At 33.3% G+C, this 60,948-nt stretch overlaps 1 protein-coding gene and 1 pseudogene across 1 annotated transcript in view; one reads left to right on the top strand and one right to left on the bottom strand.

Moving 5' to 3' along the window:
* Nucleotides 1–23,730: 23,730 nt before the first annotated feature.
* On the bottom strand, nucleotides 23,731–30,768 carry LOC149576846 (allene oxide synthase, chloroplastic-like; annotated as a pseudogene).
* A 28,520-nt stretch (nucleotides 30,769–59,288) lies between these two features.
* Nucleotides 59,289–60,948, top strand: part of LOC149576845 (putative linoleate 9S-lipoxygenase 4) — a 5,158-nt gene continuing 3,498 nt past the window's right edge. The window contains exons 1-3 of the mRNA XM_089795140.1: nucleotides 59,289–59,412; nucleotides 60,177–60,397; nucleotides 60,490–60,667. Coding sequence (XP_089651266.1) covers nucleotides 59,289–59,412; nucleotides 60,177–60,397; nucleotides 60,490–60,667 — 523 coding nt within the window. The remainder of the gene's footprint in view (nucleotides 59,413–60,176; nucleotides 60,398–60,489; nucleotides 60,668–60,948) is intronic.

Raw genomic sequence — 60,948 nt, 5'->3', positions numbered from 1 at the left:
AACAAATACATAAATCGCATAAGCAAATGCATAAGTATAAACAATACAATGAAAGTACATCCAATCAATAACATCCACTGCACATGTCGCAGGGTATGTGAGAATAGATATAATACATGATAACATATATACATCATCAGAAAAGAAGTCTCCAAGATAAGAAATAAGAATGATATAGGTACATCTTCTGCAACAAACATCCAACAGCTAGCAATGTGAAGGGGGGCCCAAATGGTAAGAAGGCAATACCTCCTGACCGCGTGGTTACCTAGTCAGGCTTCCACTCCCACCGTGCAGGGAAGATAATGAACGATCCACATATGGTAAAACAAACATAAAACATTCCTAGGCAACGTACCCCTAATAGCCAAAACTACCTCAAAGGTAACACATGCTACTCAAGAAGATAAAATAATCCAAAAGTAAGAACACTCAATCCAATACTGACACCACATAACCAAACATCATACACGAACCAAGTATAAACCAAATACCAAGATCATAAAATAAAGACAACGAAAGATAATCATCTCAAGTCAAAAGTCACATGTCAAAAGTACAACATCCATGAATCACCAATCATCATTAATGAAAGTAAATAACCATAATAAACACATCCAACAATAGATACACCACCATACAATAAGTACACCACCAGAGATACACAAAGTCCACAAGATCTACAGAGGAGACTTAGGCTACATACTAGACTGGTCGACATCTAAACAACACCAAAATCCAAAAAGAAATATAGACAGTACATAGAAAACATCATAGTCTCACAGTTGGATTTCATTGATAATATATTGTTGAATTAATGAAAGGTTTCAATTTTCGTTTTCAATATAAGTTTCAATTTGCGTTTCAATGTATGTTCAAGTGTATACGATTCTCAGTATTACACATACAATACACCCGTGTATTTGTTTGAATTAAAGATTTAAATTTCCATTTTAATACATGTTTTCAAGTAAGTAAGTTTTCCAGTTAACCTTCATAATTAACCCTTGCAGTTAAACTCATTCTTGTTCATATAATAACATATCAAGACTTAGAAGTAATATTAATCATTTATTAAATTATTCGATTACTAAATAGAAATATTTCCCAATTCCATTAATAATTCAAATGGTTAAATAGTAAATATTATTAACCATACCACTGCTGTCGTAGCCTGCGTCAGCAGCGTACGGCGCCGGCAAGGGTTATAAAAAATTTCTTTTCTTTTTTTTTTTTTTTTAAATTAATTAATTTTTTTTATTTATTTTATTTTATTATTATTATTATTATTATTATTTTAAAATTTTTTTTAACTAAGTCAAATTTCAATAATTTTGTTTATTAGAAGAACAACCCTTCTAATAAATTTAGATAAATTATTATATATGAAAATTTTAAGAATTGTATTATAATTCTATATTCTTTATTTTATAATATTTTTCTCAACGAACTTCATAACAATATTATTTTAATATATACATATTTTAATAACATTTACGATATTAATCTGATAGGAAAAATAAATTGAACCCTTCGAATTTTCAATCCTAAGATTTTCATTTCCAAAAACAAACCCCTTCCAAATTTAAATTTCTTAATTCCATTTTAATTCAAAACCCAAATTTCAATTTAATACTAAATTTCTTTCAGAAGTAAAACAAGGTTTTCTAAATAGTTTTTCAATCCTGATTCCTAGAAGAAATCAAATCGCAAAAGACTCAGAAGAAAGGTAGCAAGATTCATTCAATAAAATTTGAGAAAGCAATTTCTAATAAGCACGAAGAAGACAAAGATCCGAAAGTGTTTCTAGAATGGTTCACAAACCCTACCTTGATCTGATGCAAATAATCTGGTGAAACCCTTGCTAATCCGAACCCTTCCAAGCTTCCAAAGATTTCTTTGCTCCCCTTTCCAAAAGTGTGTTCCCTGAAAACCTCTCCCCCTAATAATGACCCCAAAACCCTCTAATATAGAATCTAATTACCTTTTAGGGCTTCTGTCCCCACAACTCTAAAATAATAATTACTTTATTTAATTAATTCATTCATGCACAATTAATTTCCCTTTTAATTAAAATATTCTTTTATTAATCCTTCATGCACTTTAAGTGAATTGTTAAATTACTTTATTTAACTTTCCAATTTGACTTTGCTTTTAAAGTTAATTTATAATTTTAATCTCATGTGTACTTTATTAAAATACCTTTATTCAAGTTCACATGTTTTTATCTTTTAAATTAATCTCTTATATTTAAAACTCATTCATGCGAACTTAAATGTTTTCCATAAATTAATATCTTTTTTCCTTTTTAATATATTTTTGAACGTTTTAATTTGATAAATATTTATTAACTTAAATAACAATAATATTTAGCATTTATTTAAAAATGAACTCTAAATATAGTATTATTAAATTAATAAATATTATTACGTTCTAAATTTAATCTTAAAACTTTTATCTTCAATTTAATTCTTTATATTTAATCAATTTCGCAATTAATTAAATATAATTAAATATTCATAATATCATAATAATTTTCCATTAAATTAAATTATTAATTTAATCTATTAATTAGACTTAATTAATAGAAAATACATCAAACACTCACAAAACAACATACACACATAAATACTCACGAGTTTTAAAAAGGGTAGACAGTCTGTTACGAGTCCTCCTTGCAGGACAAGTATTATAGGCTTATGGCTAGGATTGGACCTGATCATTATCTTCCCATTCTCAGCATTTGAGTATTTGTAATAGGGGACGCTCATCCTGGCAATTCAGGGAAGTCGATGCCCGCTACCGGCATCCTGCATAAAAGACGAGCATGTACATGTATATAATATATCTAAACTAAATAGACAATGGCGGGGAGTGGTTCATCGTGTAGATCCCGACTAGCAGGTGACTATGACTCCCTCCCTTAACCACATCAAACACGTCAGACAGAAAGATAAAATAAACACGTGCACCATACACATGCAAGTATGGGGTAAGTATCATCAAATGCGTACATATAATAATGCATCTCTATCAATACAACATAATCATCATTAAAGACATCATGTTAACATTTTTATAAAAGAAACCACATTTACTAACTAGGATCATCAAAATATCATTAACAACACATGAATGAAATCAACTAAGCAATAATAACCGATGCATTTGTAATCAAAGTCATGAAATAATATCATAATAATGTAAATCTAGTATCTCTAAAACTAATCAATGCATAAAATCAGCCTAAGGAATTTGACAATGATAATAGAATGTGAACTAGGGGCAGGCACTACAAATGCTTGCAAACTGAGTTAAAATAGAATTCATGGGATGTGAATGTCTTTGTAGCCTACTTTCCGTGGCAATATTAAGCCCACGTGAATAGCGAGTTGGAGAAGATAAAACAAGAGGAAAGAAAACTGTCACGAATGATAAAATCATTAAAACATCTTTTCCTTGGTATTCAATATTCGGGCCGACGAAATAGGGCTATAGGTCGAAGATAAACATCTAATTTCCCGAGCAACCAACGATAAGCATTGAAATGCAATAAGACAAATTGGGAACGTTAGAATATCTCGAGTTTGTCGAACCCAAAATTAGAGTTATCACGACTCATCAAAGAAGTAATTAAAACAAAATTTACCTTTATAGTTGTATTTTCTTTAACAAATAGAGAATGCATTTAAGCTTTTGCTTAGCACTAGTTTTAAGGAAGATGTATGCATGTGTTGCAGTGTTAAAAACATATATCGTTACTAACGTTAGTTAAGGAAAAAAAGACGAGAATTTTATTTATGTTTACTGCGAGGATATACTTATATTTATGACGTATTCATAATTCTACTTACAGTTTTTTCGATCGTAGTATAGAAATGAACATCTTAGTAGCAGTTAAAAGAATCACAAATTAGAGTATGCATACAAGTTCGGTTTATGTACAATTTTTAATAGGTAGCTTAAATCAGAATACTTTGGCCGGGCTGAGGAAGTTCCTATAAATGACAAGGCAATGGATTGGGTTTGTATCATCTCTTAAATTATTCACCAAATTAATATATAATGGTATGGTGGTGTAGTAGTTAACCTCAAATTGATATTTTTTCGTTTTGGGGAATAGCATCATATGTACTCACTATTATTCTTTGAGAAAGTATATGTGTAGGATACATGTTTTGGCTGAAAGACTTATGATACTTAAGGTTGATAGATGTATTGGAGTAGTACTAGGATGGGTGACCTCTTAGGAAATCTCTATGCTTCACATCTGTGAGAATCATCTAGATCCAATGAATAATAAATATTCTATTTATTCTCATGAGAGATAGATCCATGTTGAATCACTACTAATGAAATGTGGATCAGTGAATTTGACCTAAACACTACATAGTTAAATCCTGATAGTAATATCAAAATTTGACTTCCTTAGAAAATTATCTCCTAATTATCAATTGATGAGCTTAAGGGGCTTTCTAGTGAATGCTTCATAAGGAACAACACTTGTTGAAGGTTTTGCGAAGGGGGTTGCAAGCAGAGTGTAGTTAACCACGTGGAATCTCTATAGTTAAGAGCACTCAAGGTGGAGTAGTACTAGGATGGGTGACCTCTGGTGAAGTCATGGTGCTTCACCTCTATGAGAATAACCTAGATCCATTGAGTGCTAACTATTCCATTTATTCTCATGAGAGATGGATTTGTATTTTTGTATTCAATCACTACTTGTCAAATGTCGGTTAATGTGTTTGACTCAAAAACTACACTGTAAAATCATAATAGAAATATTATAATTTGACTTGTTGTGGAAATTATCTCCTACTTATCAATTGATGAGCTTAAGGGGATTTTCAGTTAATGGTTCATAAGGCACAACACTTGGTAGAGGCTTTACATGGGATTACAGACATAGTGGATTTAACCATGGGGAAACTTTGTAGTCAAGTGCACTCAAGTTGGAGAAGTTCTAGGATAGGTGACTTCACGGGAAGTCCTAGTGCTTCACCTACATGAATATAACCTATATCCAATGAGTTTTGTTGTTTCCATGTATTCTCATAAGAGATGGATTTGTGTTGAATCACTACTTGTGAAATGTGGGTTTATGAGTTTGACTCGAAAACTACATAGTTATATCCTTACAACAATATCATAATTTGACTTGCTATAGAAATTATCTCCTACTGATCAATTGATGAGATTAAGGGTCTTTCTAATGAATGGTTCTTAAGATGCAACACTTGGTTAAGGTTTTGCAAATGTGGTTGCAAGAAGAGGGGGTTTAATCATGGAGAAACTCCATAGTTAAGTGCACTCAAGTTGGAGTAGTAATGGGATGGGTAACCTCCTGAGAACTCATGGTGCTTCACCTCTATGAGCATTACCTAGATCTAATGAGTAATACATGTTCCATTTATTCTCGTGAGAGATGTATTAGTGTTGAATTGTTACTTGTGAAGGTCAAGGAGTTTGACTCAAAAACTATACAACTAAATCCTATAAGTAATATTACAATTTGACTTTCTATGGAAATGATCTCCTACTTATCAATTTATGAACTTAAGGGTTTTGTTAATGAAAGTTTCATAAGGCACAACACTTGGTGAATTTTTTTCAAAGGGGTTGCAAGCTAAGTGGACCTAAACATAGGGAAACTCTATAGTTAAGTCTACTCATGTTGGAGTAGTACTGGAATGGGTGATCTCTTGGGAAGTCTCGATGTTTCACCTCTATAGGTATTACCTAGATACAATGAGTGTTAAGTGTTCCATTTATTCTCATGAAATATGGATTTATGTTGAATTTCTACTTTTGAAATGTGGTTAGTCATTGAGTTTGAATCAAAAACTACATAGTTAAATTTTGAAAGCAATATCACACTTTTTCATTTGTTTTCTAAAAATGTAAAGCAATTGAAATCATTAGATAAATAATATTATAAATTAGAATAAGTAATACAAAGTAAGAAACTAAAAAACTTTAGATACATATTGTGAGAAAATTAATTAATCATCTTATAGAATATAATAATAAGGATTAGTAAAAATCTATTGAATTCAAGTACTTAAGCAATATCATATAACCAAGTAAGAGGCCACAATACAATTTTAAATTGTGAGCCTCTCATCTAGGGGGTATTGGGTTCAAATCTACTCAAGATTAACACATAATAATAATTAATCCTAACAATAATACATAATTCAGGTTTGAGTCAATTACCTATCATAAAAAATAATATGATATAACCAACTTTATAAACTTTTTAGTACTATATAGATAGAAGAGAAAACTCTATTTACCCTAGAAAACTATGACTCTATAATAGATATTATAATAGAGGAAACTTTATATATCATTAATTTCCTCAAAATTTGGATTGTCCTTAGAAGATTGAACAATGTCATAGTCCAAGAACCAAGTGGTAGAAGTCATCTACCCAATGCTTTGAAGGATTAGAGTAGTTAATAAAGAAGGTATTTTTGTTGGCTTTTGCAAGATAGATAGATTATAGAGCTTTTGAAATTATTTCATATATTTGAGTATGGCTAAGAAATCCTTGAGCTCCATTAACTCTCAAATCTTGGTACAATATTTTCATGACGATCATATGTAATTCATATCCTATTGCACATATTTCCTTAAAAAGACAACCATTATGAATAATATCAATTTAAGATTCAAACATCACCCAAAAGGACAATTAGCACATATATAAAAATTAAAAGGAGAATGCATTTTCTACAACAAAGGAAGGGACCCTTTTGTTCCGCAAGGATTTATTTTCTCAAACTTGTAATCATTGTTGATTACTATAATTTAAAATATTTGTGTAGGTCCATTTAATGTAAAATTTATCTAGAATAAAAAAAAAAGCTTCATATATTGTAAGGCTAAGGAAATAGAAAGCACTCATTATGATTTTTTTCTTTTAATGGAGATCAATATTTTCCCAAAAATTCTAGGATAATTATCTTTGTATTCCATGAGATAGAAAGGTTTGTACAATAGTTTCAAAGCTCTAAAAATAAATACAGTAGAATGCAATGTCAATGAAAATGTAGTGAATGAATAAAGAAATATAAGTTTCAAAATGGTCAGAAACATCAATGTTTAAGAAAATAAATATAAATTGCCCCATTAGTAAATTATATTAAACGTAAAGCATAAAGAAATAAATTGATTTAGTATTATATCAGCCACAAAAATCTATACTATACATCTCAAGGAGATAGTAACGACATCCAATTTACCTAGAGAGCTTAGAGGTCAATATGAACTTAGAGTAGAACATCATCATAGTTTGGTTTGATATATAATTCTACCTTAATGAAATATTTTTGGATCTTTGTTTAACAAAAAAAAATATGTGAATGGAAATTAAGAAGCTCTTTATGTAATGCCCCGCCAAGGGATACAAAGAATTAACCTAGAATTTCACCAAGTTTGGTAGCATTTTTTATTTATGAAAGTAAATACCACATATAACATATGCACAATAATGGAAGCAATAACAATGTCCATCTAAAAGTAAACATAACATACATAATAGATTACATTCTTTAAGATCCCTTAACGTTGAATTACATACATGAATCCATCTGGTACAACATCCACATGAAATAATAATGATAAGTCCAATGTTTATACATTACATTTTAAATTCTCTTTCATCCACTATACATGTCATAGGGTATGACAAGCTCAAAAGAATATACATATGTAGAATAAGGTACATCATCCTATTCTAATCCATGATACAACAAAGTAAAGATAATCACATGATCCACATGATACATCATCATAGAAGATATATACATCCATCATAAAGATCAAACATGATAAACTAAGTGTGTGGTTCCTCCCAACTGTTAATAGCATCATTAGACCATCATGGGTCCTAGCCATCCCTCCATGCGTAAAATTCCAAATCATTGAAGAGATCATCGACACTAACATAGTAGGAATGTCACTCCTAACATATACAACATCATATGTCAAAAGTAATCTAACATAAGATAACATCATCTAACATATGCTAATCATCAATGAAAGGATACATATCTACCATCATGAAGGATGCATCAGCCACGATGTATCAATGAATCTCAAATGATAAGAGTGGAAAATATACTACCATCTGATCGCGTGGTACCTAAGTGGTCCACTCCCACTGTGCTGAGGAGATAATCTCAAGTCCCAAATAGGCTATGCAAAACACATAGCACAAATCTCTATAAGTCCAAAAATCCTAAAAGTATACTAACTCAAAGGTTCCAAACACAAAATCTGACATCGAATCCCCAGAGGCACACAATGACATGTAGGAACCTACTATGCAAGCTAGAAAGTGTCATCGCATTTATCACGTACAAGTTACCCTGGCAGTTAGCTAAACTCCACGGGCCCATACTGATCTCATGCGGCCACTAGTATCCTTTCATACTGATGAGGCATACTACAGAATGCAAGGTCGCAAGCATGCATTCTCACTACTCCCATCCTAGCTTGTACAAGCACTCAAGGCATGGATGAGAAAAAAACACTTATCTTTTTAGGTTCATTCAGTTAGTATTAGGTGTGAATGTTATCATTTATTAATCCAACTTACAATGAGTTACCCTGGCAGCCTCTTAGGGCCCCAGCCCCTATTGCAAGCCACTTCCCGTCACTACATGCAGATATCCTACCCTAATGCTCATGGAATAATAAATCTCAAAATCAAAAAAGATAATCCATAATAAAATCATCAAATATGCATAAAAGCATCAAATCACCATGAGCAAACATCCATAGAAAATCATGAACACAACAACTCTCTATTGGCAACTGAAGTATCACTGATAATCAAAGTATCCAATGGTTCTCAATAATCAAAATATATCTCAATCATACTGATCGAAGACTCCAAAAATGGTTGAGTCAAACATGTCACAACATGACATCATGAAGAATAAATCCAAATTACAGTCCCATCATGGCGACTAGAAAATAACCAAGGATAACTGATCGATGACCAAAAATAATGGTTAAGTCAAGTGTCTCGTACATAAGAATCTCAACTATAACAATCAGTAATCACAACCAATACATAGAGCATTCCATCACATAACCATGGTTGGATTTATTAAGATCTAGATTAAAACATCATCATGACATCACAATCACATAACTCCCAAGCCTCTGGTAGACGTCCTATAACTAGTCAACACTAGTCAACCCAAAACCCAAAACAATAGCATTAGAATACACAATGTAAACACATGTTTTGGTTTTGCCAAGTTTAAAAACTTAAATTTAAATGCAAAAGTCTCGGTTTACGTTTCCCAATTTAATTGTCAAGTGGAGAAACTTCACGTTTAACCTAGCCCAAGTTTTTTGTAAAAGTTCTAAATGTCACTTATATTTCCATTTAGACCCCCATCATTTTAAAAATACTATTTGAAATTCCTTCCATGTTCATCTTTCTAAATCAAAGATTATATTGAATCTATATTGCTCACCATTATAAAATATCTTGTTATTAAAGAATTTCTCTTTAAATTCCAAACATCAATTAATATATTAATTATTTATTATTGATAATGTATATACATATGTATATATATACATATGTATATATATACATATATATATATACATATGTATATATATACATATATATATATACATATGTATATATATACATATATATATATACATATATATATAACATTTAATAATTAAATAACAATGCAACATTGAAAAGCCAAAATTCATAACATACAAAATATTGTTTAACAATGTCCATTTTAAAAACCAAACTGCAAACCACACGAAATTATTAATACTGCTAGCGCATGTATGACCTGCAGATTGCAGGTACACTGCGGGTCGCAGGTACTCTGTCAATCGCAGGTACATTGCGATCTCGCAGTACCCTATGATACCACAGTGGTAATAACGTTGGCAGAGGTGGGGGGAAATAAATCCGTCTGCCCATAAATATATTTTAAAAAAAAAATGATAACAATAACGTTTTTTCAAACGTCAATCCCATACAAATCACAATGCAATTTTATATATATTTTTTCACTGCGATTATAAAGTATGATTATCCAATGTATATATATATGTATATATATATATATATATGTATATATATATGTATATATATGTATATATGTATGTATATATGTATGTATATATATATAAATATATGTATATATATATGTATATGTATATATATATATATATATATGTATATATATATATATATATGTGTGTGTGTGTGTGTGTGTATTTATATGTACTTGCACAATCAAATATCGCAGCATATATATATATATATATATATATATATATATATATGCAGATGCGAAAATTATAAACATGTATATTTTGCAATGAACATGTACACAATTTATTTTAAAATCTCAATTTCTAGAATTTTCCTATAAACTATTTGGTCTCAAAATTTATCCATTAAATCATCTAATGGTTTTGGCTACAAATTTAAACCCTAGCCCCCTGTGTTCTTTTTAGATTTATGCATATTAAATTCTCAAATAAATTAAACTACCCATATAGAGAATGCATACAAATAAAAATATGAAATTCCTCAGAAGACATATGGAAGACACGAAGAAGACAGGGAATGCATGATGCAAAAATAGCATTAAAAAAATCACAAGAATCTACTCGAATTCTGATGCTAATTCACTCTTCCTCAGAAAACCCACAAAGCAAGCTCCCTTCTTCAGAATTCTCGAATCCTCCAATGCTCCAAATTGCACTCCAAACACTATCCCTAGGCTTCTAAGAATGCCTGAATATAAAGAGCTCTCAGGAAACATCTAGAATGCCTCTAGAAATAGCTAGAAGGTGTCACCAACTAAGCATGGGTCTTTTCCAACCTTTTTGTTGAGCCATAGGGTTGTAGACACCATGTGCTTAATTGATACAAACCTTCGTGTTGTTGACACATGAGAAATAGAAAAGTGCGTTAATTCTCATGCAAGCTTATAACTCCAATTCACTCTTTATATAATTTCTATTTAAATATTTATAACTTTTATTTTAATTTTTATAACCTTTATTATTATTATTATTTATTTATTACTTTATTATTATTAATTTTAATTTCTAATTTTCTTTTATTTAATTATTTTTCCTCAATTAATTCTCGTTTAATTAATTATAATCAAAATATCAAATAACATGATATTTTATTAATTTTTTCAAATAATTAATTTATTAATTAAATCTATTTATTAAGACTTAATTAATAGAAAATTCACCATAGACCTCCAAGATAAAATATGAAAACCCATCATAGAGAAAATCACACAAACTCAGTCTAAAGGGTTAAAAATTACGAATTATGTCATCTGACACATTTGGTGGGTAAAATATCCAGATACTTGTCCTACCTCACTAGGACAATTGGCTTAAAGGTTTGGGATTTGGACTTGAGAATTTATCTCCCTTCTCTTATCATTGAGATAGTATAATAGGGTACGCTCATCCTGGCAATTTAGGAAAGTCGATACTCGGTACTTGCAACTTGCAAAAGAACCATGCATATACATACAATATATATAATGCTAAGCTAAACAGACAATGGCAGGAAGTGGTGCATCGTGCAGATCTCGACTAAGCAGATGACTACGACTCCCTTCCTTAACCACATCAGAAACGCCATACAATAAGAAAACACGCACACCATACACATGCAAGTATGGGGTAAGTATCCATAATAAACACATGAGATAATAAACCATCTAACTAATCATCAACAATAATTGAAAACAATATAATGATCATCATGTACGCATGAAATGTAAAGTCTAAATGATCTCATCACATAACCACTAAATCCATAACATAATGTCTGATAGTCTCAAAACAATACCACTAATCCATCAACATAAAACTAGTCCATCATAGTCTAATAATAATAGCAACAATATGTCCAGAAAAGATGTGAATGAGGGAAGGCACTACATCCACCCCCCCTTGGGTTAGGCTTACTCCCAGAAGCCTACAAATAAGTAGGGATATAACTCCCACAATCTAGTTGCATCCTCCCATGTAGCTGAAGAATCATTAGTAGGGTCTCATTAGACCCTTACCTACTCGATGGTTCGACCCCTGAGGATCAACTTTCGCTGCTCCAGAATATGAACCGGCTCCAAAGCCAGTTGCCCATCCTCTACCTGCAATGCATTCCAATCAAGAACATGTACAATATCAGGAATATACTACCGAAGCACTAAAATATGGAAAACATCATGAGTGCGAGCTAGGCTGAGCGGTAGAGCAAGGTGGTAAGCAACCGGGTCAATCCTCTCCAAAATCTTGAATGGTCCCACAAAGCGAGGTGCTAGCTTAGAACCCTTTTCATATTGGATCAGACTCTTTCGCGATCGCACTCTCAAGAAAACCTTATCACCCATAGCAAACCACTTATCAGTCCTATGAGCATCAGCATACTTCTTCTGCCTATCTTGTGCTGTAGTCAAGTGCTCAGGGATACGCACTACTTATTGCTCCATATCATGAAGCATCTTAGGACCCAATAGGATGCGATCCTCAAGACTATCCCAACTCAATGGTGTATGATAAGGACGTTCGTATAATGCCTGAAATGGTGCCATGCCAATAGAACTATGATATCCGTTGTTGTAAGAAAACTCTACTAGGTAGAGATAGTCCTCCCAATGTCTCTGCCTATCCATCACATACATCCGTAACATATCCTCCAAAACTTGATTCACCCTCTCTGTCTAACCATCAGTCTCTAGATGATATGCCAAACTGAAGTTTAAATACGCTCCAAGCTCATGCTGCAGCGATGTCTAGAATGAAGATGTGAATACAAGATCCCTATTAGAAATGATCTTTCTAAGAATACCATGTAATCTCACAATGTTACGCATGAAGACATTGGCTACAGAAGTTGCTGTGTAGGAAGACCTAATCGATGAGAAATGCGCCACCTTAGTCAACCGATCAACGGTGACCATGATAGCATCATGATGTTGAATAGTCATAGGCAATCCTACTATGAGGTCCATGGAGATGATATCCCACTTCCAAGAAGGAATGAGATTTGGCTGCAAAAGTCTAGTCGAGTGCTGGTGTTCTGCCTTAACTCTCTGACACTCAAGGCACCTAGCCGCAAAATCAGCAATATCTCACTTCATCCCAGAGCAAAAGAACAAATGTCTCAAATCAACATGCATCTTCTTGACACCTGGATGTGCTAAGTAAGGTGTACGATTGGCTTCTGCCAGTATCAAGGTGCGAAGCTCATCCAAAAATGGCACATAAATCCTCCCCAGATGTCTTCAAAGACCATCTAATTCTCAAACGTAACCTGCAAACTTACCTTCCAAAGATCTCCCTGAATCTATCTCTCTGCACACTTCCTGATACCCTGAATCCATAGGAAGTGCGTGAAGAATTTGACTCCTCAAATCCACACTAAGGGTCATCAATGATACCACATGTCTCCTACAACTCAAAACATCTGCCACCACATTCTCCTTACTTTGAATGTACTTAACTCAAAATCATACTCGCATAAAAACTCCATCCATCGCCTCTGACGAGCATTCAAATTAGGCTGAGTAAAAATGTATTGAAGACTACGATGATCATTGTGTAGCTCAAATTTGTGCCCCAACAAGAAATGTCCCCACCTTGTCAAAGCATGAACTATTGTTGCTAACTCAAGATCATGCGTAGGATTATTTAACTTGTGATCCTTGAGCTTGCATGATTCATACGCAATCACCCGTCCATTATGCATCAACACTGCCCCAATCCCTTCAAGAAAAGCATTTGTACACACCATGAAATCACCTTCTGAATCTGGTATGACTAAAATCGGTGCACTGGTCAAAAGCTCCTTGAGCTTCTAAAAAGCTTCCTCACATTTCTCTGTCCACACAAACTTCTTTCCTTTCCTCTGAAGAGAAGTAATAGGATGTGCTATCCTAGAGAAGTTCTGGACAAATCTACGATAATAACCGGCTAAACCCATGAAACTATGAATATTTGACACATTAGTCGGTGTCAGCCAATCTATTATTGCCTGAATCTTTGCAAGATCCACTGAAATACCATCACCTGAAATAACATGCCCTAAATACCGAATCTCTGATTTGAAGAATTTGCACTTAGCTGCATTAGCATAAAGCTAATTGTCTCTCAAACACTGCACTACCAACCGCAAGTGTTCCTCATACTCCTTCTAAGTCTTAGAATATATCAATATTTCATCGAGAAACACAAGTACAAACCTGTCCAGATAAGATCGAAACACATCATTCATCAAACTCATGAAAACTGATGGAGAATTAGTCAACCCAAAAGGTACCATTGTTAACTCATAATGCCCATAGTGAGTTTGAAAAGTAGTCATGTGAATGTCTGCTTCCTTAATGCGAAGCTGGTGATATCCTGACTTAAGGTCAATCTTAGAGAATACTATAGCTCCCTTGATCTGATCGAATAAGTCATCAATCCTAGGCAAAGGATACCTGTTCTTAATAGTCACCTTATTTAATTGTTTGTAGTCAATACAAAGGTGCGAAGAACCATCTTTCTTCTTTACAAAGAGCACTGGAGCTCCCCATGGTGATACACTAGGTTGAATGCTCGCTTTGACCAAAAGTTCCTTAAGCTGAAGACGTAGTTCACCCAATTCCTGTGTAGTCATGCGATAAGGAGCTTTAGAGAAAGGCTCCGCTCCAAGAATTAGATCAATACTAAAGTCAATGTCCCTCTTCGGAGGCATGCCTAGAATCTCACTTGGAAAAACATCTGCGTACTCCTGCAAAATTGAGTGATCTAAAGTCTCCCTCATGGGATCTTCCTCATCAAGATCATTTACCATAGCAACAAATATCTGACATCCCTTACGAAAACTTCGCTTCAATTGCATAGCAGAAATCATCCACAGAGATATAGGCCTTGGTATCCCAACTATCTGCACATCATTCCCTTGGTCATCTTGGCACAAAATAATCTTCTTCCTGCAATCTATACTGGCTCTATGAGATCCAAGCCAGTCCATGCCTAAAACCACATCATAGGAACCAAGGGGTATGACTCGAAGATCCACTGCCGTAACAAAGCTTCCTAAGCTAAGCCCGCACTTATGAACTACAAAATCTGTGGAGATCTTAATGCTTGAGGCTATTTCCACTCGCCAACCATAACCTTTATTTTTTGCATCCAGCTTACACTTAGAAACTATAGATGGTGAAATAAATGAATCTATAGCTCCTGAATCACACAATACTGAAAGAGATATACCTCTAATAGCACCTGTGGTCTCAACCACTATTCCCTGATGATCTGCTTGACGGTGATCAACTGCTACAAAAACTCTATGAGTTCTACCTACATCACCAAATTTAAGTATTTAATCTCTCAAGACAAGCATGGAATTTTTAAATAACCAAAAATCATCATCCAAGTGGTAGCAATTGACATTGAATGAGAAACACATGATATTATTTATATTTTAATGAAAAAATATATAAACTTACTCTGGTTTAGTATATTATTCTACCTCCAAGATATTTTATTTATCATAGAAATGCTATGAAATATAGTTTATAAACTATTGCATGAAAGACAATACTTGCAAACAAAAATTAAGGGTCACTTTGAGCATTATATACGATTTATTAAGAGCATAAAAAAATCAAGCATATGAACATAGTAGAAAAATCATGGGGAATACAAATGATATTTGGAATTTATTTTAATATTTTTAGAAGAAAAAATATATAAAAATTTTATGTCAGGAATAAATAAATGTTGTAAAATATATAAAAGAGGAAGCAAACAAATGCAATAGTTTATTCTCTCAAGATGCATATAGCTTAATTTAATAACTATTAGTCATCATCCAAGAGATAGTAATTGGAATGAAAAAGTATGAGATGTTATTATATATGTTTTCATTATAATATAATATAAGTTAGATTTTGTATTAATACATGTAAAAAAATGGACACTTCTAACCATTACCTAGGGTCTATAATGACATAAATAAAATAAAAGGTGTAAATCCATATAGAATTTGATTGATGAGATGAAAAGGTATATTCAGAAAATACTTATGATTATTAGGAGAAGAAAACATATCAAAAAAAATGATTTAGAAAGAAACAAATGATATACATGGGTAAAAGCACAAACCTATGTCACCCTTTTGTAAAGGAAAAGGCTAATAGAAGTATAATTGTTCACCTTCAATGATATAGAATTGGTATTATTATTTTGAATTTAGAAATGAAGTAAACTAATAAAATGTGTAGAAATGGATGAAGTTTAGGACTATAATTTTTAATAATTATTTTGAAAAAGAATTGATATATTTTCCTAATTTTTATAGATGAATTTTTAGGTACTAAAAAATGTTGAAAATTAGAGGTCTAGTTCCCACCACAAAACTACATGGAAATAAAATTATTACCTTTTGATCTCAAACTATCTTGTGTGTGTGTGTGTGTGTGTGTGTGTGTGTGTAAAATAATCATTAATAAAAATTGTCTTTAGACCTATATTTTCTCTGATATAAGGATTGAAATCTCAACTCACCTGAAATCAATAGTTTTCATCTCCCACCACATGTTTCAAAATAAATCTATACTAATCAAGAGAAAAATTATACATTCTAGAAGAGGACTCTCTCCTTTAGAATATCATATGATTTTTAGATTATTTTGATATGATCTAATATTTTTTTCTTTCTCAAAATTGACATCTTTTCGAGTGTTAAAATATGTGGTTGTAATTTTTTTAAATTACAATATACACTATATCAAATTAAAACACTATAAAATCTAATGTGACTATTCTTAACTCCGAGCTCTATAAAATGGTATTTATGTATTAATAAAAAAAATCATAACAAATAGTAAGAGTTATTGAAACACCACTTTTGTAAAATAATTTTATTTCTTTAGTAATTGGAAACAGACTAGTATAAAACATGCATTTAATAGACATTTCCAATTGGAAAAGTGTGAGACTATATAGAACTTAGCTAGAATGAATTTATCTAGATCATTTTTTTTAAAAATAGATTTTTAGATAGAAATATTGAAATTTAGCCATTCTGATATGTCAACCTGAAAGGTGACACAACTTTGTACTTGTACCCACATAAACTACAAGAGGAAGACAACAAATATGATGGTTGATCCTATTAGGATATGTATTGATTAATTTAATAACTACAATTCTTCATCCATCTAACAGTGATTGACAAACATGGGTAAGATCATACGTAATAAAATCTCATTATAGCTATTAGCTCATTGTAGAATAATTTGTCACCAAGAATTAAAATACCAATATAAATGGAACAAAATGACACTTATCGTGGGATATAAAACAATAATTTCAATAGAGCTCCAATAATAGTGTTATATTAAAACTAGTATAATGGGTGAGTATAACATGAACAAATGATGCATGCAACCATTTCATATGAATAAAATATATGTTGCATTAGGCATTATGTTTCATTTCCTCATAAGATACAATACCAATAGAATAAGAAAGAAATAACATAGATGTTGAGGAACAATAAAAGATGCCATCATCACATAGAGCATCATCTATAAATGTGGACCCAAATGAGTATACAATCTATTATTTTGGTTAAATATTCACAAATTACACTTAAGTTTACAAGTAGGATAATGTATTGTATTGTACTTTCCATCTATGACATCTAGGAGTTTCAACATATATTTGCACATAGTGTGGGAGAAATTTCATTTTAGATGACAATAATTGTTATCACATTCCACTTTGTGTGGGAGATCCACCATTAATAAACTTATCAAATTATTATCCTTCATGGATTACATAATTTTTATTTTATAATATATGATGACCACCTCCACTAAACTTGTTATTCCACCTTCTGTGGGTGATATCTTATCTATTATTTATCATCATCTTTTTCTTCCTTTCCTATATAAGCATGCCTACTATGTACATTTTAATTATGTCCATTATCAATATTATCATTCTTGCATCTTAATGTAGTTGTCTTTCCTCTCTCTCATAGAAGTTATCATTGTCTTTCATTTGATCTAGGGGATGTTGTAGAGTAGCCTAGAGATATAACACAGTCAATGAAAGAGAAAGATTCTTAGAATAAGCCACAATAGATGTAGCATCATTGTAAAATGTGACTATGTAAAAAATGTCATTGTCTAAGGAAAATAATAGGATATCATATAGGAAAATTTATACTGATTCATAATAGAATCAAAGGATATAACACCAAGTCAAATAAATTTCAAACATTTAATTCTAAATTTTAAGAATATTAGAAGAAGAAGAAAAGTACTTATAAAAGTGAATACAAATATAAGATAATAATATTAAATATTAATATTAGAAGAAAAAGGTAATTATAAAAGTGAATACAAATATAAGATAAGAATATCAAATATAATATAATAAATAGTATCATGTCTTAATAGCATATAAATATTGTGAAAATATTTTGAATAGCTCCAACTCATACTTCTTTGGCTAGGGATTCACCTTATGTTAGATATGTGGCTTTTGCCCCTAACATTGGGCATGCAGTTGTTCATACAAGACCTACTTTTTCTAGTCATCCAACATCTACTCATCATCCTACACCTACTCGTAATCCTATTTTGGTTGTTCTTGCTTATCTTTTAGCTATTAGTCATCCCATGGCTATTAGTGTTGTATCCTCTCCTACAATTATAGATGGTTTGGTGGTGTCTAATGATCTTCCTTCATTTTTTTAAGTTTCCCTACCTTTGTTCATCATCTTGTGTTTTCTCGTAAATCTTTAGTGGTGGTTCGTCTATGGCTATTGGTTATCCTGTGACATCTAGTGGACTAACTAGCAGCTCTTTTCCTTTTGGAGATATCTCTACACTCAGGTTGAATGAGAATTGTTATCAACCCCCTGTAGATAGGTTGGATGGTGCTTTGGGTTTGAGGGTAAAGGGATCTATCTATGTTTCTAATTATCTCTGAGTTTTGATGGATGAGGAGGTATTGCTTGATATTGAACATGTGTCCTTTGAGCTATTTATCAAAGGTATGATTGATCACTTTAGGAGTTTTTGGTTAAGCTTTCAAGACTTGCATAGGTGGATTTCTACAAATTAGGAGCCTATATTATTTGGTACTATTCACATGTTTCCCTTGGCCATAATTCTTTTGTTGCCAAGTATATTTTGGTTGAGGATAGAAATCTAATTCTAAGCGATCCTTCCTTTTTTTGAGAGGATCATTTTTTCCTCATGGTTAATTCCAATTTCAAATAAACTATGGTAGGCTTGTTGTTTATTTTTCTTTTAAAAAATTCAAAATTAGGAAAAAAATTATTTGTCCTTCTCGTGGGGTTGTATTTGTGCCTTTTGTTTTGAAATCATTACCATTTTTTTCTTTTTCTTTAAAAAACTATCTTTTTATCTTCTTTTTAATTTCTTGGTTAAAACCATTTTTTTTATCCAAGGTTTTTTGTATTTTGATGTCATTTTTTTTGTTGAATTTTCTATATTTTTAAATTTATTTAAATTTATTAAGGCAAGAGCCTACAACGCATCAGTAAATGATGAGCCTCTCATCGGGGAGGCCTTGGGTTCAAATCTACTTGTGATTAACACATAATAATAATTAATCTTAATAATAATAAATAAAATATCCTTTGGTCATTTACCTATCAAAAAAAAATTATTTTATTTTAGTTTTCTTTTTGGTGGGGAGGGGAGTAGGGGTAGGGGGCTTTCTCTTGATATGTCATTGCATGTTTACATGTAATTTAATTTGTCATATATTTATAATACTTTGAAATTCACATAAGCCAATTTGTGGGTGTTATTATTTTGTCTCTTTTAGGTTTTTATCATATTATTTTAGTTGATTCTTTGAGATTTTGGTTAATCTTATTAGACTTCCAAATTATTGCTTGACATCATGGACAATGTTATTAAGGTTCCAATTTTTTATTTATGATATTATTTTGTATAAATTTATAGATTAATGTCCTTGAATGCACTATATTTGTCTTTAAGTTCTCTCATTGAGTACTGTTGTGATTTTATGTTACCTAATATTAATAGTTCACATGACTCTATGTTTTATTAGATGTAGACTTATGTAAGTAATCTATTTTTTGTAAATAAAAAATTATTACTTGTAGGCATCATATTTCATTATTGGTGCATTCAAACTATCTTCTAGACCCTTTTTTAAAACTCCTTTAATAACACACAAAATAATATACAATTTTATACTACTTCCATATATTCATTACCAAAATCAGAAAATATAAAAAATGTATTAGCATTTCATAGCCTTTTCCCTAGTCATATACTTTCAATTTTTACATAGCTCATTAAAATCAATGTCAAAATAACTTTAATAATGCATTTGCTTTGATATGGAGCTACACAACTCAGAGACATTGCAAGAATGATGCCCTGATGTCTTCTCTATTTTATATTTTAAGATATGATTTTTTCTTCATACAATTTTAAAGTTTATGTATTATTTTATAATAATATTGTTTATTATATTTTCTTAGATATTAAATCTTCCAACTTTGTGAATGTATGATAGTTCAATTTTTTTCCTATTTGTAGTATTATGACCTTCTTAGGTCCTCTCCAAATATCAGAAAACACTCCATCTTTTTAAAAATTTAGAATTTTTAAATTTATCCTAATTGTGTAAATTTTATAATACTAAGTTTTAAAGGCTTTTAATTCTCACATAGGTGCACTATTTTTGTATTATTTTTAAAAATGTGATTTTTCCCACTAAATAAAACACATAAACATTCATTACATCTATTAGTTCTTCTAGTCTAAATTTCTCTTCTTACATTAACCAAAACACATTCACACTCACAAAATATACTGCATATGTCATTATTATCAATATAAAACTACCTTTTAATAATTTTTAAAATTCTCTTATATAATTACTATTACTTTAATTAATATAATTATCTCTTTTTCTATGATGATTCAAATATTTACGTAGAGAAATAAAATAATTCAAATGTATTCAATGATAAGAGACATCTTCATTATTAACAAACATATATTGCATACACCATTTACACTATGTTTTACGGTAACAAGATTGCAATGTTTTTCTTCATTCCAGCCTATTTGTATGCAATTCAAGTTTCTCTTAGTTGTTGTATTTATATTGAAATATATAATTGATCCCATTATAATGTAAATGTTATCTAAGTAAAAACCTTTTCCCTAAATATCTTCCTTCTCTTTTGAACGCACTCTCCTATTGATATATTGAAACCCTTTTTTACTATTGTATTAGAAAGGAAAGGAAGCACGGTGGACATGACTATTGTTGTCTTCATATTTTTAAACCCATCCTCATTTTCAACATTCTAATTTTTATGTTGGAATTTATCCATTGGATTTTTCACAATGACCTTAATCTCACAATTATAATTTATAAACACTCTTTATACTTTTATATTCTCTAATGCATTTCACTTTTCTTCTTGTCATAGTCATAACTAGCCAACGTGGGTAAAAATATTTTAAAAAATATTAACAAGGGGGATTTTTAGAGGGAGATGATGAAGAAAATGGTCTTCAGGGTTGTTACTTGCAATCTAACAAGATAAAGAAAGTAGGTGTGGTAATTAAAGACAACCACCACAAAGAGAAAGGTTAAGGAAATCAAATCGATTGGATCAAGAGCTTAATAATTTTTCAAGGATTGGGAGGCTATTAAGAAGACATATTACTAGTAGCCTAGCTCTAAGTGGGGATGTTCTTATTTTAGGTTTTTATATAAAAAACTTGGATACTTTTAGTTTGAATTTAATGTTATTTAAACTTGATGTTTTATTTTTACTCTTTTTGGACCTACGCAACAACAATATGTTTGGCTTGTTAGGTTTCTATTTTTTAGACTAGATTAGTAGTTTTCTCTTTAATTTTGTGGTTTTTAGTTTAGTTTTTTATATCATTTTCAACATGGCTATTTTTTATCAATGTTGTTTGAAGGATAGGCATTTAGGATTTGAAGGATTGGTATTTGGCTTTTTTGGTTAATGTTGTGCTAGCTTGATACTTTATTGGAATGGCCCATGGCATTGCTAGTTGTTATTTTTTTGTTCTATATGGGTTTAGGGCCCTTTCCTTTCTTCTTTATAACAAAAAGGGAAAATTTTCCACGGGGTGCACATTTGAGGTACGGGCATCTTTATATTTTACTTGTTATAGATTTATTTTTGAATAAGTTAAATTACATACATATTACCTAGATCATTGAAGTGTCATAGTTCACATTTAAATATCAAAGGAAATTATATGACTCCTTGTTTAGAATATATACAAATGCAAAAAAAAAAAGACTTTATTTATTTATTTATTTTTAATAAGAAAGAGGCCAAAACCACTTATTAAACATTATAAAAATTACAACCCAACTCGAGAGGTTGAACTAAGAGGTTGTAATTGGGTGAAATTTCTTATTTTTTTGTTTCCAATCTCAAAGATATTACAATATAAAATATATAGACTTTATTTCAACTATTCTTCTTCCCTTGTAATTACACCCTTATTCCAATCTGACCCAAAACATCACAACCATATTTGCTAATAGACTTGTGCTCTACTTTTAAGATTGTTAGTGAGAAAGCAAGAAACAAAAAAAATTAAAAAAAGAAATCATAGTTTCTAAAATTCACTTTTAATAGTGATAAATAATATAAAGAGGAAATCAAGAAGGCATAGAATCATTGGAGATGATAAATAATAATCGGCAACACAAACACAAAATCTAAGAATGAAAGAATTTTATATAGACATAAAGTCAGACATATCTTCATTAAACATTCAAAACAAAGTACATACGTAAGGGAGACAACCAATTGACATGCATAAAAGGAAGAGGAAGGAGGTTCCTCCTCCTCTAAGTTCCCCTCATCTTCTGTTTTGGTGTTATCAAAAAATTCTAGACTAACTCAAGTCTCAATTTCCTAGGCTCTAATTATGTCCTCTTCTACATACATGTATAAAATTATAACTCATATTGACAAAACATTAAAATATTAGAAATCAAATGTAAAGCATAAAATGTTAGGAAGCTAAGAACCTTACATCTCTTGTGAAAAATGTAGTTAAATTCGTTTAAGTGATGAATACATAAATCACCTCTTATAAAATTTCAACCTATTATAAAATCTCAACCTACCATTTTTTATTTCAGAAACACAAATTACCCAACACTAAGTCAATATAATTTTTTTTTGGAAAAAAACTAAAGTTTGAGCTTACCATTTTTTGTTCAAATCAAAAACACTTAAAAAAATGTTGCAACCTAAAAACTTAAGAAGCTTTCATTTATTGTTAACGTACAGAGTATTTATACTGCACTTAACTATCATCATAAATGGTGAGGGATATAACCCTTCCTAATCAAAAGAACTATAAAACTAATCAACAAATATAATTAGACCAAAATACGAATCATTCCCAGCACACAAACTAGTAAAGAGCCCAACAATAAAAGAAATCTATGATAGTTACCCATGCTCATTATTTGGGCAGGCATGTTTGCCTATCCCCAGATTGATTATTCTTTCAAATCATAACATGCAACAACATTAGAAGAAAGAACTCTAGAGTCATCCCAAATATATGCAGAATGTTTCCATCATGCAAACGATGAGCACAACTACTTCTGAGAAGCCTTTGTGACCTGCGTAAAAATGGCAGACGACGAAGACTCGTCAAGAGCGAAAGAATCATAGTGAAGAAAGAGATGTGCCACGAGAAGATTGGTAAACATCACAACAATATTCTTCCCTGCACACTGCTTATTCTTAGTTGTAGGCACCTCTATTTTGGGCCCATTAGACCATACCACATACTGCAATAACTTCTGGCCTTCCTCTCCCATAAACCTCGCTGGGAAAAACTCCTCCATGTTAATTATTGTTAGTTGGATAGCTGTTATTTCTGTCCCAAAAATAGCAATAGTATTTATGGGTAGCTTGGACAGTTGTTCATCCTTATCTATGTATAGCAGCATTAGTTATGGATAGTTTGGACAGCTATTTGTCCACTTGCCGAGAATTAGTAAATGGTTATTGCAAGGATAATTATTTACTAATTTTAGTGATTCCCTTTTGGAAACCTTGCAACCAATTCTATTATTGGCTGTCGAGTTGTCTTAATCTCAGCCGTTGGTTTGATTTAATCTCGGACATTGGTTTTTCCAATAGGGTAGTATAAAAAGGGGTCATTGGGTCATTTGGAGATACAAGTTTTGGAGAAGCATTTTGCAATGATAGCAAATTGTCTTACAGTGTTAGCAAGAGCGCAGTGTTAGCAAGAGCGCAATGTTAGCATGGGGATAGTAGTGGAGAATATTAGCGGGAGAAATTAGGAGGTTGTCAGAGTTTTGCCAGTGAGAGGCAAGGAATTTTGTATCTCTTGATTTGTTGAAGTTTAATATAATTCCTCATCTGTAGAACTAGTTTTCCCTTAGGGGTTTTTCTAGGGACAATTTGTCCAAAAATATTGTGTTCATTGTGTTGCACATTTCTTTCCTTATTTTATAAGTGAAGTTGCAGTTGTGTTATTTTTTGATATTAGCTGAGAATTTATTTTCAACAGTTTAATAATCGTTTATAATAGGAGATTAATAATCAGTGACTGCAATAGTTGATTTTTTACATGGTATCAGAGCATTGTTAAGGGTAGAAGAGTTTTGCCCTAGGAAAGAAATTTTGATATCTTTAGATTTATTATTGCTTTAAACCCTTGAGATGGCTTCAACTGGTTTGAGAGATTAGGATAGATTGGATGGTGCCTCAAATTTTGGTGTTTGGAAGGCCAAAATTTGTTTATTGTTGGAAGAGAATGGTATCAAGGATTATGCTACCAGTGTTGTACCTGTACCACTAGATGCAACACAGCTTGCAGCATATAGGAAGGATGATGCCAAGGCTAGGAGGATAATCCTTGATGGTGTCAAGGATCATATTGTTCCACATATCTCGGAGCTAGATACAACGAAGAAGATGTGGGACGCCATTCTGAATCTGTACCAGAATGCTACCACCAACAGGAAGGTGATTCTCAGAGAGAAGCTAAAGAATACCTAGATGAATCAGGGAGAAGACATCACAAGTTACCTCACTCGGCTCTGACTTGTCAAGGATGAGTTAACAGTTGTTGGAGATAGCCCTAGTGATGATGTACTAGTGAGAATAGCCCTAAATGGGTTTACTAAACAATGGAGCGTCTTTGTTCAAGTTGTTAGTGGATGAGATACTTTACCGAGTTGGGATCGACTATGGACTGATTTCACTCAAGAGGAGTTTAGACTAAGTCTTGTCAATGGGGCCAACAAGAGTCAGAAAAATGAGGTGGAACAAGAGAACGTTGCCCTAGCGGGTAAAGGGAAAAAAAAGAAGGGATCTAGCAAAGGATCAAATTCACAAATTGAAAAGAAGAAGGACCTTTCTAAGGTCAAGTGCTTTGGATGTCACGAGTTTGGCCACTATGTCAGTGATTGCTCGGAGAGGAAGAAGGGTAAGAAGCAGGTAGCAGCTTCAGCAAGTGCGGAAGAACTCTCCAGTAGAATAGAAGATGAGTTTGCACTCATAGCTTGTATGGTTAGCTAAACCTCACAGTGTGTTTGGTATATAGATAGTGGGGCATCATTTCATATGACAAGAGTTTAGAGAGTACTTCTCTAGTTACAAGGAGGAGGACACCAACATCCAAATTTCTATGGAAAACTTGTCCAAGCTCAACCCTATTGGGAAAGGGACTATTCAGTTTTAGAGGGAGAATGGAAAGATAATACCACGTCATGATGTGTTATATGTGCCAGGCTTAGGTATGAATTTGATTTCTATATATGTTCTTCAGGATAGGGGGCATAATGTACTCTTTAGAGGGATAAATGTGTTGATTAAGCACAAGGATTGGAAATCGCCCATAACTATTGGAGTTAGGAGTGGTCGCCTTTATAGATTACAGTTTGATACTCCTAAGGCACTTATGAGCAAAAGTAATCCTAGAGATCTTGGAGAGCTATGGCATAGGAGGATGGGCTATATTCATCATGGAGCACTTAGATTGCTTCGTGAGATGGTGATAGGTGTTCCAGAGGTGAGCACAGAGCATGATGATGTATGTAAGGGATGTGTGTTGGGGAAGTTTGCGAAAGCATCTTTTCCAAGGAGTGACACCAGATCTAAGGGTGTTCTTGATCTAGTACATCTAGATGTTTGTAGACACATATCGATGAAATCCATCAAAGGATATGAGTACTATGTTACTTTTATTGATGATTTCTCTAGAAAGACCTAGATATACTTCTCGAAGACTAAGGATGAGGTTTTTAGTCGATTCCAAGAGTTCAAGGCTCTTGTGGAGAACTCAACAGGAAAGAAGATAAAGGTTCTTCGGTTAGACAATGGAGGCGAGTACAAAGGAAATGTCTTCCAGGAGTTCTACACCAGAGAAGGAATCAAGAGAGAATGGATTGTTCCTTACAATCCATAGCAGAATGGAGTTGCTGAGAGGAAGAACCATTCTATATTGGAGGCAGCAAGAGCTATGCTACGTGACCAAGACATGCCCCATTACTTATGGGCAGAGGCATGTAATACAACAGTCTACATTCAGAATAGAGTTCCACACAAGGTGCTAGGGAAGATGACACCAGAGGAGGCTTTCACAGGGAAGAAGCCAGATGTTAGTCAGTTCAAGATATTTGGGAGTTTGGCATATTGCCATATTCTTGGAGATACACGTACAAAGTTAGATCAGACTGTAGAGAGGGGGTACTTTGTTGGGTACAGTGAGACCTCAAAGGCATACAGGATTTCATTCTGGGGACTAAAAGAATTATTGTCAGATGGGATGTCAAGTTCATGGAGGATAAGGCATTCAGGAGATCCAGAGATTTGCCAGCAGATGATCAGAGTGAGCAGCCAACAGAAGCTCCAAGACCAAGTCAAGAGCAACAAAGCTCAAGTACAGTTACTAGTGCGAGTGTAGACTCAGTTAGTGAAGATTCACAGAGTATGGAGTAACAGGTGCAACAGGAAATGCATCTAGAAGACTTAGAGGTTGACATTTCATCCTCTACAGTTGGCAGCAGGAACCATGTGGTTCCAAATACACAAAGGGATACTCAAGAGTTTGTGGGAGCTCCTAGGAAGAGTACTAGATAGCGAAGACAACCAGCCAAGTTCAATGACTATGTGGCATTAGTTAGTCAGTTGGTAGATAGTGAGCCTTCTACCTATGAGGAAGCTGTAGAACATCAAGTATGGTGAGATGCTATGGTTGAGGAATAATTTTCAATATTGCAGAATGATGTGTGGGAGGTAGTACCTAGACCAATAGATAGGGTTGTAGTTCGGTCACGCTATATCTATAAGATAAAGCATGGTGTAGATGGTAGCATCGAGAAATACAAGGCGAGGTTCGTGGCAAAAGGGTTCTCTCAGAAGGAGGGAATAGCCTATGAGGAGACATTTGCTCCTGTTGCCAGGTATACTTCTATACGAGCTGTAATCTCACTTGCAGCACAGATGGGATGGTAAATTCATCAAATGGATGTCAAGACAACATTTCTTAATGGTGAGTTGAAGGAGGAGGTATACATAGAACAACCAGAAGGCTTTGTAGCACACAACAAAGAGACCCACATGTGCAGATTGAAGAAAGCATTGTACAGACTCAAGCAGGCTCCTAGAGCGTGGTATGAGCGCATTGATACATATTTGCAAAAAATGGGCTTTGTGAAGAGTGAAGCAGATGCTAACCTCTACTACTTGATGGTTGGGGGTGAGATTCTCATTCTTGTTCTTTATGTGGATGACCTATTTCTTACAGGTTCACTAGGGCTCATAGTGGATTGCAAGAGGAACCTTGCAGAAGAGTTTGAGATGAAGGATTTAGGACTTATGCACTACTTTCTAGGCATGGAAGTGTGGTAGACAAATGGGGTGATTTTCCTTGGTCAAGGGAAATATTGCATTGAAATCTTGAAGAAATTTGGGATGGAGGATTGCAAAGCCATGTCTACACCCATGATCATGAATTGGAGGAAGGTAGATACAACTAAGGAGAAAGATGTAGATCCCACTTTATATAGACAGTTGATTGGTTCACTTATGTATTTGGTCAACACTAGACCAGATATAGCATTTGCAAATAAACTCTCTTAGTCAGTTCATGGCTGAACCAAAGAGAATGGATTGGATAGCAGCTAAGCATGTGCTACGTTACTTGCGTGGTACAATTGAGTATGGGATCAGATATGTTTGAGGTGAAGGTATCAGGTTGATAGGCTATACTGACACAGATTGGACAGGAAGTACAATAGACAAAATGAGCACTTCAGGGTGTTGTTTTAGCTTGGGATCAGGAGTTGTATCTTGGTTCAGCAGGAAGTAGAAGTCCATGGCTCTAAGTTCAGCAGAAGCAGAATACATAGCAGCTAGCATGGCGACATGTGAAGCTATATGGCTTCGAAACTTGTTAGTAGCCTTGTTTGGTCAGAAGGTTGAGACTATTGTGATACATTGTGACAATCAGAGTTGCATCAAGTTGTCTGAGAATACAGTGTTTCATGATAGGTCTAAACATATAGATATCAAATATCACTTCATCAGATATTGTGTACAAAGAAGAGTTGTTCAGCTATAGTACATACCTACAGAGGAGCAGGTAGCAGACATTCTGACTAAGGCATTGGGGAAGGCAAATTTTATCTTCTTTAAAGATAAGTTCGGTGTCCTGCAGAACAGCTTCCTCGCTAAGAGGGAGTGTTAATTATTGTTAGTTGGACAGCTATTATTTCTGACCTGGAAATAGCAGTAGTATTTATGGGTAGCTTGGACAGCTGTTCATCCTTATCTATGTATAGCAGCATTAGTTATGGGTAGTTTGGACAGTTGTTTGTCCACTTGCCGAGAATTAATAAATGGTTAGTGCAAGGATAATTATTTAATAATTTTAGTGATTCCGTTTTGGACACCTTGCAACCAATTCTATTATTGGCTGTCAAGTTGTCTTAATCCCAGCCGTTGGTTTGATTTAATCTTGGTCGTTGGTTTTTCCAATAGGGTAGTATAAAAAGGGGTCATTGGGTCATTTGGAGATACAAGTTTTGGAAAAGCATTTTGCAGTGATAGCAAATTGTCTTGCAGTGTTAGCAAGGGTGCAGTGTTAGCGTGGGGATAGCAATGGGGAATATCAACGGGAGAAATTATGAGGTTGTCAGAGTTCTGCCAGTGAGAGGCAAGGAATTTTGTATCTCTCGATTTGCTGAAGTTTAATATAATCCCTCATCTGTAGAACTGGTTTTCCCTTAGAGGTTTTTCTAGGGACAATTTGTCCGAAAATATTGTGTTCATTGTGTTGCGCATTTTTTTCCGTATTTTATAAATGAAGTTGCAGTTGTGTTATTTTTCGATATTAGCTGAGAATTTATTTTCAGCAGTTTAATAATTGTTTATGATAGGAAATTAATAATCAGTGACTGCAATAGTTGATTTTTCACACTCTACATTGCCAAAAACACGAGGATCCTTCCTTGCCAGCGGCTGATACCCACCGAGCAACTCACCCTTCTTCACCTCGTACGCCGCATCGTACGCCTCCACCATAAAATCCCTCTTCGCCCGCCAGTACTGCAATGTCACGGGCGGGGCCATTCTGAGTGCCTCGTAGACAACAGAGCGCACAAGGGGCATGGACTCCAACGCCTTCATATTCAACCCCCCATTCCCTTCCACTTCCCCGCGAACCTCTTTGAAAATCTCTCCTCACCCGCCTTGGCAACATACTTGACAATACTGGGGTAAAAGATAAGCATTCCCCCGAATGCATTGAAGCCGAGGTTGAAAAGCAGGTCGTGGCAGGCCTCGTCTCTCGGAAGCCCTAATTCCTTGACGGCGAAATCGAGAAGCGCAGACCCTCGCTTATCGATGAAGTCATAGAGCTTCTGATAGTTCCCTGATACGAGAGAGAACGGGAGACCAATGGAATGTATTGTGAGCTCGTCGAGCACCTTGGGCAAAATCCCCGAGCTCGTAATTGGGGCAACTTGCGGCGCAAGCCAGGTGGTAACATAGGTCGGCCCATCGGTGCCCAGACTGCCCGGGCCAGGAGCCACGGGATCTGCCCCGACGAGTGCCCGGCACATGAAATTGAATATCAGATTATTCGCCTGCCCGCTGAACGAGGCCTTCCCGTCCTTCTCGAACTCCTTTTCGATTTCCACCGCGAGGTCTTCGAACGCCCGGGCGAACTCGGGGAAGATCCTGGGGCGAGCCATATTGACGAGGTGGAAGCAGAAGGCCTTGAGCTTGCCGTGAGTTTCCTCGGAGGGGTCCTGATACACAGCCGTTCGATACCCACCAGTGAAATCGGTGCTGGGCATGTAGGCTCCTGTGAGAACGTTGGCCTTGTCCACTTTGCTGAGGTCGAAGAGCGTGGGGAAGCTCTTTGCGTCCAGGAGCATTATGACCCTCGGGTCCGACACAATGGGCGGGCCTGGCGGCATGTTGACTCTGAGTACGGTGCTCTTGTATTTCTTTATGCGGGTCTTGAAGAAATTCTCGGCTCCTTCTGTGACGTGAAAGTCGAAGCGGTCCACGAGAGCTCCGACGAAGGGGAGGCCGTATGAGCCTGGAATTTCCTTCACGGGGAGTCCCGAAGAAACCCCCGGCGTAGCCATGCACGCAAAGGTTCGGAGCATCATCTTGTCTTGCTGCAACGGTAGCCACACTACGATAGACTAAGTTTTAAAGGAAATGGTTAGCGGGTAGGATGAATAAATTTGGTCCACCAGTCAATCCATATTAAAACTGCGAGTAGATTTGGTTAGATTGTGAGAGGGCATTACATTATCGATCACCTCATTTGCATTTTTCCAGTCGTCCGCTCTGCGGCCGGCACAAAACGTGCTATTGAATTATTTTTTATTTTGTCCCCGTTCTGACATGATAGATAACACGAGCTAGTCCATTCAGTTGTGCAGACTATGGAGATCTAGCAACTCTGGCATTGTATAAAATTTGTAGCTTTGCGCGTTTTCCAATTTGTGCAACTTTATGGGGCAACGTCTCAACAGCAAGGTAAAACGCATATCTCAGCAAGGTAGGACACGTTTTTTTGTTTTCTTAACTCTTCATTCAGAGACACGACAACTTTATGGCACACGCGGCACCCTGCTGAAATCAGAGACGTTCTGTGTCGCAGATTGTTCAAAATATGGGATAAAGACGATTAGCATTTGGATATGGAATATTTGGTTCTTATGGGATTACCTGTGGAAATCTGAATATATGTCATGGTAGAACGATCATACGATAGCTACAATCTCGCGTAGTAGGCGAAATACGTGCGGTTAACCAGCCAATTTACCCTTCATTGATCTTACACATATCGAGTTTGAAGTTCATAGTATTTCTTCAAAAATTATTCACAATGCAATCAAATTTACCACAAAATAAATTGTTCTTCTAAGTTTATATAACATTAAATAAAGGTGGTGTTAGTTTTTTCAATATAAAACATTTTATCAGTAAAGAGTCTAAATTGAATTGCTTTTCAGTAGAGCTATGAATTAGTGAGAGGTGGAAATGAAGAAAGTTTTGATTAAAGTTCTGACTGCATTTTAAGGGGCACCATTGTCATATTTGTTAAATCTTATTGCCCATTTTTATGACCTAGTGGTTTTATTACATTGCTTCCCTTACTTCAAAAATAACACCCTACTTTTCAAGCTCATACATTTTATAATGTTACGATCTAACAACATTGAACCAATAGACCTCAAACAACCACAAAACTCTCATAAGGCACAAAGGAACACTAAGGAATAGAGTGTTTGAATAGGAATGCACCAACAAAGCATAAAGGGTCATCAAGCCACTGCTAGCATAGAAAAATGAAAAAGAAAATATTCACAACCTCAAACCTGTAGGGGCATTATCTCCAAATCTATGAAATCACACCAACTCTATCTAAAGAAGAAAAGATAATGCAATTGATATTTTATTCGAAATTCAATTTAATTAGTTGGACTTATAAAGTCTTTTGTTCTTATTATAAACTATCTACTAGAATCTAAATTCATGGAAACTAACAATCAACTAATTATTATTATTAATTTATTAATCTAAACTAAATTTTAACTATTTGATGTGATATTCCAACATTCCCCCCTTATTACATTAATCAAATAAGAGTAGAAGTTGAAAGGTTATTATCTAAAACCTCTATAGACTTTGATGAAGTGCCTTTACCTATCCTCCCCACTTGCTCAAGAAACACCAAAGTAATAGCATCAGTGGATATCTTAACCAAAAAAGTCAAAGTTATCTTCATAACATGAATGTTCCCACCTCCCCTATACAATGAGGCACATTTCCTTTGAAATTCTACATCTCTTATGAGTGTACTTAATGCCTCCTCTAGGCTTGCACATGAGATGTCTTCCCTCCAATAGTCCACATCTCCTTGGAGTGTGTCTGATGCCTCCTCAAGTATTGTAGAAATAATCATCACTGATATGTCTTCAAATGAGATGCATTTCCTATGAAAGTCCACATCTCCTCTTAGTGTATCTAATTCCTCCTTAGGTGCTTGAAATATTATACTCAAATCCTCACCCGCCCACCCTCCTCCCCTATCCACCGCCTCTCCTAGGAAGGAAACTTTTGCTGCCAAGCCCTCCCTTCTCTTTAGGGATAAATCTTCCATGTCCCAGCTTTATAGGGAAACAAATAGTTTCTTCTCATGTAATCAATAATCTTAGAGTGAGAAGCTAGATCAAGATGATAAATCTCCTCATGCCTCCATTGCCTCCAACATCATGTATGATCCTATTTTAGTTTCTAAGGAACATATTTATCAAAATTACAATGTGATAAATCTTAGAGGTCTTTGATACTATGACGTGTAGTTGAATGGGTCTAAAATAGATAACACATTTCACTAAATAAATTCTCCTCAAATATTGAAAACACAATATATAAAATGCATTTATATCCTTATGTACACTCCCCTTTTTTTATTTAATCTTGAATGGATTCATTAAATGAGATAATGTATTTGAAACATATTATTCTCCTTGAAAAGTAAAAGCATTAATTCTCCCTTTTTACCTTATGTAGATGATACCTCTTTTGCTTGTGTCTAAAAATATTTACTAGTATAATGAAAACTAATTGTGCAATCTTGGACCACACTGCAAACTAGGTTATCATCTTTTTATTCCTCCAGTGGCAAGCTACTATAGTCCAATTTAAATTATAACTTATTTATTTTTTATCAGTGATAAAGTATGTCTTATATTGATTTTCAAAAGAAAAACTAAAAGATGGGAGAATAGAATCATCCCAATAGATACCCAAACACCCCAACATACCAACATAATTGAAATATGAGATCATCAGACCTAATCCCTAAACAACCTTAAAAATTTGTTAAAAATATGGTGATCTTCATTGATCTACCATATTACATCAACATGAAGACTAGAAAAGAAACCATATTACAAACTCAAAGAAGACTCAAGAAGCCATAACTTAAACCATGGTCCTTTGAAAAATTAAGAATTTCTCACATCTCTGGAGGCACTAGATGATAGCCATTAGCTCGATCTCAGACTACAAAGATCAGGCATCTTTGGGACCTTGCTTTGCACCTCCATGTTATCATCATCAGTAACATTCTCTCCCTTGGTGTGCACCACTTTTCTCATCCTATCAAGCTTTGGCAATTTCCTTCAAATCAATGGGTGTTCCTTTGCATCTAGCAGATCATTTGAGCACATCAAGGTGGTCTTCTTCTTGTACATAATTTGACCACCAATCACAACCTACTTTGAAACAACTTCATAGAGAAAAACAAGCAATTTATGCCAGCCCCATCATGCCAAAGGGAGATCAGTGAATGGTGGGTCACTCAAAACCCAAATCATAATGGGTTGGAAAATATCCATTTTACCTCTGATTAGTCACCACGGTAAGTCACCCATTCTCAAGCCAACACCTAGTTCCACTCTATTCACAATCGCCTTTGTTCCACCACACCACTTTAGTTCAATACATTTCTATCTACCATCAACACATCACGTTTTGAATTTGCAACCATTATGCCAATTTCTTTAAAAGGAGTGCAGATGTCTAGGTTTGATCTAGGTCAAAGCTCAACCTCCTAATAAAACTTTCCAAAAATCAATTTTAAAGCCGCCTTGAATGACTACCCATGCAACTCGAACACATGTTATAACTTTGTATCAGAGATTCCATCCTTGAATGGAGCAATTTTCCTAGAAGTTCTCAGAGAGAAATTTTCTTTTGTTCTCAAAAACTTCACAACTTCACGAGGCTTATGATGGTCTTGGAAAAATGCAGCTCCAATCTTTAAATGATGTCAAATGCACATGGTTCAATGACCCCACCTCCAAATGGCTAAAAATAGGTAAATGACTAGATTGATATGAAGGAATCCTATACACACCAGCAAACCCATGTTATTTCAACATATTGGTTGGCATCAAACATGTAATCCATTGAGGCATGCAATCGTATGTGGCCACCTCTATACTTTTGAATCAAAATAGGGAATGGTGTATGTTTCCTATCATGTGAAGCCGCATCATTATTAAAGTTGAATATGGGATGTCCTTTTGCTAGCCAAGATATGACATCATCAAACATGTAATCTAATAATTATAGGAGAGCATATAAAATGTTAAAGTTGGAGTCCAAAAGAGTGTCCACCTCCCTTTAATAGGTTAGGACTAAATGTTGACATTAAAATTTAATTCCTCTAGGGAGCTGTCCCTAAAGTCTTCAAAGAGATCCACTAAATTGCCAGCTACATGCTTAGAAAGAGTGTCAATTATCTTGGTTTCCTCCCCAAACACATGAGACACTTTGAAATCCTCAAAATTTTACAACAATAGTTGGCTATGTGAAATATATTTGTTTAGGTACTAGGTATCCATTTCACCTTTGGCTATGTCTTGAACAACTAATTGTGAATATCCTTCTAGGTGGACCTTGCACACACCTATCCTCAAACCAAGAAAGATCGCTTCAATAGCGGCCAAGCATTCCAATTGATTATGGATTTCCCTTGGAGGCATCATCAAAATTATTTTTAACCCAATTGTCTTTAGGGACATGCTATCCTGTATCATTCTTCTTTTCTCAAAAAGGATTGACCCTCACACACCCATTAACAGGTCTTAAATTGTAAAGTATTTAGAATCATAAGGTTGGTGCAAATAAGAATATTTTCCTCTTCACATTGAAATATCTATCCCAAAGAATTCAATATGCAATACTACAAGTGACAACATGATCCTTAGCGGGCTAGAGACATAATTGCAAATTTAAAGTAGCTGAGATGTACAATTAATTTTTGTAGGAAAACACCAAAAGGACACCAAAGAATTCTCTTTAAAAAAATTGTAGAAATAATTTGAATAATGCCCCATTGAGAATTCTCTTTTAAAATGGAAGAAACGAATTCAAATGGGAAATATTGGTATGGATCTAAAAATAGCACACAAATTTACGTTCTAAATTTGAAACCATACATTGAATGAGACCCTAACGCTGACTTGAATCCATGAATTTTTTTCTAAAATGTAAATTTATTTTGATACTCAAATTCAATATCTTTGCATTAGTTTGGTATGTCTAAAAAATATCCTGCACAAATTGTTGAATATAGATGTTAGATTCCAATAATTTGTTTTCCCAAGACTTCAAAAAATAAAATAAAAATACACTAAGAGTGTGTCCTATCATATTCTCTTCATTCACTCAAGATCCATGTGCTAGTATTGCTTTTGTCCTTGAGTGCAAAATAATACTTTTTCAAAGAACAATATATTTTAGCAAAAATAGTAGCATGGTAGTTATTTTTGCAAAACAAATAACTCACAATGAACACTTCTTCAAGTCATTCCCATTTGACCACATTCACTCAAATGATAGGATCATTGTATGGTGTGATACCATATAAAAGAAGAGTATAGAGTGTGATTGATATTTAATTTAGAGTTATATTCAATTATTTGGTTGTTTAATTACATTCATGAGACTTATAAAGCCTTTCATTCTTATGATAAATGATCTACCAAAATGCAACATCTTGGAGACTAGTAATCAACTTGTTACTTATTTATTAATCTAAGCTCAATTTAAACTATTTAATGTAATATTCCAACACCCTCCACATGCTCAAATGGAATGACTTCCTCAATAGAAAGTACCTCCAAGGGAAATCTCACAACACCCCAAACTAAAAGGAAATTAGAACCACAAATAGCCCATAAAACAAGGACATCATAACCATCTTTATCTACACTATATGCTTCATTAGGAACCTCCCTTGAAGTTTCCATGTTATTACCAAAACCTATAGCTTAAAAATCTCCACACCCTCCTAGTTGAGGATATTTCTTGGGATCCAAAACTAAACTAAATTAATGGTAATTTTATAAATTTGATAGTGTCTTATATTTTAATATGTATATTTAATATTTTGAATTTTTGACATATTTTATTTATAATAGTTGTTTAAATGTGCTTTCTAGTAGGTTAAAATATATTTACTAATATAGTGATGAATTTTTTTTGTATAAATTATTCTTATTACATTAATTGAAGTGGGAAGAATTTATTATTGTAATGAAATTTATAGTATAGAGATGGAAAACTCATTTTTGAAGTAAAAATTGTAGGAAATAAGAAACATGGCAACAAAAGATACAACTCCCTATGTAGGAAGCTATTGAGATATGTGCATGTCAGTACAATATTTCTCACAAGAAAACAAACTTTGTTTAACGTTCTTTCCTAATAGTGTTATGTTCTCACTATATTTTTAACTCACTTGAATAACAAAAGAGGATACCAAAAATGAGCAAAAAAGTGATAGAAAATGCATAAAACAACATAATATTTTTATTGGGAGGATAAATTTGATCAGGTGGCTAACTTCGCTATGTGGGTTATGCACTCTATGGCCACTACCTTTCATCTAATATAGGTAGACAAGGAGGAGCTCAAAGATACAACAAAAATGGCAACAACTTTCTCCCTATATAGTTTTCTTGTTGATGATTGGCTTGGCTTCTACAGGAGAATTTGCATAATCGAGAGAAGGACAATTTGCCCCTAGGCCCCTAGATTTTGTTCTTTTTGTTTTTATGTTTTTTTTTATTAGTAGTGGCCTTAGGGCCTTTTTTTCTAATGTCTAGTTGCCTTGTTTAATATGTAATTATATTAATATGTTAATTTTTGACTATAGTAGCTATAGGTATAGAACTATAATACTATGGGAGATTTTTATTTTAAAGAATGGGGTAGGATAGTTTTAGGGTAATGACTTTTAGCTAAGTTTCAAGTAGCTCTTGTTTTTGGGTCAGCCCCCATTCTATTTTCTTTTAATATCAAAAACATAATCTTTGTATCAAATGAAATGTAAAGAAAAATATGGAAAGACATAAATAATTACCTAATTTTATCTTTTAGTAGCTATAGGTATAGACTATGATACCATGGGAGTTCTTTTATTTTAAAGAATGTGGTAGGATAGTTTTAGGGTAATGACTTTTAGCTAAGTTTCAAGTAGCTCTTGTTTTTGGGTCAGCCCCCATTCTCTTTACTTTTAATATCAAAAACATAATCTTTGTATCAAATGAAATGTAAAGAAAAATATGGAAAGACATAAATAATTAACTAATTTATTGTTTAGAAACCTATAAGTTTAAGGAGAGAGATTATGAAGGTTACTAAAAAATGTTTCCATGAATTCTTAAATTCAAAGTTAGATCTTTTGATACTCATGAGTATATAAATGAATAAATGATAAGAATTTATGTTTACTTTTGTCACAAGGCTTTTCCCGTTGAATAGGGTTGGGTAGGTTGTTCTATCTATAAAGCTCTCAAAGGACTAGTATGAACTACTCCTTTTTCTAGGTAGGTAAAATCTGAATTTCATACCACCTCATAAGGAAATTGAAGGTTGAATGGAGAATGATGCCTTGATAATGATAACAATAGAACCATTCCAAAATAGAGTTTAGTAAATTTTGGGATCATGACAAATAAAGAGGCAAAATTTTGTGTTTCTTTTGTTAGTCTTGAATGTAGAAGAGAGATTCAATGCTCACAAATTCACTTGGAAGTGACTCCTTAATACCACTGAATTCTATTCAAAAAAATTCAATTCCAAATTGGATATTGGAAACTCTCTTCAAACTAATCTCAAATTTGGTTGATCAACTAAATTTTTTTCTTTGTCCTAAATATAAAGGGAAGGAAATGGTGTGCTAGTAAAACTACCCAAACAAGACACTAAGCACGTAGAAGTAATTCAATTAATTATTCTAAGTTGATGGTTTCTTTTTTATGGGTTATGGGGAGAGATAGATTGATATGGAGTTGTGATGGGCTCCACTCTGTAACATATTTATTTCCTCAATCCCTTGAAAAAGAGAAACAATGTCTTTTAAAATCTATAAAGACTTGTATTAGATGTCTAAGATTTAGATTGACACATGTTATCAGGATGTTAGAGATTCTTGAAGGATTGGATGGCTATGATTTTTATAGTGAGAGATTCGAATGAAGAATAAAAAATTATGTTAAGATGGTGATATTCATGATTTTTTTTAAAGAAATACTAAATTGAATATTAAACATAATTTTGTTAGATCATTTATCAATAATTGCAATAAACTACATCTACAGCAAATAAAATTTATAGCAGTTAGAATCAAACTTGTGGTAACCATGATTGTCTTGATCATTCAATGTGCTACACTAGATTGTGAAATAAAGGATGGATTAAAGTTGTTGGATTTTTGTATGAAATAAATCAAACACTGACAAGAACCATAGGGACCATCTCCAACCTTATATCTAACCACCAAATCCAACCCCAATCCTACCTATATCTATTATTAACTTTCAAATTAAATTTGTATTACAATGTCCAATGTATACTTTGTTGTTATTTTATTTGAATAAATATTATGTGATACTAGTTGTAATATTTTGTTTATAAATAGTTTGACTTGTTCTTACTTCCTCCACGACAAATATGTGATAATAGACTTTCAAAAAAAATTTGTTATATCTAATTTTCTCTTATCATAATTCATTCTTTGAACTAATATTATCTCAAGTTAAGTTTAGCTTTTTAAAGTTTTACATGTATAAATTAATTTCCTTTTAAAAAAATACAAATGTTTTCTTATGTCAAACCAATTATTCCTAAAATAAACTACAATCTTTGTAAAATGAGTTAAAATAGAGCTAATGGGATGTGAATGTCTTTATACCCTACTTTCCTTGGCAATATTAAGCCCGCATGAATAGCGAGTTTGAGACGATAAAACAAGAGGAAAGACAAATGTGAGGAATGATCCAAAAAAAAAAAATTCCATGGTATTCAATGATCAGGCCGACGATACATGGTGATAGGTTGAAGATAAATGGATAATATCCCGACCAACCAATAGGAAGCATTGAACTACAATGAGACAAATTGGAAATGTTCACATATCTCGAGTCAGTCGAGTAAGTCCCCACAGAATGCTTTTGAGCAAGATATAGGATAAAGACGATTAGCATTTGGATATGGAATATTCGGTTCTTATGGGATTACCTGTGGAAATCTGAATATATGTCATGGTAGAACGATAATAATAGCTACAGTCTTGCGCAGTAGGGGTTATACGTGCATGTTAACCAGCCAATTTACGCTTCATTAATCTTATGCATATAAAGTTTGAAGTTCATAGTATTTCTTCAAAAATTATTCACAATGCAATCTAATTTTCCATAAAATAAGTTGTTCTTTAAGTTTATACAACATTCAAAAAATTATTTAATCAGTAAAATGTTTAAATTGAATTGCCTTTTAGTAGAGCTATGAATTAGTTAGAGGTGAAACTCAAGTAATTTTTTATTAATGTTTTGAATCACTAAGATCACATTTTATAGGCCATCATTCTTATATTTATTTTATATTACACTATTAGATTTCCTTGTGTCATTCTAAACTTCTTCTTCAATCTTCCTTCTAATATAATTCCCCTCCTTGTCAATTTGAGGCCACATGACTTCATATTCCCTTTATATCTCTCGTCCATATTGTTCAATGACATCTCCTTATCTCTCCAAACAACTTCCCTTAAATCTCTCTTTATCTCCTCATCTCTCAAAGAAACTCCCCTTATCTTTCTATACTCACTACTCCTTTGAACAATTTCGATCCCTATGAGGTATCCCAACTCCATAGCAATGTATCAACTTGAGGTATGAATTCCTCCTATTGATATGTCACATGCAATTGTCTTAAGTGGAAACCTTATCAATCCAATAACTCCTTGTCACTCTTGTCTACATGTCTCTCAAAGAACCCTATAAATTCATCTCATTTTCTTCTATTTCCATATCACTCCATACAACCCCTACTACTCCAACACTCCCTCGTTACACCTTCTTATACTACCCCTCCTACATTGACCATCTACCTTATCACTCCATCATAACCCCTTATCTCTCCAACTGTATCTCTCCATTAATAATTCCTTGTTTTTATCCCATAATTGATATGCTATCTCTCGTTGCTATTAGGTTTTGGAGGGGATACTAATTCTACCATGAAATAAACACAATTCATTAGTATCCCAAATATACTAGTAGGCAATAAGGTATTTCTTGAAAAATCATGTGTCCAAAGTGCATGACCTCAAAAATAAAGAGGCCATATTAAACATGCTTCGAATTAGTGAACCTATGTTTCACATAATAAATACTAATATAATTATTTTCCCCAATAAGAGAGTCAAAAGTTATCGTAAAATCAAAAACTTTTAAATATAACCATCAAGGAAAGGCCAAGGAAATATAGAGTCTGCAAAAAAGGCACAAACAAAGAGGAATCCATAAGATCCCTACTCAAAAAATAACTATACCTCCTAAGATAGAAAAATAAAATAGGTAATAGATAAAATGATAGCATTTCTTTCATATACATAATAGCCAAACATCCAAAGTAGGCATATCCACCCAAAAACATTAAAAGGATGCCTTGCTATGAGAAATGAACTACCTGAGGAAAAGAAGATAGAAAAAATAGATAATGTCTTTCCCACACGAATCAACCATCCAACATGGAAGAAAATATCTTTATATAGGAAGGGAAGACCTCTAAAAACCTGAATGGGGTTGTACGAGAATAGGAGCAGCAACCAAAATTATTCTTCTACTAAGAAATAACCTCTCCATTTAAGCATAACTTGTTCCCCATTTTAGTAGTGACACTTGAAAGAATATTAGTATAAAGATAAATCTCCACTCCAAATATACACCCAAGCTGAAACAAGGGCCAAAAAGAAAATAGACCCAAAGTTTTAAAACTATATGACTTCAAAAGGCCTTCTATAGAGATCTTAGCACCCAATTGTAGTGAGGTACTAAATGCTCCAACATTTCTACTTTTTCTTTGGACATCTTATTGACTCTTCTTGATGACCAAGTAGTTTTGTGAAATTGCTTCCTTTACTCCAAAAAATAGAGCATTTCTTCTTTTCAAGCTCATGTATTTTATAATGTTATGAGCTAACAACATTGAACCAATAGAACCTAGATGACAACCAAACCATCAGAAGGCACAAGGTATTTCCAAGGAATAGAGTTTTCTATAAGGAATGCACCAACAAAGCACAACGAGCCACCAAGCCATTGATATCATAGAAAAATCAAATAAAATATTCACAACCCCAAAGCTATAGGGGCAATTTGCTCCAAAGCCATGAAATCACAACAACTCTCTCTAAAGAAGAGAACATAATACAATTAATATTTTTTTCATAATTCGATTCAATTAGTTGGTCTTTGAATTATATTTATGAGAATTATAAAGCCTTTCATTCCTATTATAAATTATCTACTAGAATGTAAATTTGTGGAAACTAACAATCAACTAATTATTTATTTATTAATCTAAGCTAAATTTAAATTATTAATCTAATATTCTAATATTTCCCCCTTGTTACATTAATCAAACAATAGTGGGTGTTGCAAGGTTAATATCACAACCCTCTAAAGAGTTTGATAAAGTTCCTTACCAATCCTCCTCACTTTCTTAAGAAACACAAAATTGATCACATTAATGGTTCTCTGACCATAAAATGTGACATTTGCTTGACAACATGAATGTTCCCACCTCCCCTACAGAATGAGACACATTTCTATTGAAATTTTATATCTCCTCTGAGTATGTCTAATTCCTCATCTACTATTTCACATGAGACACCTTTCCTCTAGAAGTCCACCTCTCCTTTGAGTGTGTCTAGTGCCTCCTTAGGTGTTGTAGAAATAATCATCACTGATATGTCTTCACATGAGATGTCATTACTTTGAAAGCCCACATAACTTCTAAGTGTGTCTAATGCCTCCTTAGGTTCTTAGATAATTATACTTAAATTCTTCCCCCACCCTCTACCCTCTTGCTCCTTGGAAGGACAGTATTGTTGTCGAGATCCCTCTTCTATTTAGGGATGAGTCTATCAAGTTGCATGGTTATAGGGATACAAATACTTTCTTCTCATTAAAAAATCATCACTAAGTGTGAAGCTATATCGAGATGATAAAATTCCTCATGTCTATGTTTCCTCTAGCCTTGCCTATAATCCTTCTTTAGTTAATAAAGATTTTTTTTAATTAGAATCACAATGTTACCAATCTTAGAGGTCTTTGAAATTGTGAGTTGTAGTATAAATGGGCCTTAAAAACCAAGCATTTTTCATTAAATAAATTATCCTCACTTATTCAAAACACAATATCTAAAATACATTTATATCCTTATATAACTTCTCATTTTGTTTTCTATATCAAGAAGCAACCAAAATAGGGGCTGACCCATACAAAGCAAAATGCAAATGGATAATCAGTCATAATTCATTGCCATGCAATTTCCCAACCCCCTTCTTAACTATCAAAAAGCCCCATGATAAAGATTTTTTAATACTACTACTAGAAAAAACCATCAGAATGTCAAAATTATAGATAAAGTTGGCCAAAATATTCAAACTGGCCATTAGACCAGTCAAGTAAAAACTAATAGAGAGAGCCCTTAGGCTACTAAAAAAGTTACTAAACATAGAACAAAAGAATAAATTGGAAGCACACCAACAAGCACTAATCTAATGATATTTCATTAAATATGAAGTTATTCCTTCTCATCAATCAATGCTAGATGGATGTAGATTTGTATTAATTTAATTAATTAATACTTATCCTAGTAGAATAAGCCATCATATTTTTTGGATTCCTCTTGTATTAATGTATATTACTTATTTCTTTGGACAACATTTTTTTCAATTTGTTTTCTTCACCTAACAATAATAAAAGTATATTTTGAATATACCTTTTCATCTCATTCATCAAATCTCATATGGCTTTGCATGGTTAATTTTATTTACACCCATAATAGACCATAGGTAATGGTTAAAGGTGTACTCCATTTCTTTTTAACATGTAATGGTACACAATCTAACTTATATTATATTATCATCAAAACATAAATAGTATCAACTCATTTTTTTCCATTCTAATTACTATCTCTTGCATGATGACTCGTAGTTATTAAATTAATCTATAACTATCCTGAGAGAATAAACTATTGCATTTGTTGGATTCCTCTTATATGATTTTCACATCATTTACTTATTTTTGACATTTTTTAAATATATATTTTCTTCTAATAAATGTAAAAATGAATTGCAAATATTCATTTCCATTTCCATCCATCATCTTTCTAGTGTCCTCATATGGTCAATTTTTTTTATGGTCTTAATAAATCATATATAATGTTCAAAGTGGTCCTTAATTTTTGTTCGCTAGTATTGTCTTTCACAACATGGTTTATAAACTATCTTAAATATGATTTCTATGATAAATAAAATATTTTGGAGGTATAATAATATATTAAACTAGACTAAGATTGTATTTTATTTTTATTAGAACATATATAATATCATGTCATTCTCGTTCAATGCCAATTGCTACCACTTGCATAATGATTTTTGGTGAGAGAATAAAAACTCAGATTTGTTGAATTCCCCTTATATGTTTTGTACATTATTGTCTTTGGAACACAATTTTATTTAATACATTTTTCCTCTATCATACATAGAAAGGATTTTAAATTATTTTGTTTCATTCTCATCCATCATCTCTCGTATGTGTTCATGCTATTTTATTATTTATACTCTTAATAGACTATATCTAATTGTTAAAGACCTTAATTTCCCTACACCTATTTATCTTTGTTAAATATAGTTCTCAAACTATTTTGTATAAGATTACTATTATAAAATGCAACATTAAAGGTAGAGTGATATATCAAACCAAACTATGATAATGTTTTATTCTAATTTGATGATGACTTGTAAGGTTTGTAGGTAAATTTGATGGCGTTACTATCACCTTAAGATGTATACTATAGTTTTTTTAGCTGATGTAATACAAAAAATAATTATTTCTTTATTCTTTAGTTTTAATATAATTTACTTAAATGGGAAGCATTGATATTACTTACTATTTTGATTTTTTTTTTTGCTTTATTCATTCACTACATTTTCATTGAAACTACATTCTATGATATTTATTTTCTCAACTTTGATATTTTTGTACAAAGCTTTCTATCTTACAGAATATAAAGATAATTATCCTAGATTTGTTGGCAAAATGCTAATCTTCATTAAATAAAAACAATCCCAACCATTGCTTTCTAAATGCTTTGTCTTAAAATAGATGAAGCTTTTTTTAATTCTAGATAAATTTACTTAAAATGGACATGTACAACTATTTTTAATTAACGAAATTAACAATGATTATAAATTTGGGAAAGGAATACCTGTGGAATAAACATGTCCCTTCCTTTGTTCTAGAAAATACATTCTCTTTTTAAATTGTTTATATGTGCTAAATGTCCTTTTGGATGATGTTTCAATCTTAAAATGATATTGTTCATAATGGCTATCATTTTATGTATATATGTGCAATTGGATATGTATTGCATATGATAGTCATGAAAATGTTGTGGTAGGATTTGAAAGTTAATGCAGCTCAAGGATTTGTTAACTATGATAAAATCTATGGAGAAATTTTAAGAGCTCTATAATCTTTTTATCTAGAAAAAACTAGAAAAAAAAACCATCCTTTATCAACCACTCTAATCATTCCCACCCTTGGGTTGATGAATCTAACACTTGGTGTTTGGACAATGACATTGTTGAATCTTCTAAAGAGAGTCCTAATGTTTAGGGCAGTAGTGATCTATAAAGATTCCTCTATCATAATATCTATTCTAGTGATAGTTTTTTACTGTAAAGAGAGTTTTACCTTCTATACATATAATAGTAAAGCTTTTATATTGTTACTTATATGATATTGCTTGAGTACTCGACATTAATACCTTTTGACTAATCCTTATTATTATGTTCTATAAGATGCTTTAACTAATTTTCTCACAATATGTGTCTACAAGTTTTTAGTTTCTTAATTTTTATTACTTATTCTTATTAATAATACTTTAACCAATTTATTTTTTGAAAAAATAAATAAATAATGTGATATTGCTATCAAGATTTAATTGTGTAGTTTTTGAGTCAAACTCATTGATCCACATTTTACAAGTAGTGATCCAACACAAATCCATTTTTCATCAAAATAATTGGAACACTTAGCACTTATTTGATCTAGGTGATACTCACAAAGGTGAAGAACTAGGACTTCCCAAGAGGTCTCCCATCCAAATACTACTCCATCTTGACTGTGCTTAACTACAAACTTTCCCCATGGTTAAATCCACTCATCTTGCAACCCCATTTGCAAAATATTCACCAAGTATTGTGCCTTATGAACCATTCATTAGAAATCCCCTTAAGCTCATGAATTGATAATCACAGGATAATTTCCATATTAAGTCAAATTGTAATATTGGTATCCGGATTTAACTATATAGTTTTTGAGTCAAAATCATTGACCTACATATCATGAGTATAAATTCAACATAAATCCATCTCTCATGAGAATAAATGTAACACATATCACTCATTGGATCTACTTGGGATACTCACAGAGGTGAAGCATTGAGACTTCCAAGAGGTTACCCATCCCAGTACTACTCCAACTTGAGTGTGCTTAACTATGGAGTTTCCCCATGGTTAAACCCACTCTTCATGAAACCCCATTCATAAAACCTTTACCAATTCTTTTTTCCTTATGAAACATTAGTTATAATTCCTCTTAAGCTCATCAATTGATAAGTAGGAGATAATTTCTACATGAAGTCAAATTGTGATATTGCAATCAAGATTTAACTGTGTAGTTTTTTGAGTCAAACTCATTGACCCACATTTCACAAGTAGTAATTCAAAATTAATCCATCTCTAATAAGAATAAATAAAACACTTATATCTCAGTGGATATAGGTGATTCTTATAGAGGTGAAGCATCGGGACTTCCAAAGAGGTCACCCATCCTAGTACTACTCCAACTTGAGTGTTCTTATTAACTATGTAGTTTCCCCATGGTTAAACCCACTCTTCTTGCAACCATGTTTAAAAAAACTTCACCAAGTATTGTGCCTTATGAAAAATTCATTAAAAATCCCCTTAAGCTCATCATTGACAAGTAAGTCAAATTGTGATATTTCTACTAGGATGCTACTTTGTAGTTTTTGAGTGAAACTCGTTGACCCACATTTCACAAGTAGTGATACAACATGAATCCATCTCTCATGAAAATAAATGGAGAACTTAGAATTCATTAGATCTATGTGATTCTTATAGAGTTGAAGTATCAGGACTTTCTGAGAGGTCACCCATCCCAATACCACTCTAGCTCGAGTGGGCTTATATACAAAGTTTCTCCATGCTTAAACCCACTTTTCTTACAACACCATTTGCAAAACCTTCACCTAGTGTTGTTCCTTATGAACCATTCATTAGAAATCCCATTCAGATCATCAATTGATAAGTAGGAGATAATTTTCATAGCAAGTCAATTTGTAATATTGCTATCAGGATTTTACTATGTAGTTTTTTAGTCAAGCTCATTGGCCCATATTTCACAAGTAGTGATTCAACACAAATCCATTTCTCATGAGAATAACTGGAACAATTATCACTCAGTGGATCTAGGGATGCTGACAAGAGTGAAGCACCAAGACTTCCTAGGAGATCGCCCATCCCAGTACTACTCTAACACATCTATCAACCACAAGTCTCATAAGTATTTAAGCTATAACATCTATCCTACACATATACTTTCTCAATGAACAGTGACTACATATGATACTATTCACCTTTAAAAAATGAGTATGAAGTCAACTACTACACGAACACTATATATTATTTTTGTGAAAACAAATAATTTAAGAAATGATACAAACCCAATCTATTGCCTTGTCATGTATGGCAACTTCCGCAAGTAGATGAAAAGTATTCTATTTCAAGTCGTCTATTCAAAATTGTACATAAACCTAACTTGTATGCTCTAATTTGTAGTTCTCTTTAACTGCTAATAAGATGCTCATTACTATACTATGAACGGGAAAACTACAAGTAGAATTATGAAATCCTATTTTAACATCATAAATATAAATATATCCTTGAATAAATTTAGCATTTTTTTTCCTTAACTAATGTTAGTAATGATATACGTTATTAAGACTGCAACGCATGCATACGTCTTCCTTAAAACTAGTGCTAACCAAAAGCTTAAATGCATTCTCCATTTCTTAAAGAAAATACAGCTATAAAGGTAAATTTTGTTTTAATTACTACTTTGACGACTCGTGATAACACTAGTTTTGGGTTCCAGTGACTCGAGATATGTGAATGTTTCCAATTTATCTTATTGTAATTCAATGCTTACCGTTGGCTGCTCTACATATTAGGCCTATCCTTTTATCTTCAACCTATCGCCATGTTTCTTCAGTTTGATTATTGAATACGAAGGAAAAAAGATGATTTTTTATGGTCATTCGTGACATCTGTCTTTCATCTTGTTTTATCTCCTCAAACTCGCTATTTATGTGGGCTTAATATTGCTAAGGAAAGTAAGCTGCAAAGATATTCACATCCCATGAGCTCTATTTTAACCCTATCTGCAAATATTATAGTTCGTTTCACAAATAATTGGTTTGACACGAAGAAAGCATTTGTGTTTTCTGTAAAAGGAAATTAATTTATGTATGTAGTTTCTTCTAAAACTAAATTTAACTTGAACAATATTAGCTCAAGTAATGAATTATAATAAGAAAAAAATAAAAATTATAGTTTATTTGTTGAAAGTTTATTATTACAAATTTCTTGTGAAGGAAGTAAGAACAAGTTAAGCTATTAAATACAAAATAATACAACCAGCATAACATAATATTGATGCAAATAAAATAACAACAAAGTATACAAGTTACATTGTAATACAAATAAATTTTGAAATCTAATGATAGGTATATGTAGGATTGGGGTTGGGTTTGGTGGCTAGTATAAGGTTGGAGGTGGTCCTTTTGGTTCTTGTGCATGTTTTATTCATTTCCTCTAGAAAGCCAACAACTTTAATCTATTTTTATATCTCACAATCTAGTACAACACATTAATGCTCAAGACAATCATGGTTATCACAAGTTTGGTCCAAACTACTATAAATTTGATCTTTTGTAGATGTAGTTTATTACTATTAATGATAAATGATTTGACAAAATGTTTAATAGTTAATTTAGTCTTGTTCTAACAAAAGTCATGAATACCACCATCTTAACACAATATCTTAGTCTCTATTAAAATAGTTCACTAGAAAACATCATATACATGCAAACCTCAAAAAATCCCTAACATATAGGTAACATGTGTCCCATCTAAATCTTATGCATCTAATACAAGTCTTTGTAGATTTTAAAATACATTTCCCTTTTTAAAGGGCTTGAAAGAATAAATATCTTACAAGTGGAGCCAGTCACAACTCCATATCAATCTACCTCATCCCATGACCCATACAAAATAACTATAAACTTAGCACACTTGATTGAATAACTTCTACATGTTTAGAGGCTTACTTTGCTAGTTTCTCAGCCACACCATTTCCTCCTCTTTATATCTAGGAAAATATTTTTTCAGTTGATCAACCAAATTTGACATTAGTTAGAAGAGACTTTTCAATATCTGATTTGGAATTGAATATTTTTTAATAGAATTGAATGGCATTAAGGAGTCCCTTTTGAGTGAATTTGTGAGCATTGAAATTCTTTCCTACATTCAAGACTAACGAAAGAAACACCATATTCTTCCTCATTATTTATCACAGTCTCAAAATTTACTAAATTCTATCTCAAAATGGTTCTATTATAATCTTTATCAATACATCATGCTCCACTCATCCTTCAACTTCCTTATGAGACCCCCATCAAAGTCAAACTTGACCCACCTAGGGAATGAAGTGGTCCATAGTAGTCCTTTCAGAGGCTTATAGACAAAACAACCTAATTCCTAACCCCATTCGAGGGTGGCTCCCTAAAATGACTTACGATAAAAGTAAACATAAATTTTAATCATTTTATTCATTTGTATACTCATGATTATCAAATGATCTAAGAAAAAATTGATAATTCACAAAAAAAAATCAACAACCTTCATATTCTCTCTCCTTAAACTTTTTAGGTTTCTAAAATATAAAATTAGACATTTCTTTTCCTCTTACCATCTATTTCTTTATATTTTAGTTGATAAAAATATTATGTTATTTTATGAATTTTCTATCATATTTTTGCTATCTTCTTTTGTTATTCAAGTGACTTTATAATCTACTGAGAATGTAACATTGTTAGGAAAAAACATTAGAAAAATATTATCTTTTGTGAGAGATATTGTGTCGACCTATGCACATATCCCAATAGTTTCCTAGATAGTGAATCATATATTTTGTTTTCATTATTCTTATTTCCTACAATTTGTGCTTCTAAAATGAGTTTTTCATTTCTATACTATAAATTTCATTACAATATTTTTCCTTACCACTTTAATTAATGTAATAAAAACACTTTATAGATAACTCTTTTTAATCATCATACTACTAAATAGGTTTAACCTACAAGAAAGCATATTTACAATCAAATTTTTAAAATATAAAATATACATACAAAAATGAGACACTGCCTAATTTATAAAATTACCATTAGTTTATTTCAATTTTGATTCGTAGTAAATATCCTCAACTAAGAGAATGTGGAGCTTTGAAAGGTATAGATTGTGGTTATAACATGGGAGCTTTAGGGGAGGTGTCCAATGAAGTAGATGGAGTAGATGACAATGGTAATGATGCCCTTGTTGCTTAGGCTATTTACAGTTCTAGTGTTTGTTTATAGTTTGGGGTTTGGTGTGCTTTCTCCTTGAGGTGTTTTCTCTTGAGGAAATCACATTATTTAAGTAGGTGAAAGAGAGTTAAAATTTAACTTTAGATTAATAAATTATAAAATAGTTGATTTCTAGTTTTCATAAAGATATATTTTGGTAGATAGTTTATAAGAAGAATAAAAAGCTTTATAAATTTCATGAATGTAATTAAAAGACCATCTGAAATCTAAAGAAAATAGCAATCATATTATATTCTCTTTCTTAATATGGTATCGAGATATGCAATGATACTATCATGTGAGAGAATGTAGTTAAATGGGGATGACAGAAAGAAGTGTTCATTGTGATTTATTTGTTTTGAAAAAGTAAATACCATGCTACAATTTTTGTTGAAAGAAGATTTTGTTTTTTAAAAATGTATTGCTTTTCATTAAAATACAAGAGCAATAGAAACACATGGATCTTGAGTGAATGAAGAGGGAAAAAAAGGGAAGCACTCTTTATATATATATATTTTTGTAGTCATGGGGAAAACGAATTTTTGGAATCTATCATCTATATTCAATGATTTGTGCATGCTATTTTTTGAGCATTCCTAACAAGTGGAAAGTAATTGAATTTTGGAATAAAAATAAGTTTGTGTTCTATAATTTTTTTCGTGGATTCAAGTCATTTTTAGGGTTTCATTCAATCTATGGTTTCAAATTTAGAAAGAAAATTTTCTTGCTATTTTTAGATTCATATCAATGTTTCACATTTGTACAATTTCTTCCATTTTTCAAGGCAAGTCATGCATGCTTAAATTTATTTCTACCATTTTCTAAAGAGAAGTCTTTGGTGTCTTTTTGGTATTTTCCTAGGAGAATTAATTCTACATCTTAGTTACTTTAAAGTAGAAATGGTGTCTCTTATGACATTGTATGTTAAATTTGTTGTGATAGATCTTGCAATGCATTGAGGAAATTTTTGGTTGGATGCACCAACTTTATCATTCTTAATAATTTATAAGTTAAAGTGGATTTTCTTGCTCTTTTCCTTTTAGGGGTACCTCTAGGCTCAAGTTGAATGAGGATTATTATGACCCGCCTTTAGATAGGTTGGATGGTGCTTTGGGTTTGAGGGTAAAAAAATTGATCTATGTTTTTGACCATATTCAAGTTTCGTTGGATGAGGAGGTATTTCTTGATATTAAGCATGTGTCCTCTGATCTTTCTGTTGAAGGTATGATCTATCACTTTAGGGATTTTTGATTGAGTCTCCTTGACTTACACACATGGATTTCTACCTACTAGGAGCCTATTTTGTTTGGTACTATTCACATCTTCGCATTGGGCGAGAATTGTTTGTTGCCAGCTTTAATTTGGTTGAGAATATAAATATGATTCTAAGTGATCCTTCCTTTTCCTAGGAAGATCATGTTTTGCTCATCGTTAAGTCATGACACCCTGAGTTCTCCCCCATTACTAATACCTTTAGCAAGGTTTTAGTTTTTGGGAGGCTTCCCAATCTTCTTTTGCATGTTTAGGTGGATTCCTTAATTGAAGTACCAGGAAAGGCTCTTGCTGACTTTTTTGATGTTTGATAATTTGTCTATTGATATTATACATTCCACCTATGCTCAAATTCTCATACTAATGGAAATTTCTAAGGTGCTTCCAAGTATTATTAAGCTAGAGATTTATAATAATTTTTGCGTTCAATCATTAGACTATTAGGCCATTCCTTTTAGATGTAGGAGATGCTTTAAATCTAGGCATGTTGCATCCAAATTTGGGTTAGAGAAGGTTAAGATGAAAAATTCTATTGCTTGGTTCAAGGGTGCTTCTACTGAAAATTTTACTATCTCTAAGAAAAGCTTTTCTCATATTGTCTATCAAGTTTCTCATGATTCTAAGAACCATGTTGTTGTTGGTTTACCCTTAGCTAGTACTGATTCTACTAGCTTTGTGGTTTCTAAACACGAGACTACTCATAGTGTCACTGTTGTATCTACTGGTAGTGTTTCTCCTACTATTGTCACTCCTTCTAGTTCTTTTATTGGCACTATTTATGCCAGATATACATGTATCAAGTGCTATTCAAAGGTGGGAATGCTGGTAAATATTTGATTGTGTCTACTAGTAATGTTTCTTTACTAAATGTTTTTCCAATATGTTCTAAGCTACAATTTGATGTTGGAGGCCCTATATATGATGCTTCTTCTAGGCCTAATACTTTGTTTTTTATATATGGTCTTGATCATGTTGGCCTTAATTTGGACAATAATTTTTTTCTTGCATCTTCTTTGAGCGATGCTAGCTTTGATAGCCCTCAATATTTGTGCTGGTAGGATGCCACCAAGGTTGAAGATGGATCAATTTTTTTGAAGGGTAAGCACTCTAAGTGTGTGTGAAAATTATTTGATATTGCCCTTGGGTCCCATAAGAAGGGGGCTAAAATGTAACTCTTAGTCATTTTTTGTGTTTTTAGTTGTTGGGTCTTCATTATTTCATCTTTGGTAGCAACTATTCTTATATTTGTTTCATTGGTTTGTCTGTTGTTGTAATTGGGAATCTTAATGCTTTATCTCACAATTATTGCATGAAGTTTCAAGTCCCCTTAAAACTTTCTTTTACCATAATCCAAAAATATCATTTATGCAAAGTTAGAAAAATACAAAAAGTTGAACTTAAGCTTTCTTGAAAAACTAAGGAAATAAAAAATTGTTATTAAATAGAATTCTATACATATATAAATTAGTCAATGCTAAAAAAAAATAGAATCTCATGAATATGAGCTATTTATTTTTACTCTGCTCTCTTTATAGATGATTTACCTCTAGCAGAGATTGAGGAGAATACTATCTTGTCCTGCATTCCCTCTGTTGTGACCAGGGAGATGAATAATTCTCTAATGAGGCCAATTAGTATGTCTGACTTGGAGGGGGTGGTCTTCAGCTTGCTGAAGGGCAAAGCTCTAGGGCCTGATGGTTTCCCTATTGAATTCTTTCAGGACTTTTGGGATATTATCAATCATGACCTTTTGGATGTGGTTCAGGAGTCCTATTCCAACAAAGAAATGCTACAGGCCTTGAATGCTACTTTCTTAGTCCTTATTTTGAAGATGGAAGAGGCTTATCAGCTAGACATTTTTAGGCCCATTGCTCTTTGTAATGTGGTCTATAAAATTATCACTAAGCTCCTAGCTGAGAGGTTTAAAGTCTGCCTTCCTATGGTTATCTTTGAGGAACAAGGGAGTTTTGTGGCAGGAATTTTTTTTTGGATGGGGTGGTTATTGCTTATGAAGCTATTCACTCTATGTGTACTTCCAGGGAATGTGCTATGTTTATTAAGCTTGATATGGCTAAGGCTTATGATAGAGTGAATTGGGATTTCTTGCGGAAAGTTCTTCTAGCTTTTGGCTTTAGTCAAGAATGGGTTTGATGGGTTCTTAGCTGTGTTACTACTCCTTCCTTCTCTGTCCTTCTTAATGGTGAACCAACGAAGCTTTTTGGGGCTTCTAGAGGTCTTCGTCAGGGGGATCCCATCTCTCCTTATTTGTTTATCATTATGGCTAAGGGACTCAGTAGACTTCTCAAGTTTCATGTTTCCCAAAATTTGATTCAAGGATGGCAATGGGGAAATGGTTTGCCCACTCTTTCTCACCTCTAGTTTGTTTGTGATACTGCCCTTGCTAGGAGAGCTCAGATTTGGGAAGCTAAAGCCTTTCGGATCACCTTGGATACTTATTTAGCTATCTCTAGGCAGAAAATTAATGACCACAAATCCTCTATTTTTTTCTTAAACACTCCTGAGTTGATCCAGTGGCGGATTGCTAATATCCTGAGATTTCAAATTGCATCTCTTCCTCTGACTTACTTGGGGGTTCCTATTGTGGTTGGTAGATAGCCTAGGCTTTTTTGGCAAAGCTTGCTTGAAAAACTTCATCAATGGGTTAATCATTGGACTCATAGGTGGCTCTCTACTACTAGCAGGGTGACACTCCTTCAATCTATAATTCAAGCTCTTCCCATATACAGAAGCATGGTTTAGGCTGCCCCGATGTATTTTCTTAAGGAATTTGATGCCCTCTCCCACCAATTTCTTTGGAGTGGCAATTTGCTACATACCAAATGGAGCCTCATCAATTGGGATACTATTTGCAGGCCAAAAAAGGAACGAGGCCTTGGCCTTCGGTCTGCTATCTTGTGCAGTCAAGCTCTTGCTACCAAGCTCTATTCGCATTGGTGTACTAGTCAGTCTCAACTTTGGGCCCGTATCCTATCACACAAGTATTTACCTGGTGTTGAATCTTCAGATATTTCTAGGTTTTCTCTTGAGGGAAGAGGCTCTATGGTGTGGAATACCCTCAAGATTGGTGCTCACCTGGTGAAGAGAAGTTTATTTTGGATCTACAATAGAGGCACTGAGGCTCTATTTTGGAGTGATTCTTGGAATGGACATCCTCCTCTCCTATCCTCTCATCCTCACTTGCAGCCTCTTTGTAATTCTTTCCTTTCTGCTAGATGGAATAAGGTGGCTCATTATAAGGAGGCTTTTAATCTGGGCCTTGTTGTGGGTTATAGATGGAAGAATTCTTCTGATTGGCCATTGGGAGATTGGGTCAAACTATCTCAAATATTGGCTTCCAGGGAGTCCAGCTCATTATAGGAACCTGATGTTTTGGCTTGGGGAGGTGCTTATTCTAGCAAATATTCTATTTCTTCTAGATACCTTGCTCTGACAAAGCAAATTTTTGGTGAGGTGAAAGTCTCTTGGTGGAAGAAAGTTTGGAATAGTTTTTCATGGCCTAAGTGTAACTTTTTCCTCTAGATTCTGGTTTACAATCATTGTCTTACTTGGGATAATCTTTGCAAGTGAGGCTTCCAAGGGCCTTCCATCTATGTTCTCTACTGCAATAGTGAAGAGATTGTATCTCACCTTTTTTTTCCAGTGCCCCCTTTGCCAAACAGATTTGGCACTTCTGTTGGAGTGTGTGGGGGTGCACGTGCTAGCATGTTTCCTCTTTGTCTGAATTCTGGGACTGTCTCAATCATTCCCCTTCCAAGACTTCTTTTCTTCAGGTTGCTTGGACTATCGGTCCTTCTCTTATTTTATGGCATGTTTGGCTTGAGAGGAATAGGAGGATCTTTCATGATTTGTAGCTTGAGATCAGGCGCCTGTGGGGGAAAATTGTTAATTCTCTTCAGGAAACACTCCTAGCTAAATGTGACATCGATGGGGGTTTTGATCCTACTGATGTTGGTATTTACTCTCGCCTCTCATTTTCTCTTCAAGGTTGTACTCCCTCGGCCCCTCACACCTGCTTCGAGAATAGAGCTAAGCAACACTCTCAGCGTGTTAATCGTCAGGGACATTAGTCTCCTCCTAAGGTGGGCATTCTTAAAATCAACACTGATAGTTCTTCTCAGGGAAATCCTAGTCTAGCTAGGATTGGGGGAGTTGGGCATGATAGTTCTGGTGATATTCAATTTCTATTGTCTATATACAAAGGTTACCAAACTAATAATCTCATGGAAGCCCTAGCTATCTTGGTTGCAGTGGAATAGTGTTGTCAACGTGGTTGGAAACGAATCATTTGTAAGACTGACTCGTAGGTGGTTGTGAACTTATTGCATAATAGGAACCTTGTTCATGTGGATTGGCATTTGGCTCTAGTTATTCAGTAGATCATTCAGTTAAGCAATTCTCTGGATTCAGTGTCTTTTATGCATATCCCTCGTGAGTGGAACGGTGTGGCTGATTGTTTGGCTAAATGGGCCTCGGAGCAGGGGCCGACTTGGAATATTTTTTATCATAGGATGCTTCCTCTTGATTTATCTCAGATGTTGGTTCAACTTGTGGACTAGGATAAAGCTATGTAGTTCTCTTTGTTTCTTGTGTTGTTCAGCTCTTTTTGATATTCAATAAAAATTTTACCCCTCTTTTAGTTAAAAAAAGAATGACAATCATGCTAATATTTCAAATTTTCAAAATGTAAAATACGCTTTATTTCATTGTAACTAATGAATATCCAACTTATCTAAAAGTATGTGTGACTATTTATCAAAGTTCGATATAAAAAAAGATCTTATCTAATATTGGTTCATCTCCGTTAATTCATTTTAAAAACAATGTGAAGATCTGCGCCGTTAAAACTGATGGAAAGGCAACAAATAATTTAAATAACATTTTTGTTCATTCCCGCAAATTGTTTGAAAAACTCCATTACCTATGCATGCATTGAATGTTTTCATTGCGTCGATCAATCCAATTTTCAGCTTTAGAAAAGTTGGGCGGGGGGGTAAATATTTCTAGCTTCCATTGTAATAAATGAGTTGCCCACATGAATCACGTATCTGGCATTCCGGCCCCACGAAACATTTTGTGCCGCAGAATGGAACGCTATCCATGATAAAGATAATGGTCCCGTCAATTTTTAATTTATATTTAAAAGAAGAGCGAGATAATAACCCGAATAATGGCTAATGTTGTCTTTAGCCATTATTATCTCCTACTAGCTATCGGTCGTCCTTCTCCTATCACTTGTCGTGTGTCTTATACTCTGGAGCAGTATTATTTTCCTTTCCTTTGTGGTCCTGCTATCCTTATTTGTTGTTCCTATTTCAATCCTATTACTGGTCCCCTCCCTTGTGGAATAGACGTCTCTATTTCGTCTGTAGAACATTATACATTAATTGTAAAGGTTCTCTGCTACACCAAGACAAATTAATTATTTTGTCCAGCATGGCTACATTGTAACGTTTGTCTTGCTTTCTAGTGGTCTTAAAATGTAGTAAATGTGGTGTGAACAAAGAGGAGTTTGAACAGTGCATAAAATCAACACACGATAAAAAAGCTTCTTTGAAAATGTTCTCCTACGAAGGGCTATTTATAGAGCAATGGTGATTATTGAAAGGAGTGTGAGTATTCCCTTAGGTAGCCACAAAATTCTTATCCCCAGTTTGGGAAGAGAAGAATTAAATCAAGTTGCCCTTTGTCATCTTCCTTCACTAGGCTAAAATACTTATCTTGTTTCCTTACAAGGCCGATATGGGAATTGTTCCGCTGATTCAATATGTGGGAGTTTGAGGAATAGGAGAGGCATCAGAAATTTTGCCTTGAAAATAAACATTCATCCTCATGATATTAAAAAATAGAAAAGCAAAAGAAACATGGTGACAGCAGATAACAAAATTATTTCATTAATCTGACTGCACACAATGTATTACAATTTCTCTCTATTTATAGAGACTTCCAACACCTATAGGTTTGTAGAGCTTCCCTGAATTCATGTTGAAAATAAACTAACTTCCTCATACATTGCAGAGGATCTGGTATTATTTTGACAGCACTAACAGTCAATGGCTGGAAGTATGACAGATTGGCAGTTTTGTTGTAACTAACCAGCCACATGGATTTGACTACTTCTAACATCCTCCCTTAATTTCTACCACTAAAGACTCTTTCAGTGGGAGAAATTACAATAAGAAATTTAAACATGATAGGTCTCGGCATTAAGCCTTTTGAGGTACCCATTTACAAGATAGAAAATTTATTTTTCTTGTTAAGTGGTTTTAGCTTACCACAAACTCTTCAGAAAAAAATGCTTTAGGATCTTTCACCCAAACAAGTGGTTTTTGTTTACCACAAACGCTTCAAGACTTTTAGGTTTTTCACCTAAATAAGTGGTTTTGGCTTACCACAAATCGTTTAATAGATTTACTTAAATAAGTGGTTTTGGATTACCACAAACCCTTCAATCTTCACAAAACTATTGATCCAATGATAGGTAAATCAACTCTAAACTTTTCTCTAGCATACTAATATTGAGTCCATATGAAAAATAATCCATCTACCGAGTCACATGGGTACCCAGCCGCTGTGCTCGCTAGTTCTCTAAGAATATTTTTCAGATACATGGTTCATCAATATAGTAAAAACTTTTGAAGTGTCGGGTACAACCGATAGTACACCTCTAGCTACAACCGTCACTATTGTGATCTTCATATTGCAAACATTGACTTCAATGATCAACCTTTCTTTTAATTTGACAACAACATATCTTCTCTAGCTTGCTCCAACTTGCATTTCCACAACTCCTTTTCTCTATCAGTTTGTTGAGGTTCCCCAATTTCTTTATTTACTAACCTCCATAAAGCCTTCTCTCTTAGAGCATTCTTGACTGCAATCTTCCAATCTGCAAAACCACTTCCATCAAAGATAGGCAAAACTTCATTTGAAGAACCAATGTTAGCAAAAAAATCAGCCTTCAAACAAATCTAGCAATATTCCAGTAGCATAACAGCCCTGCAACCAAATATCACTCCAAAAAAAATCAGCCTTGTAAACAAACCATTTCCAGCAATATATTTTCCTTCAACAAAACCCTCTAGCAATATTTCTAGCTGAACCTCTAAATGAATCTCCAGCATAACCTGGCTAAGCTAGACTCTGATACCATATTAAAAAATAGAAAAGCAAAAGAAACATGGTGACAGAAGATAACAAAATTATTTCATTAATCTGACTGCACACAATGTGTTACAATTTCTCTCTATTTATAGAGACTTCCAACACCTATAGGTTTGTAGAGCTTCCCTGAATTCATGTTGAAAATAAACTACCTTCCTCATACATTGCAGAGGATCTGGTATTATTTTGACAGCACTAATAGTCAATGGCTGGAAGTATGACAGACTGGCAGTTTTGTTGTAACTAACCAGCCACATGGGTTTGACTACTTCTAACACATGATACTAAGAAGCTTGAGAAAGAGAGGTTTAATGATTATGAAATCGAGGGAGAAGTGATGTTACAGAAGGTGGCTCTTTTCAGCATCACGGACTATTCTGCAGCAGTTGCAGATGGGGTTTCAGAGCTGATGGGCAATAGAGTATATCTGCAGCTTGTCAGCAGCGACCAAGTTGACCCTGGTAAGTTTCAAATCAATTTAATGGTTGTGTACTTGTTTGTGAAAAAGTTCTACTCTCAACTTTTGAATTAGACTTTATGATATTATTTTTCCAATGACATTTGATGATTCACTGTCATTCATATTATGATTCGAAGTTATTCATTCATAGTATGACTCACAGCAATGATTAAATAAAATTCAGTAGTTTTCAATTAGATATTTTAATACAAGAAAAGAGGAAACTAAAATGAAAATAATAGAAAATAAAAATTTATTATTTAATGAACTTTATAATATTTTAATCAATATTGATATTCACTTAGTTTATTTCAAATATGTAAACAGATAAATAAATAAATAGAAATGATACAGATTGCTATATTTTCAACACAAGACATTTCAATGAGATTCTCCCAGTTCATTGTGTTATCAGTGCTTGTCTATTCTATAATAATTTTAATTAAAAGATCAATTAAATATATATTTTAATCTATGTTTTATAATTCCTTCTAATTTTACATTATGAAACCCTCTTTAACAAAAGAAATATAATTATCACCATTTTTTTTTAATTAATATTTGATTAATTGACTAAAAATCATATAATTTTATATTTCCTTTGAAACCCTGTTTAGCAAAAGAAATATAATTATCACCATCTTTTTTAAATAAATACTTGATCAATTTACTAAAAATCATAATTTACACAATTGGTGTGTGTAGAGACGGGATCGGGGAAAACAGTAAGCTAACCAACATATTTAAGGTGGGATTCATTCGCAGGAGCTATTTCCGGAGACAGCCGCTACAAAATCACTTTCAAATGGAACCCTTCGCTTGGTTTCCCTGGCGCCTTTCTCATTAAAAACACGCACGTGCGAGAGTTCTTTCTGAAAACACTCACCATTTTCATTCCTGGTCAAGGTCCTATCCGTTTTCACAGCAATTCCTGGATTTCCCCATCCACTCCTGATCAGAACGACCGTGTTTTTTTCGTTAATAAGGTACTAATTCCCTCTCTTCCTCAAAATTCATTCTCCTTTGATTCATTCTAACGAAAAGTATGGTGATATATTATAATCTCTTTATCGATCAGAGTTATCTTCCAGAAGAGACGCCAATAGGACTGAGGGCACTGAGGGAGTTGGATATGAAATCTCTGCGCGGTGACGGAACGGCAGAACGGAAATTGGGTGACTTGATTTATGATTATGATGTTTACAACGATCTTGGGGAGCCAGAGAAAAGTCCAGATCTGCGCAGACAAGTGCTCGGTGGGTCATAGGAATTCCTGTATCCGAGAAGATGTAGAACGGGCCGCCCACGTCTTAAAACAGGCATGTACATTTGAAATATTTGTTGAGATATTCTTTAGATTATCCAAATAGAGTAAGAATATAATGTTAATCTTTTAATGTGTGATACTAATTTAAGTAAGAGACACATAAACTTTTGCAATCCATAAAAGCACTCTGTTTTTGTCCCCTTTATCCCTAGATGATGTACTTTGATTGATTCTGAAGTTAGGGTTTTGAAAAATTTACTTCCTTCAATT

The sequence above is a fragment of the Cupressus sempervirens genome, chromosome 1, assembly GCF_028749045.1.
Source record: "Cupressus sempervirens isolate cs-2001-9-10 chromosome 1, ASM2874904v1, whole genome shotgun sequence".
Lineage (NCBI taxonomy): Eukaryota > Viridiplantae > Streptophyta > Pinopsida > Cupressales > Cupressaceae > Cupressus > Cupressus sempervirens.
This window is presented reverse-complemented; position numbering and strand designations above follow the sequence as displayed.